This window comes from Molossus molossus, unplaced genomic scaffold, assembly GCF_014108415.1.
Source record: "Molossus molossus isolate mMolMol1 unplaced genomic scaffold, mMolMol1.p scaffold_m16_p_2, whole genome shotgun sequence".
NCBI lineage: Eukaryota > Metazoa > Chordata > Mammalia > Chiroptera > Molossidae > Molossus > Molossus molossus.
This window is the reverse complement of record NW_023425355.1, coordinates 18,116,138-18,188,226: the sequence shown is the minus strand read 5'-3', so window position 1 is coordinate 18,188,226 and position 72,089 is coordinate 18,116,138. Positions and strand designations below refer to the sequence as shown.

General features: G+C 37.6%; 1 pseudogene; it reads right to left on the bottom strand.

Moving 5' to 3' along the window:
* Positions 1 to 50,942: 50,942 nt before the first annotated feature.
* On the bottom strand, positions 50,943 to 51,617 carry LOC118636266 (annotated as a pseudogene).
* Between the last annotated feature and the right edge of the window lie 20,472 nt (positions 51,618 to 72,089).

Below are 72,089 nucleotides of genomic sequence, written 5' to 3'. Positions count from 1 at the left end.
CCACCCCCCAAGGTTATTTCCAATCTCACAGTTCATTCTTAATCTGATTATCCCTATGAACCAGTGATTTTTTAACTGGTGTGCCACAAGAATTTTTAAAACATGCAAAACCTGATTATTTAGTCAGGGACACTGACCTCAGATTGTCAAATAAAAAAATGACAAAGGCAACACAACAATAACCATCCTGTGTGAATGAATCAAAATTATAACTATTTTTTGCTCAGATTGGCAAAAAATACAATATGTTTTTTGGTGTGCCACAAAATTTTCATAATTAGTTTTTGTGTGTCATTGATGCCTTTGCAATAATCTGGCTATTATTGAACAGGAAAGGAGTAAGGGGGAAACTAGCTAATTTAAAAATATATATATTTTTTCCTTTATTGATTTTAGAGAGAAAGGAAGGGAGAGGGAGAGAGAGACAGAAACATCAATGAGAGAGAACATCGATTGGCCGCCTCCTGCATGCTCCCCACTGGGGATCAGGCCCACAACCTGGGAATGTGCTTTGACCAGGAATCGGACCGGTGACCTCTTGGTGCATGGGTCGATGCTCAACCACTGAGCTACACTGGCTGGGCGAAACTAACTAATTTAACACCCCAGATCTGTTCCCCACTGACTGATAGGGAAAAGGACTGGACAAATGCAGTTTAGACATATGCCCGGTAAGGTCTGAGTGTCGCAAGAAGATGCCTACCTATATCCATCACACCTGGGAGTGAAACAGTGGCCAGAATAGGCGTTGACATTGCAGTGAATGAAAACTGAATATTTAATCTCCTAGACAAAGGAAAGCTCTCTCTGTTTCTCAGTACTGGGCCCTCCTGCACTCTTGGGACTCCTGTTGCAGGGAGAGCTTTCCCTTGAGTTTGCCTCATGGATTATGGCCATGTGAAGTCCACACAGTGGATTGATGGACTTAATCTAGACTGACCTGATGCTGACTTGGACCTGGTTTCATCATGGAATGGACACTCTTGACGCTGGCCCTGTTTCTAGTTCTTCTGAACCCACAGCTGCCCCTTTTCCAGGACTGGGTTAAGGGAACTGGGGTATTATAACCCCAGAAGTGTAACTCCATGCCAATCAAAACCACTCATTCTCCCATGGGGGCTTCTGAAAATGCTTACTTCAGTGGTACTCTAACAACCCCACTCCCACGAGTATTGGAGAGATCTGCTCACTCATCACTCTGGTAATACCATGAGATGAAAAGATTAAAAATTGCTGCTATAAACCAGAAAAACACTGTCACCAGTTCTGCTTTACCTCACATGTTTTTCAGCCTAAATTTCTTCTTATTTCTATAAACTGTTTGAAATATTTTCCTCATTTTCTCAAACTTCTCAACTAGCTTGCCATCAATCCTTGCATCAGATTTAATTTAGATATTAGGATCAGAGGAGAAATTATTTATCGCTTTTATTTTAAAAATGAGAAGACTGAGGAGTTGGAGAGAGAAAGTGATTTGCTCAAGTCTCTCATGATAAACCATAAGAACAGTATCCAAAATTCTTATTGCAGACCTTACAATTGCTTTGCTTCTTTTTCTCTTATAAATTACTTATATATTGTTTACTCACTTTTGATTCCCATTTATTTCCATTTTAACAATGTTTCAGCATTTTTCCCCCTATTTACATGCCGTCTGACTTGGAAGACTCATCTAATGAATCATGCTGTATTTGCTAAATTTTCTTTCTTTCATAAATATTTCACCTTCTTTCAGTAGTGATGATGATAATGATATTAACATCTATACTTACTTAACATTTCTTATGTGCCAGCTACTGCATTAAGCCATGAGCATGGATTATCACTTTAAAAATGCACAAAAATTCAATGAAATGTGTTATGTCCCTTCAAATCCATACAGTGAAAGCCTACCTCCCGATGTGATAGTATTAAAAGGGGGATTTTTAGAGGTAATTAAACTTAGATGAGGGCATATGGATGGCTCATGATTGATTAGTGTCTTATAAAAGTCATGAGAGGAGAGTGATGGCAGCATAATGGTGTCATGAGATGTTCCCCTGGTCTTTCCCCTTGAAGTTACAACAATTTGAACAGCTATAATTCAACCAAGGATTCCCTGCTTAGCACATAGACAAATCTGAGAGATCCGAACTGTAAATCATCTGAAGGTGGGCACGTGGGAGGAAGCCAAGGCAGAAAGAAAGGGTGAAAAACCGAGACAGGCGCATGCATGGATAAAGCCCACAGCTCCTGGCAGTGACTGGGAGAGGGGAGGGATCCAGTTGCTGCCTGCACTCCCTGAGACCAGAAGAGCAAAGAGTAATGTGAGCCGTCCTGGAGTTGTCAGTATACATGGTGGCTGAGCCTAGTGACAGGGGAGGAGATGGACTTCAGAGGTGCAGCTGCCATTGCCAGGCAGAAGAACAAAGCCATAGAGGCTTGCTAACTCTCCTCACCCTCCCAGAGCTCTCCCACCCCTCACACTCTCAAAGTCAGCAGCAAGTCTCAGAAGAAGCTGTATCAGTAGGTGCCAGGCTTCGAAGCACATTATCTGCAACTTTGCAAAATGCAGCAACAGAAGCATTTTTTCCCTGAGGGCAGAGCCACCTGCCTGTAATCTGAATGACAGGTGTAGATACACAGGATTGAGGAAACTGAGGTCTGGGAGTCACCATTCCTGGGAGGAGACAAAGTCATTAACGAACTGGCCACTTCTCCAGGCTCACCCTGGCCTCACACATCACAGCTGCACTGCTGTCAGCAACTGGCTGAAGGGGCAGGTGGGGATTTCACAGATTGGGAAGCCCATCACCACCATTCTCTCCTGGACATGGGACTCTGAACAGACTTGGTTACAGTGGAGACACCCACCGCCCTAGGGAATGCAGGGCATTTCCCACTGCCCCACAGGGATCCGAGAGCCACAGCAGTGCAGGAGAAACCAAAACACTTTTGCTTCAGCACCACCAACTGGGGGAAAAAAAAAAAGACTTATTTTTATCAACATAATAGAGAAGTGCCACTCTTAAAAAAATATCTGATTTCCATAGGTGCCTAGACAGAGAAGGAACCCATCAAATACCATGAATAACCAAGGTAATGAGACAGATGGGGAATAAAAATATATATATATATCCAGAAAATAAACTTAAGGATATGGGAATATGTGATTTAAGTGACAAAGAATTCAAGATTGAAGTTCTGAAAAAATTCAATGAGAGACAAGAAAACACAGATAGGCAGTTTAATAAACTCAGAAAGAAATTCAATGAACAACATGGGTACTTCACCAAAGAGATTGAAACTTTACAAAAGAGCTAAATAGAAATTCTGGAACTGAAGAAATCAATAAAAGAGATGAAGAATGAACCAGCAAGCTTAGGGAATAGAGCTAACCAGATAGAGCAAATAATTAATGATATTAAAGACAGAAATCTAGAAATGATGCAGATGGAAGAAGAGACAGCCTTCAGAACAAAAAAATAAATAAAGAATTTTATGGGAACTATGTGACTCTACCAGATAGAGCAATATAAGAATAATGGGGTCTGGCTGGTGTGGCTCAGCGGTTGAGCGTCGACCCATGTACCAAGAGGTTGCTGGTTTGATTCCTGGCCAGGACACATGCCTGGGTTGTGGGCCCGATCCCCAGTGGGGGGCATGCAGAAGGTGACCAATCGATGTTCTCTCTCATCGATGTTTCTTTCTCTCTCTCCCTCTTTCTCTAAAATCAATAAAGGAAAAAAAAATGATGGGTATACCAGAAGGAAAAGAGGAGGGAAAAGAAGGAACACAAAGTCTTTTCAAACAAATAGTCAATGAAAACTTCCCAAACCTATGGAAAAAGCTGGATCCTCAAATCTAAGAAACTAAAAGAACACCCAATTATCTCAATTCAAAAAGGCCTTCTCCAAGGCACATTATATTAAAACTGTCAACGATTAATGACAAAAAAGAATTCTCAAGGTAGCCAGGGAAAAGAAAACGTTAATGTATAAAGGAAGGCCCATTAGATTATCACCAAATTTCTCAGTGGAAACTACACAAGGTAGGAGAGAGTGGAATCAAATATTGAAACTATTGAAGGGGTGATATGCCCAGCAGATAGAAGGATACAAAACTATAAATGAGATGACCCACATACAGATAAAAGCAGGATATTGGAACTCTGTTCCAGAATAGTTTATTATACACTTAAATATAACAAAGTATAAAAAAGGTAAAAACATAAAAAAAAGAGAAGAAGAAATAAAGAACAATAGCTACTTCAATTCATAAATGAAGTCAAAATGTAAATAGGGATGATTTATGTCAAAAACATAAAAGGGCATGGAATAAAAGTCTGAATTTGCAAAGGGGAATGGAGATAACATGGATTCAGAATACATGGGGATACTGTGTATAAGACACTTTCTTTTGTACATGGTAGGTATACACAAAAAATCTAAAACTGAGACGCATGATTAAAAAAAAAAAAAAAAAAGGAGGAAACAAAGAATACCACCAAATGATAACAACAAAAAAAAACCCAAGGAGACACAGAGCCACCATTAAAAATAAAATGGCTCTAGGAAATCCTCCTATATCAATAATCATCTGAAATGTAAATGAACTGACTTCACCAATAGACAATAAAAAGGCACAGAGTAGTAGATAAGATGAAAAACAAAACCCATTGCCCTGGCCAGTTTGGCTCAGCGGTTGAGCATTGGCCTGTGGATCAGAGAGTCCGGGTTCGGTTCCCTCTAGGGGCATATACCACAAAAACAACAACAACAACAACAAAAAACAACCATCTGCTTCTTTCAGGAGACACATTTCAGCTGCAAGGATAAATATAGACTTAAAGTGAAAAGGTGGAAAATAATTCACCAACCAAGTGGCATTGGAGGAAAACAGGTGTATCCATACTAATATCTGACAAAAAACTTTCAAGAAAAAAAAAAACAATAGGAGACAGAGATGGGCATTTTATAATGATAAAGGTGATAATAAATCAAGCAGACACAACATTTCTCCATATATATAAACCCAATGAGGGAGCACCAAAACAAATAAAACAACTACTAATGGATCTAAAGGGAGAAACTGCAAAAACTTTACAAATATAGCAGGGGACTTCAACACCCTTTTGACAGTTATGGATAGATCATCCAAACAGAAAATGAATTAGGAAATATCAACCTTAAATGACACATTAGAACCCACTGACATCATTGACATTTACAGAGTCTTTTATCTCAGAACACTAGATTATGCATTCTTCTCTAGAGCACATGGAATGTTCTCAAGGATAGACAGTACGTTGGGGCATAAAATTAGCTTCAACAAATTTAAGAAGCTTGAAATCATACCAAACATATTCTACAACCACAATGCTCTGAAGTTAGAAATCAACTGCACAAAGAAAGCAAAACCCTCCACAAATACAAGAAAATTGAACAACACGGTACTGAAACATGACTGGGTCAAAGATGAAATAAAAAAAAAAAAAAAGAGATCAAAAGATACATAGAGATACAAGGGTGCATATATCTTTGGGAATAAATGTTTTCAAAATTTTTAAGTGGATACCCAGGAGAAGAGTTATTGGTCATTTGGAAAATAAGATTGTTTTGAGGAGATCACATGAGGATTATTCTTGCTTATTTCAATTGGCAACTTGATGACAAGGTAGTGACATAGAATTAAATTATACTGCCCCTAATCCTTGCCTGTAACCCAGAGGTCTGAAATGGAATGTTATCAGCTTGAAATAGTATGTTTGGTATTTCTATGTAAATTTGGCCAGACCCTACTGACAAAATTTCATTGAGAGTCTATTGAATTTCAAAATAACTTTTTAAAATTACTTTCTCAGAGCAGGTTATTCAATCTGACCTCTAGGACCTTGAACAGATGAGAGGAAGTTAAATGGGTATTCATTTTAAGGAACCAAGGTAGGAGTTTGCCCAGCATAATTTATCCAGGTCTAGCTGTAAAACCTTGGACACCTATATTAAATGCACATCTGGAATCACCTCAATTATTTGTGTTTTATTTCTCATTCATTGTAGTATGAGAAGGTCACTACAAAGACTCTTGTTAGCTTCCTATGTTTTGGGGATGGCTTTTATTAGAAATAGCTATATATGTACATACAATGGAAAATTATATATATATATAATCTTCTATCCAGTAAGAAGATATTAGGTACTAGATTCTTGTAAGTCCTTTCAAAACCATAATACTTGAGATGAAGTATTCTATAATATTTTATATTTATTACAAAGAATGAGGTTTGACTTTGATTTCATACTAAATGACAGTTTAGACAATTAGGGTTTGTCACCCAATCAATGCTTGTTATCTCTTGTCTTTTTAATGTTAGCTTTTTTTATTTTTTTAAATTTTCTTTCCTGTATTGATTTTAGAGAGAGAGGAAGGGAGAGGGAGTGAGAGAAACATTGATGAGAGAGAACATCGATGGGCTGCCTCCTGCATGCCCCTAACTGGGGATCAGGCCCACAAACTGGGCATGTGTCCTGACCGGGAATCGAACTGGTGACTTCTTGGGGCATGGGTCAACGTTCAACCACTGAGCCACACCGGTAGGGCAATGATAGCCTTTCTAATGTGTGTGGTGATATTTCCTTGTGGTTTTGATTCAGTTCCCTGAAAATCAGTGATGTTAAGTACCTGCGAATTTACCTTGGGCTATTTGTTTGTCTTCTTTTGAGAAATGTTTATTCAGGTCCTTTGTCCTTTTTTAAAATCTGGTTCTTTGCTTGTTTGCTATTGAGTTGTTTGAGCTCCTTCTGTGTTTTGGATATTAACCCTTTATCACATGTTAGGTTTACACATATTTTCTCCCATTCTATAGATTGTTTCTTCACTCTGTTGATGATTTCCTTTGCTGTACAGAATTGTTTAAGTTTGATGCAGTCCCATTTCTCTATTTGGGGGTGAATTTTATGTTTAAATCTCGTTGCTAAATTCAAGATAATGAAAATTGTTTCTGGTTTCTTCTAAAACTTTTTTCGTGTTTTATTTTACGTTTAGGTGTATGATATATTTTAGGTTAATTTTTGAATAATGTATCAGTTATGTTTTGAAATCCAATTTTTGCAGATGGACTTCTAATTGATCTAGCAATATTTCTTGGAACAACAATTCTTTCTCCATTGAATTATCTTTGTAAAAATAGCAATAAACTATATTTATACAAGCCTTTTCTCAATTCTATTCTGTTCTATTGATGTGTACATTTATTTTTTTCCTGCACCACACTGTTTTGAGTACTATAGATTTGGAGTAAGTCCTAAAAGTAGGTAATGTAAGTCCTTTAATTTTTTTCTTCATTTTAAGATTGTTTTGGTTTTTCTAGTTCATTGCTTTACTATATATATTTTAGAGTCAGCTTCTAAATATCTGAATGAAAACTTGCTGAGATTATGACTGGGATTGCATTAAAGCATGTATCAAATGAGAGATATAGTTATATTGTATTTTCTAATCCATGATCATGAAATATTACTCTATCTCCACTTTTTTCTATGTTTGATTTCTTTTACCAGTACCTTGTAATTTTCAGCATAAGGATTCTGCACTTATTATCAAAAAGTACTTCATGTTTTTGGTAGTATTGTATAAGGTATCATTTTTTTTCCAAATTCCATGTATATATAATACCACATATATTATTATATATAGTGTTATGATTGCCTTTTGTATATTTGCTTTGTATCCTCTAACCTTGATAAATTCACTTGGGAGTCCTTAAACATTTTTGTCCATTTTCTATATTAACTACAATGTCCTCAGCAAATAGAGGCAGTTTTGTTTCTTCCTTTACACTTTGTATGATTTTTATTTTTATTTTCTTTAAAATAATTTGCCCTGGCTGGTTTGGCTCAGCAGTTAGAGCATCAGCCCACGGACCAGAGAGTCCCGGGTTCGGTTCCCGCTAAGGGCATGTACCTCGGTTGCAGTTTGTCCCTGGCCCTGGTTGGGGTCATGTGGGTGGCAGCCACTCGATGTGTCTCTCTCACATTGATGTTTCTCTCTCTCTCTTCCTCCCTGTCTCCCTCCCGTTCTATCTGAAGATAAATGCAAAAATGTCCTCGGGTGAGGATAAAAATAAATAAATAAAATAAAATAATGTTTTTCTTTTGAAGTCTTCCTTCCTTGGCCAGCTTCTCACACTCAGGGCACGCACTGATGTACCCTAGTCTTGACGAAGTGCCCAGCCCATCAGCCCACTTCCAGCTGCCATCCACCATGGTCCCTGCTTGAGTGACCCTTGATGTCCCCTTGTTTCGGCCACCCTTGTCACCCACCTATACATATTTTTTATTTAGTGCAAACATTATATTTTCTTTTTCTTTTAACCAGTCCAAAACATCCATGCATAATCTTAAAATCCTATTTGTTACACCTAGGTTTAGTACAATTTTTTCTACATGAAAATCATACTTTTCTGAAAAACAAAAAACAAAAACATGTGTTGGTAGGCAGTGAATTGTTTCAGCCCAGATTACAATTTCAAAATGAATGACTCTCCAAAAGACCTTTCAGAAAGTGTATGAAATCTCATTCCACATAAGAGACTTTTATAGAATCAGGACATTAAAAAAATCTTCAGCGGGAGATTTGATCTGTGAAGTGACAGGTTTGACATGTAGTGGCTGAATTATCAGTCCATCAGTTGAATCCACATGTATCTGCATTATTATCTTCTTTAAAATTTTTTCTCCTTTATTGATTTTAGAGAGAGAGGAAGGGAGAGGGAGAGAGAGATGGAAACATCGATGAGAGAGAACACTGATGGGCCGCCTCCTGCATGCCCCTCACTGGGGATCAGGCCCACAACCTGGGCATGTGTCCTGATCAGGAATCGAGCCGGTGACCTCTTGGTGCATGGGTCGATGCTCAACCACTGAGCCACACAAGCCGGACTGCATATTATCTTCTAATACTTTGGTAAAATTTAGTTAATTGTGGACATATTAAACATCTATTTCTATAACTATACATTTGAAACTAACTTATTTAGCTAATACTCTGTCAATAATAATAAAAATTAACTCTATAAATGTCTTTTAAGGCAATTTTCTTTTGTCTATATAACAAAAAAATGAAATACAAATTTAAAAAACATTATAGTATTCAAACATATAATTCAGAAATATGTATTTCTTTTAAGGTACGTTCATGCTATTGAAACTCAGAATATTCATTTTAAATTACACACAAAGAGACTCATAAAATAAAGAAATGAGAAGGTAGCAGTATTACACATCATTTATTCCACTCTGAAGGAATCAAGAAAATCAGATTTTCTTTGCTACAGTACTTCCCTCAGAATGCTGGGTTTTTAAAAACATCTTTAATGAAATTATTATAAATACCATTTGGGTATCCTCAAAAATTTCAGTAACAGAAACACTAAATTGTATCTTCTGGAAAATGGGAAATATAATGGCCTTTTTTATTTGTTTTGCATGATAATATCAAATGTAAATTTGACAAAATTACTATGAGAAAAGAAGATATGAATTATTGTTTCCCTAAAGAGAAATGATCAAGATAAAAAAAAGAGACCACAGCCCTGGCTAGTTTGGCTCAGTGATGATAGCGTTGGCCTGCGGACCAGAGAGTCCTGGGTTCGGTTCCCGCAAAGGGCACGTACCTCGGATGCAATTTGTCCACAGCTCCGGTTGGGGTTGTGTGAGTGGTGACCAATTGACATGTCTCTCTCACATTGATGTTTCTCTCTCTCTCTCTTCCCCCCTCTCTCCCTCCCGCTCTCTCTGAAGATAAATGCAAAAAATGTCCTCAGTGAGGATTGAAAAAAAAAAAGAGGACACAAAAGGATATCTAAACTCTAAGTCAGTAATGCAATAGTGATTTATACTCTAGAAATTTTATTTGATGATTACTATTAACAATCTGGCTTGGCCAGTGTGGCTCAGTGATTGAGCATCTACCCATGTACCAAGAGGTCATTGGTTTGATATCTGGTCAAGGCACATGCCCAGGTTGTGGGCCCAACGCAGGAGGTGGCCAATCAATGTTCTCTCTCATCGATGTTTCTCTCTTTCTCCTTCTCACTTCTCTCTAGAATCAAAAAAGAAGAAAACAAAAAAACAAAAACAAAAATAAAAACAATAACAAAACAAACAATCCGGTATACATGTATTGAGTATTCTATGTTTCTTGTACAATTTATTCATATACATTATACATAGTTAAAATATTTCCCTTACTAGGATGCACTTCACAGTCTATGCTATATAATTAGTGCTATAATATTGTTCATTACAGTTGTAGCACATGGATGGTGGTAGACATTATAATTTGGAGATAGGGGTCAATTTCTAGCTTTATGTCTGTGACTCTGTGTATGGCTCTAATGTTACATAATTGCATTTTGTCACATAATATTAAGACTTTTAGATCTAGCAATGATATACTAAGTAATTCAGATCAATATTGCCAGTGAGGACACCTGAAACAAGGGATAAAATGCATATTTTAAAAATTATATTCCCACAAGCTTCAAACATAGCAAAGTAATAAAAAATTACCAAGTCAAAGTTAATGAGAAGAGGACAATGTAGACATACAAACTCCGAGGGCATAGTTAAGTAGGAAAATCAGATGTGAAATAGATGAGTGCTTTGGGAATCGTCATGAGGCTAGGGGGAAAAGTTAAGTGCAGAGTCCACCAAAGTTACAGTCTCTGATAAACCATTCCCTATTCAAGCTACAATTGCTCTCTGCTAATAGTAAGGGTAACTTGGAAATAGAAGAGCTCTCAAACAAATTACAGTCAGCTTTGCATCATTTGAGTGTTCTAGGGAACTTTGAGGGTTGAATTATGATTCATGTATTCCTAATTTGATGACAGGAAGAATTGAAAAAAAATTATGTCTGAAAAATATATATCATCCTAGACTTCAATATATCACTATAAATAGATTTCAAATACAATGTGAGGCACATGATTAAAGATAATCAGGAAATGAGAACCATGAGCAAGAACCAAGGGGAACAGTAGACATAAGATATAGATCTAGCCCAGCCGGTGTGGCTCAGTGGTTGAGTGTTGACCCATGCACCAAGAGGTTGCCAGTTTAATTCCCAGTCAGGGCACATGCCCAGGTTGTGGACCCGATCCCCAGCGTGGGGCACGCAGGAGGCGGCCAATTGATGTTCTCTCTCATCGATGTTTCTATTTCTCTGCCTTTTCCCCTTTCCCTTCCTCTCTAAAATCAATAAAAAAAAAATTTTAAAAAAGAAAAATAAGAAAGGGAGAAAGAAATAGAAATTTACTTTATTAATAGGCTTTACTAAATGTCAAGGTGTTACTTAGAAGTAATTCACTTCTCACTCAAACTGCAGGACCACCTGAGGAACTCAAGAGACGCAGCATTTTGATGCCTACCAAACACAGGCCATTGCTGACTTGTGTTAGACTCATAAGCAGTGGCATTCCACAGAGAAATTATTGAAACTGTACCAGTTAAGACACAACCCTCGGAGTCAACAAAGTAAATAACAGTATATTTTATCACTGTTTAAAAAAAAAAAAAAAAGACATGACACACCTTTGCTTTTTTATTCCCTTCCCTTGGCCCACAGCTTTATAGCAGAATAATTGTCAGATATAAATATATACATTTAAAGTGTGCAATGTGCCTGGCCTGTGTGGCTCAGTGGATTGAGTGTCGTCCTATGGACTGAAGGGTCCAGGTTCGATTACTGGTCAGGGCACACGCCCGGGTTGTGGGCTCAATCCCCAGTAGAGGGGGTGCAGGAGGCAGCCGACTGATGTTTCTTGCATTGATGTTTCTGTCTCTCTCTCCTTTCCCTTCTCTCTAAAAAAATCAATAAAAACATATTTTTTTTAAAAGTGTGTAGTGTATTTGAAATTCATATGCATTGTGAGATGATTACTAAGATCAAGATAATTAACATATTCATAATCTCACATGGTCCTTATCTGTGTGTAGTAAGAACACTTAAGATCTATCCATAGTAAATTTCAAGTATAGAATACCATACTATTAAATACAGCCACCATGCTGTACATTAGATACTCAGAACTTATCAATCTTATAATTAAAAATTTGTACCCTTGACCTACATCTCCTCATTTTACATTTTCTCCAGCTCCTGGTATCCACTATTCTATTCTTTCTTTCTATGACATCAGCTCCTTTTTTTTTTTTTTTTTTGAAGGTTCTACATATATATGAAAACATATAGTATTTCTCAATTACTGGTTTATTTCACATAACAGAATGCCCTCCAGTTTTATCCATGTTGTCACAAATTGTAAGGTTTTCTTTTTTATGGCTGAATAATACTCTTTGTAGATATACCACATCTTATTTATCCATTAATTTGTCAAGGGACACAGGTTGTTTCCGTCTCTTGGTCATTGTGAATAATGCTGCAATGAACATGACAGTACAGATATCTCTTTGAGATACTGATTTCATATGACTTTGTTTTATTTTAACAAGAATTAAATTTTAAATCTCCTATATCATTATGGTTGTTTCATACAATTGATTTTAGATTTACACACTCATTAACTAGTTAGTCTCTAGTTATTCTCATTGTATTTCTAAGCTTTTCTGTAACAATGTTTCTTCTCCTTGATAAGCATGAACAGCAATTACTATTTTCTGTCATTCAGATCTGTGGATGAAGAATTCCCTCAGGTTTTGATTGAGAGATTTTATTTTTAACCGTTATTTTTAAGGGGTATTTTTGAAGTAGATATTATATGGGTTTATATTCTAAGCTGACAGTTATTGTCTTTCAGCCTAATTTGCTTTTAAAACACATACATTGATTAGTTTACATTTAAAAATTATTTTTATTTATTTATTTATTTATTTATTTATTTATTTATTTATTATCCTCACCCGAGGACATTTTTCCATTTTTTGTTCAGGTAGAGTGGGAGGGAGAGAGAGGAACAGAGAGAGAGAGAGAGAAACATCGATGTGAAGGGACACAAGTGGCTGCCACCCGCACACCCGACCAGGGCCGGGGACAAACTGCAACCGAGGTACGTGCCCTTAGCGGGAACCGAACCCGGGTCTCTCAGGACCGCAGGCCGACGCTCTAACCGCTGAGCCAAACCGGCCAGGGCTAAAAATTATTTTTAGTTCTAATTTTCATTTTCATAATTTCTTTGGCTGGTTTTTGCCAAAATTTCAAATTTGTTTTTAATTTATTTGTGCATATTGAGTATAATCATCTTAAACTCCCTGTCTGATAACTTCATTATCTAGATTCCCTGTGTGACTGTTTTTACTAATTAGTTCATTTCATTTTGGGTCATGTTGTCTTCTCTTTACATATGACCGATTATAATTTATTGCAAGAGGCTAGGGACACTAGCAAGCCAAGATAATATTAACACAATTATAGGGATGAAAATGCTTCACAAATGAGCCTAAATGTCACAGATACATAATCAACTTCCAGATTACTCTTCTCATACAATTTAGCTCCTCGGGGTCTCAGTCTAAATCAGTGTAAAGCTTTCAGAAGTGTTGGTCAGCTTTTCAGTTTCTTAATAGGCTCTTAGGAATCAGCAGTTAATCTTAGGTAAAAACAGGTTTCAAAGACTGATTTCAGCCTGGCTGGTGTGGCTCAGTGGATTGAGCTTCATCCCATGGACTGAGAGGTCCCGGTTCGATTCCTGGTCCAGGCACATGCCCAGGTTGCTCAATCCACAATGTGGGGCATGCAGGGGGTAGCCAATGGATATCTCTATCTCTCTCTCCTCTTTATTTAAAAAAAAATCAATAAAAATTTTTAAAAGACTCATTTCACTTTTGTGTTTTTATTTTTCTTCCAGATTTTGTTACTGCAAATTTTCACTACCTTGTTTGGGTTCCAGATCTTTTAAGTGGCAGTTTTTATATTCTGCTCAAGATTTTTAGTTGTTTATAGTTGAATGTTTGGTCTAAAATTCTTAGATAGTCAATAACAATAGGGTTGAATACAGTGTAGAGTGAAGGTTATTATTAGACTTAGATTTTTTTATTTTATAAAGCATTTACATATAATCAAGTGTATGATTTTGGTGTAAATTCCTATGAGTTTAAATGCACACATACACTTGTGTAATCATGAAATGATATGGAACAATTGTAGTCACCATAAAACAATCTGACAAGGCTGTACCACTGTGATCAAGCCCAGTCTTCATTCCTAACATCCGACAACCAGTGCTCTGTTCTTCGTCTCTGTAGTTTAATTTTTTTTCAAGAATGCCACAAAAATAGAATCATATATGATGTAATATTTTGAGACTGGCTGTTCCTATTTACTGTCATATACAATTCTTCCATGTCATTGAATGTATCAACAATTTCTCTTCTTATTGCTCTGGAGTATTCCATTGCATGGATGTACCACCATTTGTTCATACATTTAACTGCTGAAGGACTTTCTGGTTGCTTTCAATTCTTAGCAGTTATAAGTAAATGTGGTATGCACATTTGTATATATGGCATTAAAGTCGTCTCCAGTTTGGGGCAATTATGAATAATCCTGAGACAAACGTTCATATACAGGCATTTGTAAGAATATACGTTTTTATTTTTCTAGGGTAAGTACCTAGAAGTGACATTTCTTAGTTATATGGTAAATGTATCATTACATCTATATGAAATTTCCAAACTGTTTATCAGAATGAGAGCGTCCCTCTGATTTTTTAAAATTTATCTTTATTGTTGAAAATATTACAGATGTCCCCCCCTTTACCCTCATTGTCCCCCTCCACTCTGCTCCTGCTCCCCCCACCCCAGACCTTCCCCACATTGTTGTCTGTGTCCATGGATTATGCATACATAAATATAAGTTCTTTGGTTAGTCCATCTGGTCCCCTCCCTTTCCCTATAATTTTTTTTTTAATCCTCACCCAAAAATATTTTTCTTTGTATCTTCAGATCAAGTGGGAGGGAGGAGAGGATAGAGAGAGAGAGGGAGAGAGAGAGAAACATTGATGTGAGAGAGAAACATTGATGTGAGAGAGACACATTGACTGGCTGCCTCCCACATGACTCTGAAAAGGGTCGTTGGGGGACAAACTGCAACTGAGGTATGTGCCCTTGACCAGAATCGAACTCATGACTCTGTTCCATGGGCCAATGCTCTAACCTCTGAGCAACACTGGCCAGGGCTCCTTATGAGTTTGATTAAATTTAGTTTTAAAATTTATCTCTGGAAATGATCTCTTTCTCTCTCTCTATATATATATATGTATGTATGTATATATATGTATGTATGTATATATGTATATGTGTGTGTGTGTGTGTGTGTGTGTGTGTGTGTGCATACCCCTCAGAGACCTATTCTTTCACCTGGATAATCAGCAACCCCTGAGGCAGCAGAAGACAGTAGCCCAGACCTGACTCATGGTCACAAGTTCAGACCTCTGGAAGGATAAAGATTACATCTTGACTTCAGTTATGTTTCAGTTTCTGAGCCCTAAGGTAGAATGACCCCCTGGCTACTTTCTCATGACACCAGACACAGGGATGCTGGAAGAGACCTCAGAACTGTCCTGTAGACCTGAAGAAATAATTTATTACCCTTACCTCATCTCTGAAAAATCAGCTCCCAGCATGACCCCGAACCCCCTAACACATGGTGTCTTGATATTTCTTTGTATAATCTGTAAACTACAAGCCATAGGGCAGTTGGTTCTTCATAGCTTGAGCTCCCCACCTCCTTATTGGCCAATTCAATATTACAGCATTTTTTTCTTCTGTACTGCAAACTCTTCCCCTTGCATCTCTTTGGGCAAGTGCGCACAAGTAGAGGGACAATAAAAAACAAAACAAGCCCACAGGTGTGGCTCAGTGGTTGAGCATTGACACATGCACCAGGGGCTCGTTGGTTTGATTCCCGGTAAGGACATGTGCTCAGTTTGTGGGCCTGATCCCCAGTGGGGGCATGCAGGAGGCAGCCAACCAGTGTTCTCTCTCATCAGTATTTCTCTCTCTCTCTCTCTCTTTTTCTCTCTCTAAAATCATTAAAGAAAAACTATTAAAAAATACAACAAATAAACAAACTTTGCACCTCATATACAATTATAAAAACATTGGGGTTCAGGTAATAAGAGCAGCTTTAACATTTGTATTCTGACCAGCAATGCATGGGTTTCTGTCTCTTTGCATCTTTGCTGGCACTACTTGATAGTTTATTTTATTTTATTTTTTAAATTTTAGCTACTTTAATAGTTGCGTAGTGATAGTTCATTATGATTTTAATTTGTAATTTTCTAACGGCATACCACTGAGCATCTTTTTTATAGATATATCTACAATCTGTATTAAGAAAATATTTTTTTCTTTATTGGCTTTAGAGAGAGAGGAAGGGAGAGGGAGAGAGATAGAAACCTCTATGAGAGAGAACATGAATGGACTGCCTCCTGCACACCCCTCCCTGGGGATCAGGCCCACAACCTGGGCATGTGCCCTGACCAGGAATGGAACTGGAGACCTCTTGGTGCATGGGTCAACACTCAACCACTGAGCCACACTGTACTTCTTTTTGGTTAAGTGTCTGCTCAGATATTTGGCCCATTTTTACTTGGGTTATTTGTTTTCTTATTGTTGAGATTAGAGAGTTTTAGAAGTAGTCGGAACAACAGTACTTTGAAGGCTATGTGATTTGAAAATACTTTCTCCATTCTAAGGTTTGTCTTTTCACTCTCTTAACTGTCTTTTGCAGAACAAGTTTTAAATTTTGATGAGGTCGAGATTATGATATTATTTTTTTAATAGACTGCATTTTGGTGTCATATCTAAGTAATATTTGCCTAACTCAATCAAGACTTTTTTTACTCTGTTTCCTGCTATGATGTGAATAAGTTTATGCTTTCTATTTAAGTCTGTAATTAATTTTTAGATAATATTTGTATGAAGGGTGAGGTATGTATCTAGGTACATTTTTTTTTTTCATATGGATGTTTAATTGTTCCAGAACTATTTTCTAAAAAGGATACTCTTGTTTCACTGAACTGTCTCTGTACCTTTCTCAAACTCAATTGACTATATTTGTATGGGTCTATTTTCGGGGTCTATTTTCTGTCCTGTTGATCTGTTTTTCTACCCTCTGGCGAAGTAACACTACCTTGTTTACTGTAGCTTTATAGTTTGTCTTAAGTCAGGTACTATGAATCTTCTGATTTTTTATTTCTTTTTAGCATTTACATCTGTGTCCAATTCTATTATATTTCCATTGCCTTTCCATCTAAATTTGAGAATTAGATTCTCTGTATCTAGCAAACATCCCTGCTACAATTTTGAGTAAGATATTAATACATTTATAAATCAATTAGGGAATAATATATACCTTACACTTATTGAATGCTTTAAATTTTTTCTCCTTTATTGATTTTAGAGATAGAGGAAGGGAGAGAGAGATAGAAACATTGATGAGAGAGCACATTGATTGGCCGCCTCCTGCGTGCCCCCACTGGGGATCTGGCCCACAAACTGGGAATCGAACTGGTGACCTCTTGGTGCATGGTTCGATGCTCAGCCACTGGGCTACACTGTCCAGGCACATATTGAGTGTTTTTTTTCCCATTAGTATGATATGTCTCTTTATTTAGGTATTCTTTGATTTATTTTATCAGCATTTCATAATTTTAAACTCACAGATTTTACACATTTTGTTAGATTTACAGTAAAGTATTTCATTTTTATGGCATGATTATAAATTACACTGTTTTTATCAATTTGGGTATCTAATTTTCTTTGCTATTATATTGATTTTTGTACATTGACCTCGTATTCTGTGATCTTTTTTAATGCACCTATGGGTTTTAGAAGCTTTTGTATATTTCACGGAGTTTTCTATGTAGACAATCATGTAATCTTTGAATAGAAGTTTTACTTCTTCATTTCCAAGATGTAAGCCTTTTGTGTGTCTTTTTTTTTGCAATTTGCAGGGCTTTCAGGGCTGTTGAATAGGAGTTATGAAAGTGGACACCCTTGCCTTGTTCTCAATCTTAGTGAGAAAGCAATAAGCCTTTCACCTGAAGCATAATGCACAGTTTTTAAAGGCTGAATCGGATTGAAGATGTCCCATTGTATTGCTGAGTTTTTATCATGCATGGATGCTGCATTTTATTAAATGCTTTTTTTGCATCAATTGACATCATTACAAAATTTTTGTTCTTTGGCCCATTGATATTGTGTACTACATTGATTAATTGCCAAATGTTGAACACTCTTTATATTCCTGAGATAAATCCTATTTTGACTTGGTGCATCATTCTTTCTTTATATTGTTGGATTTGATATCCTTTTTTAAAGAATTTGATATACTATTTATTTATTTATTTATTTTTTAGAATTTAAGGAGTTTTGTTGCTGTGTATTTTCTTGTCTTGCAATGTCTTTATCTGGATATGCCATAAAGATAATTCTGGTCTCCTAAAATGAGTTTGGAAGAATTCCCTCATCTAGCTTCTAAAAGAAACTATCTAGTACACATGGTATTTCTTTCTTAAAAATTTGGTTGAATTTCTTGTGAAACCATTTGGCCTGGAGTGAACTGTTGTAGAAGTATCTAAGTATGAATCCGATTTCTTTAATAGATTAACTGTTATACACTCGATCTAATTTTCCATGAATGAGCTTTGTCAGTTTGTGTGTTTTAAGAAATTGTTTCTTTTTATAAAAGTTTTAGAATTTTTTGTTCATAAAGTTGTTTATAACATTACTTGTTATTTTAATAATCTATAATAATATTCTTTCTTTCATTTTTCAATATTTTTACATTGTGCTACTTTCTTTAGTCGTTTTTAAATTTCTTTTCTTATGTATTGATTTTAGAGAAAGAGAGAGAGAGAGAGAGAGAGAGAGAGAGAGAGAGACTGACTGATATATCATTCCACTTATCCATACACTTATTGGTTGACTCTTTGTATGTGTCCTGCCTGGGGATCGAACCTGCAACCTTAGCATATTGGGATGGTCCTCTAACCAACTGCACTACCTGACTAGGGCTTCGGCATCAGTCCGGAGAGAGGTTTTCAAGTATAGATCTTATTAAAGAAACAACTTTTAGTTTTAGCAACTTTATTGCTCTTCTACTTTCAATTACATTGATTTATACTGTTTATTGTTTTATATCTGCTTAGTTTGGATTCAGTTTGCTCTCCTGTTTCTGGTTTTTTAAGGTGGACAATTTAAATGATTGATTTGAGATCTTTGTTCTTTTCTATAGAAGCAATTACATTAATTTCTATTTTACTTTTACACAATTCAAATTAAATTAATAAAAATTGAGGTGAAATTCCAATGTATAATTTTCACAATTTAAGTGAACAAACGAATGACATTTTGTATAATCAAAATGATGTGCAACTAACACATCTATCTAGTTTGAAAACATTTTCATCACTCCAAAATCAAACTCTGTGCCCATTAAGAGACTTCTTTTATGGTCACTTATTTAGATATATTTTTTTTAAATTTCCAAATACATGCATATACTTTCCAAATAACTTTTCATTGATATTTGATTTAATTCAGTTGTCTTCAGGGAACACACTATGTATGATTTCAATGATTTTATATTTCATAAGGTTTGTTCTGTTACTCAGAATCTAGTATGTCTTGATAGATGTTCTATATGTCCTTGAAAAATGTTGAGTAGAATGTTTTATACATATCAATTAGATTATATTGACAGTGTTATCCAGGTCTTTTTTATTATTATTATTTACTGATTTTAGAGAGAGAAGAAGGGAGAAAGAGAGAGAGAGAGAGAGAGAGAGAGAGAGAAACATTGATGAGAGAGAACATCGATAGGCCACCTCCTGTATGCCCCCCACTGGGGATTGGGCCCACAGACTGGGTATGTGCCCTGATCGGGAATCGAACCAGCAATCTCTTGGTGCATGGCTCGACACTTAACCACTGAGCAACACTGACTGGGCTGTCCAGGTCTTCTATATCCTTGTTAGTTTTACAGTAGTATTATTGATTGCTAAGCAGTGATTATTAAACTCCCCAGGTATAAAATTGTGGATTTGGCTATTTTTCCTTTGGGTGTGTCATTTATGGCCCTAATTGGGTGATGCTCTGGTGTGGTTTGAAGCCAGTTATTTGGTGTATTAATTGTGGGGCTTCTTGGGAGGGTCTCCCCTTTAGACCAAGATCCTCTGCTGCTGTGTCTTGCCTGTGACCACCTGGAAGGAGCTAGCAAGTGATTGGCAGTTAGTAGCTGCCTCTGCTGGTCTTGCAGTTTCCTGGGAGTGGTTATGCTGTGAACCGAGGCTGGCAGCCATGAATGCTAGGTTTGAGCTGCTTAGCAAAAGATACAGGGCTTGCTGAGGCCAACCACTGCTTGTTTTGTGTTTGTGGATTTTCAAGAGATTTAAGGAAAGTCCACAACACAGACCCAGGCTGGCCTGTTATGTGGGCTACCCTCTTAGAAAGGTTCAGGTTGGGCAAGTGAATTGGGTGGAGTGGGGTCTCAGAGAATCTCATGTTGCAGGAGGGTGGTGTTAGCCAGTTTAGTGGACATTCAGACAAGGTGCCTGCCTACATCTGAAGGCTGAGTAGGACAAAGGTTTAACAGAGGAACAATTGTATCTGTATGTATCAGAAAAAACTGTCCCTCCAGCCCTCCCACTGAAGCCACACAAGGCAATTCTCTGTGTGTCCCTGGCACCTTTCAAGTTGCTGTCCCTTCTCTAGAGTTTAGGGTAATTGTTTATGATCAAGTGAGTCTGTGCTCAGGCCCTTTAAGAGGATGCTTGGGCCCAGCCAGTGTGGCTCAGTGGCTGAGCATCGACCCATGCACCAAGAAGTCGCAGGTTCATTTCCTGGTCAGGGCACATGCCCAGGTTGTGGGCCCGATCCCCAGTGGGGGGCATGCAGGAGGCAGCCAGTCGATGTTCTCTGTCATCGATGTTTCTATCTCTCTTTCCCTCTCCCTTCCTCTTTCTCTAACATCAATAAAAAAAAAAAAAATTAAAAAAAGAGGATTCCTGGGACTCCAGCAGTTCTTGTCTCACCTGGGCTGAGTCCCTGCTGATTTTCACAGCCAGCTATTGTGCAGGCTCTGCTTCCTGGCCTTGGTGCTCTGGGCTGGGGAGACTGCTGTGGGACCAGACCCCCTCACTCTGCAGCTGAGATATCCTCCTGATTCTCAACTGCCACACATGGGTGTGGAACCAACTCTTTTGGTGTCTCCACCAGTCTTCATGTGGCTTCTTGTTTAAATATGTTGTTAGAGGAATTCTGTTTGGTTAGTCTTCACCCGGTTCTTCAGGGTAACTGTTCTACAATTTAGTTGTCATTTTGATGTAGTCAAAATTATAACCCTACTTCTCTGCCATCTTGCCTGGAAGTTAATGTGATGCCGTTCTGTGGGCTATTAACAATATTTGTGTAGTTTTTCATTTTGTAATCCATGCTGATCGGCTCTGCCTGAGGTGTGCTCTGCTCTAGAACTTGTCTGAGACTTGGAAAGTGGTTTGGCCTGCACTGCAGTTCCCAAAGCTGCTGGTATGTCAGTTCCCGTTACTTCTATGCACCTGCAGTTTTAAGGCAAGCCCAGGACATCACACACAGATTTATAGGATCCCTTTCTCATTTCTAACTCTCAGTGTTTTTCCCATAAAATTAAGCTCTCAGGAATGCCTCCTCCTTTAATTAATCCTCACCGGAGGATATTTTTATTTTTTATTAATTTATTTTTGTTACAGATGTTTCTCCTTTTCCCCCCCATTGACTCCCTCCTCCCCATCCCCTTCCACCCTGTCCCCAGTTTTGTTGTCTGTGTCCATCGGTTATGCATATATGCATATAAGTTCTGTGGTTTATCCATTCCTTCCACCCACCCCCCCTTCTGAGGAATGTCAGTCTGTACCCTACTTCTATGTCTCTGGATCTATTTTGTTCATCAGTTTGTTTAGTTCATTATATTCCACAAATAAGTGAGGTCATGTGATACTATTGGTGTGCAAGCTGACACTCTTTCTACTGAGCCACACCAGCTGAGGCAGGAATCCCCTTTTTTATTTTTATTTTTATTTTTCCTTTATTGATTTTAGACAGAGAGGAAGGGAGAAGGAGAGAGAAATAGAAACATTGATGAGAGAGAACATTGATTGGCCGCCTCCTGGATACCCCCCACTGGGGACCGGGCCCACAACCTGAGCATGTGTCCTGACTGGGAATTGAACCAGCGACCTCTTGGTGCATGGGTCAATGCTCAACCACTGAGCCACACTGGCCAGGCAGGAATCCCCTTTCTTTTTTTTTTTTTTTTTTTTCCTCATTTGAGGACATTTTTCCATTTTTTGTACAGACAGAGTGGGAGGGAGAGAGAGGAAGAGAGAGAGAGGGAAACATCGATGTGAAAGGGACACATCGAGTGGCTGCCACCCACACGACCAACCAGGGCCGGGGACAAACTGCAACCGAGGTACATGCCCTTAGCGAGAACCGAACCCGGGTCTCTCCGGACCGCAGGCGGACGCTCTAACCGCTGAGCCAAACCGGCCAGGGCAGGAATCCCCTTTCTTGATGCCAAGACCCAAAAACTGAGGTTTTATCTCCTCTCAGTTGCCAGGCACTTTCTAGAAACATATCCACCTATGAGAAAATACCAAGGAAGAACAATAGGGTTTCCACTCTATTGCTACCCCATTCCAGATATCTTACAGGACTCATCTCAGATAGATCTGGAGAGGTAAAAAAATAATACAAAACAGAACCAAAAAACAACTCTCCTCATGACCTCACTTCCTAGTCTTCCAACAAAAGACAGAGGGTTTTTGTTATTGCTTGTTGGGCCTGTTCCTCTTTGTCATTGTAGGATGGTAGTGTTAAAAACCCAGAAACAGTTTGTCTGGTGTGGCTCAGTGGTTGAGCATGGACCCATGCAGCAAGAGGTCACTGGTTTGATTCCTGGTTAGGACACATGCCCAGGTTGTAGGTCCGATCCCCAATGGGGGGCATGCAGGAGGTAGCCAATCGATGTTCTCTCTCATCAATGTTTCTATCTCTCTCTCCCTCTTCCTTCCTTTTGCTCTGAAATCAATAAAGGAAAACAAATTAAAAAAAGAAAATTCCCTTGGCAAAAATGGAGAAGCAGACATTCTGATCAAGCTATGTACTTCACCAAAAACCTCAGGAACTAACCTGTAAGTTTAGAGATCCATCATTTACTGCAGTACCAATTAATGGCTATTTTGAAAACTCATATGGGGGAGGCAATGAATATATATTTGTATCATTTACTTACAAATGGCCTCATGACAGCATTTGACAAATGTGAAGCATTGAATCATATCATTACATCAGGTAACATAAACTGTAACTGACAATTTTAGTAGATTTTAGAAAACTAAATGGTTATTATTCTGATTATAAATTGATATGATACATTTATGGTATCATAGCTGGCCGTTTACAAATATTTTGCATTGTTAGAAAAAAAGGTATAGATTATATTTGCTTATTGCTTCTGCTATATGTGTTTTATTATTATTATTTTTTTTTATCCTCACCCGAGGACATTTTTTTTGATATTTTGTTCAGATAGACTGGGAGGGAGGGAGGGAGAGAGAGACATCAACGTGAAAGGGACACATCGAGTGGCTGCCACCCACATGACCCAACCAGGGCCGCGGATGAACTGCAACCGAGGTACGTGCCCTTAGCGGGAACCGAACCCGGGTCTCTCTGGACTGCAGGCTGATGCTCTAACCGCTGAGCCAAACTGGCTAGGGTTGTTTTATTTTATTTTTTAATCCTCACCCAATGATATGTTTACATTTATCTTCAGACAGAATGGAGGGAGGGAGGGAAAGAGTGAGAGAGAAACATCAATGTGAAAGGGACACATAGATTGGTTGCCACCTGCATGACCCCCAGCAGGGCCGGGGATGAACCGCAACGGAGGTACATGCTCTTGGCTGGAATCAAACCTGGGACTCCTTGGTCCATGGGCTGATGCTCTAATCATGGCGCCAAACTGGCTAGGGCTATATTTGTTTTATATAGGACACTAATTAGCCATAGACAGGACCTGTGCTTTTTGTCATATTTTCTCTTATAATTTTTGTTATTTTCCTCTGAATTCTGAGCAAGTATCTCTAGTTTGCCCTGGAAGTGTAATCATCATCATCATTTTGCTTTTCTGAAGTGCTGATTCATACCTTCAACCGTTTCTGCTGTGGATTTTATTTTGGTTGCAGGTTTTAGGTTCTATACAGCCTTATGTTATATCCTATATCCCCTTTCCTTCTAATTTTTTACATTGTTAATCATATACTTAATTTTATTTGTTTATGGAGAACAGAGCATGCAGTCTAGCACTTTCTTATTTTCTATTGTATATAATTTTTATAGTTTTTAATAGTTCTGATATACTTATTTTATTTTTTCTATCACCCTTTATCCCCTCTATGTTCTCTTCCACGTCCACCTAACCCTTCCTTTCCCATCACCATCACCACACTTGCCCATGTACCCGAGTTCTCTCTCTTTTTTCCTTTTGCTCAATCCCTCTACCTTCCCCCCCCCCAGAGCTGTTTGCCTGCTCTCCATCTTTTCACCAATATACGTATCTGTCCATGATACATCTAATAAGGGGTTAATACTCAAAATTTATAAAGAACTTATAAAATGCAATACCCCCCAAAACAATCCAATTTAAAAAATGGGCACAAGGCCCAAATAGACACTTCTCAAAAGAGGACATACAGATGGCCACTGGACATATGAAAGGATGCTCAAAGTCACTAATAATCAGAGAAATGCAAATTATAACTACAATGAAATATGGCCTCACAGCTGTCAGAATGGCTATCATCAATAAATCAGTAAACAACAAATGTTGGCAAGGATGTGGAGAAAAGGGAACCCTTGTGCACTATTGATGGGAATGTTGATTGGTGCAGACACTATGGAAAGGAGTATGGAGTTACTTCAGAAAATTAGAAATGAAACTGCCTTATGACCCAGTGATTCCACTTCTGGGAATTTATCCAAAGAAATCCAAAACACTAATTCCAAAGAATATGTGCACCCCTATGTTCATTGCAGTGTTAATTATAATAGCCAAGATTTGGAAGTAGCCCGAGTGTCCATCAGTAGATCAGTGGATAAAAGTTGTGGTACATTCACACTATGGAACACTACTCTGCTGTAAAAAGGAAGAAAAGTGTACCCTTTGCAACAGCATAGATGGACCTGAAGAACATTATGCTAAGTAACATAAGCCAATCAGAGAAATATAAGTACCATATAATTTCACTCATATGTAGAATTTAATGAACAAACTGAAATACCAAGCAAAATATAGAGACACTCATAGATAGAGAGCAGGTAGACAGCTCTGGTGTGTTTGTGGGCGGCGGGGGGGGGCATTTTAGGGGGGGTGGAGGGATTGAACAAAAAAGGAAAAAAAGTGAAAGACCTCATGGACATGGAAAATGTTGTGTTGATGACTGCAGGAGGGGAGTGGGTGGAGGTTGAAAAGGACATAGAGGAGATAAATGGTGTTGGAACAAAATAAAATAAAAGATTTTAAAATAATTTATTGGGGTGACATTGGTCAATAACATTTGTTTGACGTGCACAATTTTATAATACATCATCTATATATTGCATTGTGTGTTTACCAAAATCAAATTTCCTTCCATCACCAGATATTTGACCCCCTTTAGCCATTGCTATCTCCCCCTGTCCCCCTTTCCCTCTAATAACAATCATCCTGTTGTCTGTGTCTATAAGTTTTTGTTTGTTTGCCTTTGTTGATTTCAGTATCATATGCCACATATAAGTGAAATCATATGTTCTTGACTTTTTCCATCTGACTTCTTTTAATTAGTGTTTTATTATCAAGATCCATCTATGTTATTGCCAATGGCAGTATTGCATCTTACAGCTGAGCAGTATTTCATGGTATATGTTTAACATGTGTTCTTTATTCAAATATTTATTTAATAACATTTTGGTTATTCCAGGTCTCAGCCACCATGAATAATGCTGCAATGAATATAGGAGTGCATATATCTTTGAAAATAAATGTTTTTAGATTTTTTGGGTAGGTACCCAGAAGAGGAGTTGCTGGGTCATATGGAAACTCTATTCTTAATTTTTTGAGGAGCCTTCATGCTGTTTTCCATAGTGACTGCACTAGTTGATATTCCCACCAGCAATGAATGAAGGGTCCTTTTTCTCCACAACCTCTCCAACACTTGTTAGTACTTGTCTTGTTGATAATAGCCATTCTAACAGGTGTGAGGTGTTATCTTTTAGTTTTGATTTGCATTTCCTTAATAGCTAGTGAGGTTGAGCATCTTTTCATATATTGATTGACCTTTTGTTATGTCTTCTTGGGAGAAGTATCTGTTCAGGTCCTCTGCCTATATTTAATTGGATTGCTTTGTTGTTGAGCTGCATGAATTCTTTATATATTTTGGCTATTAATCCCTTATAGGAAGGAGGTGTTGCAAATATCTTCTGCCATTTTATTGGTAGCTTTTATTGTTTTGTTGATATTTTATTTTGCTGTGCAGAAGCTTTTTAGTTTGATATAGTCTCATTCATTTATTTTTGCTTTTACTTCCCTTGTCTCTGTGGTCAAATTCATAAAATCCTGTCTAAGACCAAGGTTTATAAGTTTAATACCTATGTTTTATTTCATGTAATTATATTTAGCTTCTTTGTCCATCTCTCTTTCGTGCTCCATTGTTTACTTTCTTTTTCTATTTATTGTTTTACTAAAATAGCCAGGTTGTTTAGGCTGTTGAGTTTCCAAATTTCTGGATTTAATTTCCCTGTAATATTGTCTCATATGCTTCTCTTTATAGTAGATTAGTAGATTAGTTTTAAAAGCTGAACTTCACACACATATGTGGTTTTGGGCATCATCATCAGAAGGGCATTGTATGTACATAAGTATTGTATATGTATATATGCATATGTACATAAAGTATTTCTCAACTAGTATTTGGTAATACTGAGAAATGCAAGACATATAGAAATGGCAGAATACACACTTGATTCTTTTTCTTTACTAATTATCAGGACCCAGAATTTCAAAATAATGAATTAATACTTAACACCATTCACAGGTGATCATTATGAGCTAGACATATTTGACATATTCAAATCCCTTGCAGTTATTAGTCTTATTGATACTTAAAAGAGTTCCCTATCTTTGTCCAATGAGAGCTTTTCCAGGTTGGCTCCTAAGTTCTTTTTTTAATTGATTTTATTGGGGTGACATTGGTTTGCAAAACTATATTAGTTTTAAGTGTACAACTCAATAAAACATCATCTGCACACTGTGTCGTGTGCCCACTGCCCCAAAGTGCCTTTTTGTCCCTGTTTTCCTCCCCTTTGCCCACCTCCACCTAGCCTCCACCCCCCTTTCCCTCTAGCTATCACCACACTGTTGTCTGTGTCTATGTGTTATGTATATATGTTTTTTGGTTAACCCCTTCGCCTTCTCTCATTCACTCACCCAAACCCCCTCCCCTCAGACAGCTGTACAGATGGCCAATAGTCCTATGAAAAATTGGATAGCGTCACTAATCATCAGAGAGATGCAAATTAAAACCTCAAGGATGTATCACCCCACATGTGCAAAAAAGGCTACCATCAATAAATCAACAAGTGCTGGCAAGGATGTGGAGAAAAGGGACTCTAGTGCACTGTTGATGGGAATGCAGACCGGTGCAGCCACTGTGGAAAACAGTATGGAGTTAAATTGTTTTTGGCTATCATTGTAGCAGCTTTTGATAAATGTGGTGCTTTCTAAAATGAGAAGGTATTTCAAGCTCATCGTGCACATCTCGTTCACACAGCCAAAGCATTTTAGAGCTTATGAAATGCATTCATGCTACCTTCTCTTTATTTTGTTATCATAACTGACCAACCTGCTGTTAGTTCCCCTTTTATTTCTTAAATACCTTTAGAATTATTTGCATTTTCTTCCTTTTACCCTTTTCCAAGCCATTATCCTTGGGAACTCCAAAACGTCATGTTCACTACCCCTATAACATTTTACCATATAATTCTTTTGTGCTCTAAGTTCTAATTACTCTTATCATTCACTTCAGAGACAGCATAGTTACAACTTAGCTTTGCGTACCATCCAGCCTCTCTCTTCCATTAAGATGTTTAATCATTTTCAAAATGGGTTTTCTAATATGTCACCAACTTTATGGCCTTTTTAAAATTCAGTTCCCACAGAGATTTCCCCAAGTATTTTTCATTTTTTAAAAAGCTCCAGTATGTGTATTTTCCCTATATGCTACTTTATCTTCCTTGTCTTTGAAGAATAATTGGCTTTCTACATTGAGAGGGCTGATTCTGCTCTTGTTCCTCTTCCTTCCCATGTCCTTGAAGACCTGCTTTATCAATTCATAACTATTATGTGTCACTGATAATCTCTTTCAGGTATTACCTTTTTTCAAAGCATTTCCGTTGGTCCACTGCACCGTAATAGCTGGGTTCTCCTCCCACATCACTGATTATTTCCCTTTTGATGTCTAGTTTTTCTGCCTTCTAACTATAATTATTAACCAAGACTCAACTTTGACCAATTTCTCTTCTTTAGAGTCCTCATGTTTTACTATGTCATGTAGGACTGAGTAAGTATTTTACAGTGGTTAACAAGAGGCTTTGGATCCAGAGCACTTGAACTTGACTGCTTGAGCACCATTGTTTAGCATATGTGACGCATGGTTCTAGGTCCTTATTCTCTGTCTGCTACTGTTTTACTTGTTAAATGAAGATAATTATTGCTAGCTCAAAGAGCTTTTCTATTTAAATTTTTTTTTATCCTCACCCGAGGACATTTTTGCATTTATCTTCAAATAGAGCAGGAGGGAGAGAGGGAGGAAGAGAGAAAGAACTCGATGTGAAAGAGACACATCGAGTGGCTGCCACCCACACAACCCCCACCAGGGCAGGACAAACTGCAACCAAGGTACATGCCCTTAGTGGGAACCGAACCCGGGTCTCTCTGGTTCATGGCCTGACCCTCTAACCACTGAGCCAAACTGGTCAGGGCTCTATTTAATTTTTAAAATAATTTTTCTTTATTAATTTTAGAGAGAGAGGGAGACAGACAGAAACATCGATGAGACAGAAATATCGGTTGGCCACCTCCTGCATGTCTCCTACTGAGTTTGAGCGCTGACCCATGCACCAAGAGGTTGCTGGTTTGATTCCCGGTCAGGGCACATGCCCAGGTTGTGGGCCTGAACCTCAGACAGGGGCAATGCAGGAGGCGCCCAATCTGTGTTCTCTCTCATCGATGTTTCTATCTCTCTCTCCCTTTTCCTTCTTCTCTATCTAAAATCAATAAAGAAAAAATATTTGACAAATTTTAAGTGTTTTTAAAGTTAATGCTATATGAATTAATACATGTAAAGTGCTTCAAACTGTGTGTGGGAACATAGTAAATGATAAGCCATTATTAATGTTTAGTACTATGGCTTTAACAAATATTCCTGAAATCCTAATATGTGACAGTCACCATAACAGGCACTATAAAAAGATGAAAAAGTGTGATGTAGTCAATATCATAAGTATTAAAAATGACATATAATAGTAAGAAGTAGCACAGATGAAGATAAAACTCTATGCAGGAAGTGTAGGGAAGATTTCTCAAAGGATCTGATGCCTGAACTGAAGTTTAAAGTATAAAAGAGAATTTTCACATGGCTAAGGAGATTCAAAGTATTTCAGAATGAGTGTAGAGACTGTGGATAAGCACAGTATATTTCAGCGTCTGAAGACAGCTTATTCCTACTGGAGGCTAAGGAGGGGCAGGAGACATGCCCAGTGAGAGAGGCAGGACCAGACCATACTGCGCTTTCTCCATTGTAAGGAACTGGGCTATGATTTTGTGTAAAGATGTTCACTCATCATAATTTTTAGTTTTGATCACAATACTCAAACATTTTCAACTTCTTGTTTCAGGCCCCTCATCCTTCATACTTGAAGTATGATATTAACCTGATCATCAGTTGTCCATTGTCCAACACTACACCCTTGCCAAATGAGCTTTCATTGTAATTCTTCCATGTCTGCAAACAGCTGATATTCCTTCCAACTAACAAAGAAGGTCCAAACTTCATAATCTACCCTCAGTCTAACTATCTAACTTATTTCCCCCATCTCTTATTCAAGCTAATTTTTTTCTATAAAAATTCTGCACTTCTAAGTTTTTAAAATATGTTTTCTTTATTGATTTTAGAGAGAGAGGAAGGGAGAGGGAGATGGAAACATCAATGAGAGAGAACATCGATGGGCCACCTCCTGCATGCCCCCATCGGGTATTTGGCCCACAACCTGGGTATGTGTCCTGACTGGGAATCAAACTGGCGACCTCTTGGTGCATGGGTTGACGCTCAACCACCGAGCCATACTGGCTGGGCAGATTCTGCGCTTTTATACTCTTACACTATTCCACATGCTCTCCTCTCTGCCTAGAATGGTAATCTCTCAAGTGCCCCTGGTTAAAAAAAGTATATATAGCCTGGCTGGTGTGGCTCAGTGGTTGAGCACTGACCCCTGCACCAGGAGGTTGCTGGTTTGATTCCCAGTCAGGGCACATGCCCAGGTTGTAGGTCCAATCCCCAGTGGGGGGCATGCAGGAGGCAGCCAATTGATGTTCTCTCTCGTTGATGTTTCCATCTCTCTTTCCCTCTCCTTTCCTCTCTACCTAAAATCAATAAAAAAAAGAAATTTAAAAAATTAGTCTTATTTGTATCTAATTATTTTTGGTATCTGCCACAATGCAAAGCACGCTGATTTGTATACCTCTTTCAAGATGAACTGTGGAATGAAAGTATATATTCATTAATGAACAAAATCTAACACCCCGATGTCATGTGACCTTGCTTTCTAATAGGCTGGATATGTGGAATCAAGTACAGAACCAGTAAACATTCCAGTCCCACCAAGCAGTTCAATGCAATTCCCATTTCATCCCTTGAAAATTGTGAAGGTCAATTAAATAATGCCTAAGAAGTATTTAAAGCTTTTCATTTAAATGGTACTATGTACATTTAAAGATTTTCAAAAATCATTGTAGATATTAAACCTTGTGGGAAATTAGTTTTATCTATTTTGAGAAGTCTTTACCGAGGAAATTAGTTTCATAATCTAGTGACACATGATATAGCTTATGAGCCAATATTTAAACAGTCAGGCCCATTTACCGGACACAAGGGTACCATTGATCTAAGGACTACATTTAGTAAGTACAATATTCTTAGAGTTAGTGGCTATTATTTTCTAGAGTTCATAAAATTTCATTTGGCCAGTATTCAAGCCTAAGTGTATAAGTGTATGTGCTTAAATAAGCTGGACCAGTACATCAGCCAGTCTCCTCCAGTTCTTTCTAATTTTGATCTCCTTCCTTTTTAATTAAATCTCCTTTAAGCTTAATCAATTGATTTAGCAAATTAAGACCAAACATGAAAAGGCAGAGTCAATGCTAAGCTAAAATAATTCTGATGCAGTTCAAGCATTAGTTTGACTTCCAGAGATAGTTAAAACAGCAGCTGAGCCCTGGCCGGTTTGCTCAGTGGTTAGAGCGTCAGCCTGTGGACCGGAGAGTCCTGGGTTTGGTACCCGCAAAGGGCACATACCTCGGTTGCAGTTTGGCCCCTGCTGGGGTCGCAACCAGTTGATGTGTCTCTCTCATATTGATGTATCTCTCTCTCTCTTCCTCCCTCTCTCTCTCCTGCTCTATCTGAAGATAAATGCAAAAATGTTCTAATGTGAGGATAAAAAAAAACAGCTACCAAATCCTTTAAAACAGCTAGAAATTCAAATGCTATGGGAAAGACCTTTATCATGATATTAAGTATGATATACCTCTTTTTTTTTTGTTTGTTTTTTGTTTTTTTTTTCATCTTAAACATGCCCCTTTATTTCATGCTCCAAAGGCTTATATATAGTATGCTGATGCTTCACACTTGTCAGGAATTTAATATTAGTCTTTTTACTTTTTAGCTCTCAGGTTGTGTTTGAACATCATTGAATTGTATATAAAGTTTAATTGTTTTTCTCCCCATTGGAGAATAGATAAAAGTTACAGCAGCATATCTAAACTATGGGTTCTGACCTATATTTCTTACCCATTGGGGCACAAAATATTTTGGATGTAATATGCCCTCCAAACTCAGTGTGAGATTAGAAAGGATACTGTGAAAAGTGCTGTGAGTGGTGTATTTTGTTGAACTTGGATTCATAAGTGAACAGATTCATCAGAGAGGTCAAAAGAATAAATGGGTGGGAAAGATTGAATTATGACTCTAAATGGTTGACTAGAACTAGAATAGAAGAGAAATAATGGACTAATAAAATGGAATGTGAGGCTATGTTCAAAGTGAATTTTAAAACTTTGGAGGAAGTTCTTTGACCTACTTCAAGTCATTTAACCCTTTTAAACCTTGGTCTACTCATCTGTGAGGATGAGGATAATAATTGTTGTATCAGAAAAATTTGAACACTTAATGAGAAAGCTATGAAGGGATTTACTACTGGGTTTAAATGACAAGAACATATCTTCTCTTTTATTTTTGAAATGTAGTATAGTATACTTAAAAACATTTTATATCAACACATTCTGTCATGGTCAAGAACACTTCATTTAAATAGCATATATATATATATATATATATATATATAATATGTATATATATCTTTTTAAGCATTTATTTCAATCATATAGTTACTTCCATAAATACTACCTTACACATTACATATGTCATCCTGTATAGAATCTAAATATTGGCAACATCTCAAAGAGCTTTTCTGAAAATTAAGGCAATTTAAAGGGCTAAGGACAAAATCAGGCACAATATAAAATCTCATTAATGCTCTGGCTGGTTTGGCTCAGCGGTTAGAGCATTGACCTGTGGTCCAGAGAGACCCGGTTCCCGCTAAGGGCGCGTACCTCGGTTGCACTTTTTCCCCAGCCCTGGTTGGTCGTGCGGGTGGCAGCCGCTCGATGTGTCCCTTTCACGTTAATGTTTCTGTCTCTCTCTCTTTCTCTCTCTCCCTCCCACTCTATCTAAACAAAAAAATATCCTTGAGTGAGGACAAAAAACAAAACAAAACAAAAAACTCAATTATTGCCCGGCTGGTGTGGCTCAGTGGTTGAGCATAGGCAGCAGGCGGCCAATTGATGTTTCTATCTCTCCCTCTCCCTTTCTCTCTCTCTAGAAATCAATAAAGAAAAAAAAAACTATTAAAAAGAACTCATTAGTTATTAACTATTATTAATACTTCCTTTGATAGGTTGATGTGAATTCTTTTAATTAAACTATAGGTCATACTTGCTGTATAAAATACATTTAAATGATAATATTTTTAAATATGATAATAGGCCCAGCTGGTGTGACTCAGTGGTTGAGTGTCCGACATTCATACACCAAGAGGTCGTTGGTTCGATTCCTGGTCAGGGCACATGCCCAGGTTGTGGACCTGATCCCCGGTGGGGGGCATGCAGGAGGCGGCCAATTGATGTTCTGTCTCATAGATGTTTCTATCTCTCTCTCCCGCTCCCTTCCTCTCTCTACAAAATCAATAAAGGAAAAATAAATAAAAGAAAAGAAAAGAAAAGAAGTCATGGATCATATGTTCATTTAAATTTCTAGGTTGATTTATCATTCCCAGAGCCTTATATGTCACAGGGATTTCTGGGCAGTAATAAACAAGTCATTAAAAAGATCATCCGATACTGAGGCATTTGGAATTAGTCATCATTTTGTAACTCTGAGAAGCAGGGCTGACATGTTCAACACTCTGTAAGCCTCTCAAATCCGCATTTCCCAGGATGCAGTTTGAAGTGTTTCCAGATGCCTAATTAGCAGTGTAAACTGAGTCAATGGAGAGATCAGACAGACGTCTAAAGAAAAAAAATAGAAACCTGTTTTCTGATTGTGCTTCACAGGACTTCTGAGTTCCAAGAGTCCTTGACAGAAGAAAGCAGGCTCACAGAGGAGAGATTTAATACCTTTCTCTCTCTGTTCCTGAAAATCACATTCTGGGACTGGAAAAATAACACAGGTAAGAAGCAATAAATCACCGTAAGGAAGACAAATGCTTTCACGATCGAGACAGGTAAATAAGTAAACCTGGCAGCTTATAAGACATTACGGAGTGGTGAGGAACTACACCATGTAGAGATATTCAAATTCTAGAAAAATTTTTAAACACTGTGGGGGCCAACCTCAATCTCCTGAATTCAGGATTTTTTTCCCCTCTGACAGTAGTCTCTTTCGACTAAATAAAGTCCTAGTTTTATTTCCAAATATAATTTAATCTAAAATTTCCTGATTAAACCCAAGAATTTTTTAATCTATAAATAACAGAATGAAAATTAATGTAGGTTTTGAGCCTTGCGCTAAAACACAAGCCATTCCTATGCACGATTTTGAAATAGGATAATGTTTGTGTTCCTTATCTTCCTTGCTTTTTCTTCTCAAATGTTCTTCCACTATCCTCCCTTCTCCTCCCAACCTATGCCTGTTACTTACCATCATCTATTTTCATTTTTTTTGGTACATGCCCCTAGCAGGAACCGAACCCAGGACTCTCTGGACCACAGGCCAGCGCTCCAACTGCTGAGCCAAACTGGCCAGGTCTGTCATCTATTTTCTTAAGCAGCCTCCAAGTCTACTCCCTCATTTTTCCTTTATCTTCCCCTTACTCTTAGAATCCTGGGGAGCAGGGGTGTCTGGGGTGTGTCAGGTGTCACAGAACAGTGGCACTCTAACCTGAACCTCTGATGTCTTGGATAAGAAGAGTGGGGCCCGGCCCATGTGACTCAGTGGTTGAGCATCGACCCATGCACCAGGAGGTCACTGGTTCAATTCCCGGTCAGGGCACATACCCCAGTTGTGGGCCCGATCCCCAGTGGGGGGCATGCTGGAGGTGGCCAATTGATGTTTTCTCTCATGGATGTTTCTATCTCTCTCTCCCTTCCCTTCTCTCTAAAATCAATAAAGAAAAAAAATTGTTTTTAAAAAATAAGAAAAGCGGGTAATATGTAAAAATTCATGGCCATTGTAACAGATATCTTTAGTTTGGGAATGCTTTTTCAGTGTTTTACAAGAGTCATATAGTTAACTTGTGAAAAGGCTAGAATGCCACAGGAGCCAGAGGGGGAGGTTGAAATGCGTTCTTGTCACATTGCATATCGTTTTCTGTGATATTTTTAAATTCACACTTTTTAATTCACTTTCTATTTATCTATGCCAAAGCTAGTAAAACTTAGGGGAAAAAATGAAGAAATCCATATTTCCTTTTCTTTATTGATTTTAGAGAGAGAGTAAGGGAGAGGGAGAGAGAGATAAAAACATTTATATTCAGTTGGCCGCCTCCTGCAGGCCCCCCACTAGGGATCAGACCCACAACCTGGGCATGTGCCCTGACTGGGAATTGAACTGGTGACCTCTTGTTGCATGGGTCCATGCTCAACCACTGAGCCACACCTTGGCTGGGCAAGAAATCATCAGAGTTGGAAAACATTTAATCCCCCCCTCTTTTTTTTTTGTAGTCTGCAATCCTCCTCACAAGTAAAGATAAATGAAATAGTTTTTTGCTTGTCATGTGTTACACATAAGATCCTATTTCTACTGTAAGAAAATTGTAATTCATAAGATTTTTATACAAAATTAAGGAAAAGTAATCGATTAGAAGATCCGCATACACAATCTATGAAGTACAAAAAAACACACACACACACAAAAAAAACCGATTTGTGGCCCTGGCTGGTTTGGTTCAGCATTTAGAGCATTGGTCTGCAGAGTCCTGGGTTCGATTCCAGCCAAGGGCATGTACCTCGGTAGCAGTTTGTCCCCAACTCCGGTTGGGGTCATGCAGGAGGCAACCAATCGATGTGTCTCTCTCACATGGATGTTTCTCTCTTTCTCTCTCCCTCTCCCTCCCACTCTGTCTGAAGATAAATGTAAATATATCCTTGGGTGAGGATTAAAATAAAAAGGTTTCTTAAAAAAAAAAAGATCTGTGGGCAAATGATCAATGCCATAAAATGTCTAGAGTCACAGGTAAGATTTTAATAGTCCTGCTTTGTATGTTTCTACACTTTATTTCTCACATCATGTTCCTGAGGAAAAAATATTACATCTGTAACGTCTTAGGTAAATTCCATAGTTGATGAATATTTAAGAAATTTAAATCATTTTTAACTTAAATGGATTAATCATCAAGGACATGTTCTCTCCACATTTTTTTTCTTTTATTTAATAAAATCTAAAAGAAAAAGATACTTTATTGACAGAGTGGTCTGGATCAGTGGTCAGAACGTTTGTTATAACAAAATTAAAATGAGAGATTTAGACAAATGAAATTTACTTGATATCTAAGTCATGACTAATAGCAACTTTTCAAAAGAAATAAAACACAGGATAGAAAATGCCTGTGAGTTAGCAAAACAAAGTCTCTATGACAACTTAATATGTAGCTCTAGGCTACCAGGTGATGTCTAAAAGGTGGAATAAATGTATAGTCACTCACAGGTGAATGTGTGTGTGTGTGTGTGTGTGTGTGTGTAGGGGGTGGGGAGGACCGGAGAGATAGATGAGAGAGAGAGAGAGAGAGAGAGAGAGAGAGAGAGAGAGAGATTTGTTTTAAAACAGTGCATTAGAATTGTTTTTTTAATTCTTGAAAGTCCCGAAGAGGCCTGTGTGATAATTTTATCTATGCAATTAGGAGTCATAATGATTTATTTAAAAATGTTTATATATGGCCCTGACTGGTTCGGCTCAGCAGTTAGAACATCAGCTTGTGGACCAGAGAGTCCTGGGTTTGGTTCCAGCTAAGGGCATGTACCTCGGTTGCAGTTTGTTCCCTACCCGGTTGGGATTGTGTGGGTGGCAGCTACTCGACGTGTCTCTCTCACATCGATGTTTCTCTCTCTCTTCCTCCCTTTCTCCCTCCCACTCTATCTGAAGATAAATGCAAAAATGTCCTCGGTTGAGGATAAATTGAAAAAAAAAATGTTTATATATGTAAAGCAAATTTTCTTTCAAAAGAAAATAATTGCCAGATGGGATTTTGTTGTTTGTGCATTTTTCCAGGCAACTTTCTAATATAATAATACGCTGCCTTCAGAAGAGCTGTAAACCTTCGGTTCTGCTATGATCTTTGTTTTCATACAGGATCTGCAAGGTGTCATAATCACCATCTATTATAATTTAATCTCATAGATACAATTAAGAGACATAGGTTAAAATAACCTAGATAAGGACAGTGAGGTTATAGATAGATAGGGATTTAAATAAGTCAAATAATTGGCTTCATAGACCTTGAATCTAGAAAGATTTCCAGGTGACACAGACAAGTATGGAAACCAGCAGAAATGACAGAAATGACATGCTATATCAGTTTTCACTGGGAACATGGGTCACAGATCGCCTGACACTAAGGGGCAGTTTTAACCACAAAGCTCTTTGAAACCTAAAGCAAAAAAAAAAAAAGGTTTTTGCAAATTACAAAAATTCCTTAAATACACATTCTTTTGCAATCTACAATACTTTTGTGAGGAGCATGGATTTATGTAAATTACTTGAATCACGTCTGAAGTGTTAAGGAACACACACGTGTCACTAAGTACAGAGACCTTCCCTACTAAAGAACATGACTTTGTACCTTATGGCATTCTAAAACCATTTAGGAAGAACAAGGACATTAATAAGAACAGAAGAAGATTTTGATTATTTATGAACTAGCTTGGATGGAGCGGTCGAAAATTTTATTATGTACTCTTGTACTTCTCTGAGTACAAAATGTCCCTTTCATGATGTTATCACACCTTCTTTGCTATTATTATGTACAGTCATGTGTCTCTTAGTCACAGGGATATGTTTTGAGAAGTGTGTTTTTAGTTGATTTCCTCCTTGTGAGAACACAGTACAGTGGTACTTTCACAAACCAAGATGGTCTACCCTACTACACACTTAGACTATAAGGGATAGCCTGCTGCTTCTGGGCTATAAACCTGTACAGCATGTGACCGTAGTTAATATTGTGGGCAATTGTAACATAATCCTAAGTATTTGTGTATCTAGACATATCTAAACATTAGAAAAGGTAAAGAAAATACCGTATAAAAGATAAAAATAGCACAGCTGTTTAGGTCATTTAGTATCAATGGAGGTTATCATACTGGAAGTTGCTCTGTGTGAGTCAGTGAGTGGGTGGTGGGTGAATGTGAAGGTCAAGGGCATCACTGTCCACTACTGAGATTTTATGAACACTGTACACTAAGGTTACACTAAATTTACAAAAATATTTTTCTTTCTTCAATAATAAATGTACCTTAGCTTACTAGAACACTTTTTCTTACTTTCTAAACCTTTTAATTAAAAAAAAAATTATTTATCTTTAGAGAGAGAAGAAGGGAGAGGGAGAGATAGAAACATCGATGAGAGAGGACATCGATTGGCTGCCTCCTGCATGCCCCTCACTGGGGATCTGGCCCACAACCTGGGCATGTATCCTGACCAGGAATTGAACTGGCGACCTGTTGGTGCATGGGTCAATGCTCAACCACTGAGCGACACCAGCCAGGCTAAACTTTTTAATTTTTTAACTTTTTCATACTTTTGTAATAATACTTAGCTTAATAACACAGACACATCATACAGCTGTACAAAAACATTTTCTTTCATTTTATCCTTATTCTATAATTTTTTTTTTCTATTTTTAAGATTTTGATTTTGATTACTTTTAAATTCTTTTGTTAAGCCTGGCCGGTTGGTTCTGTGGATTGAGCATCATCCCATGGACTCAGAGGTCCCAGTTCAATTCCCGATCAGGACACATGCCCAGGTTGAGGGCTTGATCCCCAGTGGAGGGCATGCAGGAGGCAGCCAATCCATGTTTCTCTCTCACATCCATGTTTCTATCTCTCTCTCTAAAATATAAATAAAAACATCTTTTCAAAAACTTTGTTGTTAAAAACGAAGACAAAACACCCATTTTTGCCTAGGCCTACAGAGTCAGGGTCATCAATATCACCGTCTTCCTTCTCTGCATCCTGTCCCGCTAGCAGGTCTTCAGGACAATAACAGGCATGGAGCTGTCATCTCCTATGATATCAATGCCTTCTTCTGGATTTTCTCCTGAAATACCTCCATGAGGCTCTTCCAGAGGATGTGTCACTCTTTTCAGAAATATATGCATAGTAGTTGCTTAGTTTCTTTTTTCATCATGTTACTAGACAGGGACCGGCCCGGAGTAGGTCTGCCTCAGGCCTGCCTATAGTCTGTGGGATCTTGACTTCGTGTAGGAAAGATTTCACAAGTGAGTCCAGATGGGTTTGAGACTATGTTTATTAAAGCCAGGGACAGTGAAACAAAGGAAGGACTGAGGGTAGAGAAACAACAGGGGAGAGGCTAGGCGTGCTCTGCTTTGGCTCTCTAGAAATGTTATAGAAAAGGAGTAAGCCAATGTGGGGCTACTGTGAGCTCACTGTGAAGTAAAGATCACAGAGATTGAAATGAGGCAAAGTGGAGTTGCTTTAGCTCGTTGGGAAGTCACAGCAAAATGGGCCTTGGAGACAGGATCAGGGGGGTGAGTCCGGGTGGAGCTTGCTGCTGCCCACTGGTCCCCTGGTTCATGTCTCATGGGGATCCTTAGAGTTTAGGAAGGAATAAAAAGTTCATGCCCATGAAGGGGCATGGGTGTGCTCTAGTGAGCCTGCTCCAATATACTTTGTTGTGGGGGTTGTATCTCTCTGCTGCTGGTGAGAGTCTTAGGAGAGGGTTTCAGCAGAATATTCATCAGCCTTCCGGATGCGATTTTTAATATACTTTTATCTTACATCTGTCTGGTTTTCAATGGGGTTTTTGTTATTTGTTCCCCGACTTTATCTGTCCTTGGGTTTAGCTGGCACAATTAGCATTAATTGGGTCTTTGTTCTCTATTTCCAAGACCAGGGTGATTTAAGTTATGTGTTCTCTGGTTAAGGAGGGGAGGTGTAAACCATTCGCTCTCAAGTGTCATTGATTAAGATAGAGAAAGTCTTGTGATTCACTAGATGGCTGTAAAAAGTTCAACATGTTAGACCTTGTTTAATTTTCTTGTCTCAGTTTCCCCCTTTCACTTGCCCAGGGATCTTCTTAGCTTCTCACTCTTCTACCTCAATCATAAATATGCTGAGAAGCAGATTGAACTATGAACATTCCTCTCTATTAACAAAAATCTTTTGATGTTGGGGTCCATGATTTTAAGCTTTTAAGGAGCTTATTGAGGTGTGCAAAAATCTCTTTAAACTCTTTAGTGTGAATTTTCTTGGAGTGTTCTTTTACTTCTCCTCCATGTTCCTTTTCTCTTGCCTCTTCTTCAGGTAAGTGTTCCTGCTTTGGTTTCAACAGCTTCTCATTAGTCATCTCCTGAAAAACCACCTCTAGGAACTCTTCAATGTCATCCTCATCTACATCCAGTTTAAAGATCTTTGCTATTTTAACCACAGCCTTCTTGCCATGTTGATTTTTGTTACCTTCTCATCGTTGACAAACCCTTTCAAGTCATAGACAAAGCTCTTGAGTGTTTTCTTGCAGATATCACTCATAAACTTTGTAGTGACATCACCCCAAGCCTAGCCATTATTTATTTATTTATTTTTTTTAAATCCTCATCCGAGGACATTTTTCCATTTTTTGTACAGAGTGGGAGGGAGAGAGAGGAAAAGAGAGAGAGGGAAACATCGATGTGAAAGGGACACATCGAGTGTTTGCCACCCGCACGACCAACCAGGGCCGGGGACAAACTGCAACCGAGGTACATGCCCTTAGCGGGAACCGAACCCAGGTCTCTCTGGACCGCAGGCGGACGCTCTAACCGCTGAGCCAAACTGGCCAGGGCTAGCCATTATTCTTGATTCAGTCATAGGTGCTGAAGTTTTTCCATAATTACATCAGTGTTTTCCTCGGTTGCTGTAATAGCTCAGACAAGGTCTCCCTCAGGTAGTAAGCCTTGACTCATTGGTTTTGGTGGGGTAAATACCACTTTGATATTGGGATGAAGATCACCAATAAAAGGGGGATGTTCAGGAGCATTATCAACAATCAATCAAAATCTTGAAAGGTATGCTATTTTCCCATTGGTACTCCATTTCCCTGGTATAGCAATTCAGAAGGACATATGGGAGAAACAGCTGTGTTATACATGACTTCTTATTGTCCTTGTAGTACAGTGTGTGATTATCGACATGCTTGAAGCTCCTGGGGTTCTCATTATGCCAAATCACAAAGGTTTCTAATCTGTAACCTGCAACATTGTACCCAAGCAAAACTGTCATCCTGTCCTTAAAAGTCTTGAAATCTGGCATTGAGATGGCCTCCTGATGGATAAAAGTCCTTTTAGGCATTTGTATCCAGAGTTCAGAGTTTTTATCCATATTAAATGTTTCCTTTGGCAAGTCATTCTTCTTCTTGGTCAGCTTATCTAGAGTTCCCCAGAACTCTGTAGTTGCTTTCAAATCAACACTTGCAGACTCACTGTGCACTCCTATATTATATAATTAATTGAATTGTTACAAACACCCAGAGCTACCAGTATCCTCAACATCATAGTCTAGTCTAGTGGTGTTTTTTTTTTAACATCACAGAGAAAAATTTTGCTTCGGCTGTAATCATCATGGTGCTGAAAAGGATATGCCTCTGTTTCTGGTTTTCAATCTACATCATTAGAAGTTTCTCCATGTCTGAGACAGGCCCTTATAGAATTTTTGTTAATATTGTTGCCTTTAATGAAGCAGATCGTTGAACAGCTTATATTTTTTGGTTCTTATTCACGATCGCCTGACCAGGGAGTAATAACTATCACTGATTTTCCACCTTCATAGTCTTTAATCACTTTCAATTTCATTTTCAGGTTAATCGCTGGATGTGGTCTCTTCCTGGCAACATTAGCAGTGGATTCTGTATGCTTAATGGCCAGATGAGCAAAGCAACAAGAGATTAAATAAAGCCCGAGAGACAAATGATGCAATCAAGAGACACAGTAAATACAAGATATATGAAGCTGGTGCTGGCATAACAAAGCATCCTATTTCACAGAAAACTTTATTTTTTATAAGTCAAAAGAGTACACTCCAAAATAATGATAAAGAGTATAGTATAGCCCAACCAGTGTGGCTCATAGTAGACCCTAATTGTTCTTGAAAGAATTGCCTGGGGTAAACATATTTTAACCCATCTTATAACATTTAGACAAGAACCATTCAGTAACACAGGGCGTGGTTTGAATACCAGAGTAACACATTGGAAAGGACTGATCTACCCAGCCGGTGTTGCTCAGTGGTTTAGTGTCGACCCATGCACCAGGGGGTCACTGGTTTGATTCCCCATCAGGACTCATGCCCAGGTTGTGGACCCAGTCTTCAGTGGGGGGCATGCAGGAGGCAGCCAATCGATGTTCTCTCTCATCAATGTTTCTATCTCTCTCTCCCTTCCTCTTTCTCTAAAATCAATAAAGAAAAAATAAAGGACCAATATTATACGTTTGTATTAATCAAGATAGTTCTGCATAGTTCCACTTCACTGGGAAAACAAAACAAAACAAAAAACAGTATTATTCAGTGATCTGCTTTCCTTCCAGGTTGAACAAAGTGTTTTTTTCATTTCTGTCAAGAAAGTGGAATCAGGTTTATGTTAGCCTGGAAAGGAAATGACTTTAAGGAATTTCACAAGCTCATAAATCTGGAAGTGACCTTGAGAGGGCAACTAAACTGTACATTTAGACCAAACCCAAGCTGATCCTGGAGAGATGAGACTCTGTCCACACAAATGACTTTTTGAACTCTTTGGCAATAGAAACTAAATGAATTCCGAGATCTTTCTCTCCAAGAATAAGCTCTCTGTTTTGTGTTTGGATCGCTGATCCCTTCATAAGAAATCAATGAAAATTCCACATGTGGTAAGATTTTATCAAACACAAAGTGGGCAAAACATTAACTTTTCCTAAAGTTGTAAAAGATTCACTTTAACTATTAAGGTGCTTTATATGTATACGATATTTGGGGAAGTAAATAAGGAATATTATATAGCTTTTATATTCTCTCCTCAGTTTTGTTTTTTTATTACTTAACACTATTTTATAACATTTATGTTGGGAACAGTGAATTTTATTATATGTTTCTCTATTCACTATTAAAGTGATTCCTAGTAATATTATTGCCATTATAACATTCATGGGTGAATTTTATGTTGAATATATATATTTTTAAATATGATGTCATTGTTTCATTTTAAAAATGCAAATCAATTTATTTTAATTATATTTTGAAGTTTTCAGTGTATAGGTCCTTCACATCCTTTGTTAAGTTTATTTCCAGGTATTTCTAGTTTTTTGTTGCAATTGCAAAAATAATTTTTGTTTAGGAATAGAATGGATTTTTGACATTGATTTTGTATCCTGCATCTTTACTGTATTTCTTCATTGTTTCTAATAGTTGAAAAAACATTTTTTTCCTTTATTGATGTTAAAGAGAGAAAGGAAGGGAGAGGGAGAGAGAGATAGAAACATCAATGACAGAGAACATCGATTGGCCGCCTCCTGCATGCCCCCCACTGGGGATCGGGCCCACAACCTGGGCATGTGCCCTGACCAGGAATCGAACCGGTGACCTCTTGGTGCATGGGTGGATGCTCAACCACTGAGCCACACTGGCCGGGCTGTAGAGTATTTTTTTTAAATACAAAAAAAATGAGAGAGATATTAATTGAATATATATTTGCATTTTATATCATTTACATAATAGAACTTGCTCATGGTTAAAATTAAGTTTAAACTTAGATGTATATGAATATTTTATTACTGACAATAAACAAATTTCCATTTTACCAGGCAGCAGAGGAAAACAGTCACATGACACAGTATAGCTACTATGTTCATGGAGCACTTCTTACTAAAATAAAATTATACTAAAATTGAACTCTGTATCAATAATCTTATATCCACACCTAGTCGCTGATGCATATATCTGTATCTCATGCTAAGACTTGTTATTCCATCCATTCATTTATTCTGTAAAAATGCATTTATTTTTTTCACTGAAGGTGTTGTTCTAGGTCCTGGCAGGAAAACAGACAGACAAAAGTTCACATCTTTGTGGAGTTAACATGACAGTAGTTGATTGCAAACACTATACCAATAAATGAGTAAAACATGAAGTATGCCTGATGGCCATAAATACAATCTTATATAGGGAGCTCCATGAACACCTACGAAGTATCTTTGGTGCATAAATATGAAGAGGTGAGGGAATGAGCTGTGTGGATATCTGGAGGATGTAAGATCTAGAGAGTGGATACAGTACAGTGGACCTGAGGCAGGAATATGCTTGCAATGTTAAAAAAAATATATTAGGGCCCTGGCCGGTTTGGTTCAGCAGTTAGAGCGTCGGCCCGGGGACCTGAGAGTCCTGGGTTTGGTTCCCACCAAGAGCATATATCTCGGTTGCAGTTTGTCCCCGGCCCTGATTGGGGTTGTGTGGGTGGCAACCAGTCCATGTGTCTCTCTCACATCAATGTTTCTCTCTCTCTCTTCCTCCCTCTCTCCCTCCTGCTCTATTGGAAGATAAATGCAAAAATATTATCGGGTGAGGATAAAAAATTTTTTTTTTTAAATATTAGATAGGCAGTGTGGCTAAAGTAGTGTGATCAAATAAGAGAGTAGCAAAAAATAAATAAATAAATAAAAGAGTAGCAACAATTGAAGTAAAAAAGATAATGTGCTGGTAATGGCACAGCTAATGGAGGATCTTGTTCATTTTATGAAACCTGCTGAGATTCTGGATATTATGGGATGCTATTGAAGTATTTTGAGTGACATGATATGATTTATGTTTTAAAACAATTATGTTGGATGCTATGTTGACAATAGATTTTAGAAGGGCTAGGGTGAAGGCAAAACATTATTTAGAAGGCTGATATTATCATCTGGATAAGAAATCATGGAACAGCATGAGTAGCTCTGGAGGTAGTGAGAAGTCTTCAAATTCTTTTTTTTTTTTTTTCATCCTCACCCAAGGACATTTTGCATACATCTTCAGATAGAGTGGGAGGAAGAGAAGGAGGAAGACAGAGAGAGAAACAGCGATGTGAGAGACACGACTGGTTGCCACCCACACGACCACAACTGGGCTCAGGGACAAGCTGCAACCGAGGTACGTGCCCTTAGTGGAAACGGAACCTGGGACTCTCTGGTCTGGAGGTCAATGCTCTAACCGCTGAGTAAAACCAGCCAGGACAGAAGTATTCGAATTCTTAAACAGAACTGACAGTGTTTGCAGACAAATTGAATATGGGATGTGAGACTAAAAGTTCATGAAAATAATGCCAAGGATTAAGGCTTTGGAAACAAATGCAAGCAGCACCATTTAGTGACATAAATTGGTAAGGATAGTCCTAGTTTACATATACTGGTCTCAGAAATGTTATTAACTTTCTCTCTATTACTATCAAAAGTACCAAGGTTTGATTGATGAGTAGTATGGTTACCCTGAATACAAGACAGAAAAAAAAGCACAGAGCTCGGCCAGTGTGGCTCAGTGGTTAAGTGTCGACCCATGCACCAAGAGGTCGCTGGTTCGATTCCCAGTCATGACACATGCCCAGGATGTGGGTCTGATCCCCAGGTAGGGGCATGCAGGAGGCGGCCAATCAATGTTCTCTCTCATTGATGTTTGTATCTCTCCCTCTCCCTTCCTCTCTCTCTAAAATCAATAAAGATAAAAAATTTAAAAAGAAAAAAAAAAAAGCAGGGATTTCAGGGTAGAGGAGGGAGTGAGTTAAGTGTTTTTGACCATTAAGTTTGAGATAACTCTTGGTGTTCAAGTGGAGTTGTGCAGGACATTTAGACATGAGTATTGTTCTTATGAATGAGTCCTGGCAGGATATGCAAATTTCCCTTCACAGTAAAGCTCAACCATTTCTTGTATATTTTGGAGACATGGTACCAGGTTTCTATGTGAGTGGTCAGCATATTGACGGAATCTCAAGCCATGAGACTTAAAGAGATCACCCGACAATTGGAAATCCCAAATTAATATTCATTTAGCAGATTCATATTCCCATTATTATTGTATTTTTTCAATAGAAATGATTGCTTTACCTATGGATGTTTTTATCACTTTAACCTCTAGAACACACTTATTGACCATTTCCAGTATAAAATAACAATTACACATTTGCATTAAAGGCAGCATTGACTTTTGAATCGTCAACCTCAGCAACCTCCTCAGTAAATTTAGAATACTAATACACAATAGCATAGGACACAATTATACAATAATAATAAATGACACTAAAAATGTAATATCCTTTCAGTGCAACATCATTTGCCTCAAAGGAAGGCTGCGAGGCTGAGATGAGATATGTATGGAAGTGCTTTACAAACCAAGTGAGGGCTGTAGTCAGGGCAGAATCACAGCCTACCCCATGATTCACTTGCATTCCCATTAACATGCACAATTCATGAGCATAGTTTAGAGGAGAAATGTAGTGACGGAGGGAGAATATAGTGGAGAGTGACATTTTAATTTGTTATTTTGCAGACTCTTATGCCGATATCTCTTTTCTCATATTGTTGCCCACATTTCCTGTTCATTGACTGTTCATTCTTTTTAGGGTTATCATATATTAAAGCAATATTATTTTCCATATGATCATTTGAAAGTTATTTTCTGCTTAGATAAGATAAAAGTTGGCAGCCTAATGTGAAAGGAGATAAGGCCTCTCAAACAGTTCTCTGAGCTTTGAGAAAGAATGGTGATGTTGATAACCACTGAGGTTCTTTATTATTCTTTGTTAATAGCTGGAAACTAAGTTTCATTCCCCTCTTTTGATAGCTTTAACTGCCTGCAAGTAGGTGAAACTCTTGGTAGGTATTTGTTGTCTGATAAGATTGCTAATTTATGGACTTTTCTATTCCCCAAGAGGGTTGTGTAGCCTGGGTACATGATGCTAAGATAATGACAGAACACAGTAGTTACCAAAACATATGATCTGCATTTTAAAAACTGCAATCTTTTTTAATTTTCAATATTTTAGGAAGTTACAATGCAGTAAGTCATCACTCAAGACAAATACTGGAACAGATTTAGTTATTTGTAATCTAAATATGTCATTTTAATCTTATAACTATACTGTAATTACATATCATATTAAAATATTTAGAGGACATATTACATACATATGTTAATAACAGCAAAATTTACTGTTATATATGGATGAATAATAACATCAGTTTAGGAAATATTGCCCCAGTCCCATATTTTATAATTTTGTAGCAATTTACTATGTTGTAAAAGTTACTTTTAACAATTTGACGTAAGTTGAATATAAAATTATTTCAGTAAATACTGCTGTATTTATTTTATTAATTGTTGTTGCTCAGTTTTTTTCTAGTTTTCATAATGACTGGCCTTAATTTTAAACATTGTATCAAAAACAGTAAGTGATCAGTTTCCTTTATCGCCATCAATATTGATTTTCCAATACATGTAGGATGTTAAATAGAATCAATTATGTTTAATATTAGACAGAGTCAAATTAAATCTAGTTTTAGAGAATAGACTAATTCCCCTAATTAAAATAACCGAAATTATAGGCTGACTTTGAGGGAGTTGTTACAGAGGACATTATTAAACAAGGGCGGATGAGAAGATCAAGTTAGAATTGTTTACAAGAATCTGTGTATATAAAGATGGAGAAGAAAAGGATCCAAGGTTCCCAGATTGTATGAAATGCTTCTAAAAATTTCCAAAAAAATCCATCAGAAAAGAAGCTCTCTAGCATGCTACAGAAAGAAAATAAGAAATATAATGCATTTGGACATTATTTTTTATCTCATCATTTTTTTGCCTTTTTTTTTTACATGAAACAGTATATAAGGAAAACTTGTTTTTCCCCTGGATGCATAATGTTTTAAAGGCAGAGCATAATAAACCCTTGTAAATTGAATATGTGCTCACTCCTTATATTTCCCACTGGCTTAGTTTTATTGCCTGTAATTTTTTACTTGCACAGAACAATGCATGTAATAGGATTTTGTTATCAATAAAAAGGGTAGATGGTTAATTGAATGAGGAACAGTGATAATTGCTCTCATATGTGTAGCAACACAGATCAAATGATTAGAAAGCATACAAGTGCTGATTCATTCATGAACAACGTAGTTGCAAGCCATTTTCCTCCACTTGTTTTTGTTTTAATTAACAAATTAACCTGCCAACACTTTTGACCTGTGCAATACCAAATTGGCTTTTTGCTGATTTCCTATTTTGATCATAACCCAAAATTTAAAAGTTTGCTTCCCAGTAAAGCTCCACCATTTCCTATACATTTTAGAGAAGTGGTACCAGGTTTCTATTTTGTTATTTATTAATGTATGCTCTTTTATTTTTCTCCAAATATTTTGTTGATAAAAAAAGAGTGATTGCAATTTTATTTTATGGTTGCATATACCTTCTATCCTGGAAAATGCTTGTAAACTTGGATGGTCTGGAGAGAATGACCAGTTGTCCTGGGAGAAGTCTCCCAGGATGGGGGTCTGTAAGCACTAAAACTGAGATTGTCATGGGAAAACTGGGTAAGTGCCTATCATAGCAGATATCATTAATATATTTGAAAATAGTTATTATCAAAATCAAATCAGGTGTATGTATGTTACTGGTGAAGCCACTAAATCTAAGTAAGATGTGTTGTCAGGAATCCGAAGCAAAAGCTGTGTGTGCACGGTTACAATGGCCCACTGAGTGCTCGTGATCCTTAGGCCCTGATTAGTAAAGATAATAATGTTTGTTACATTTTTCCTGTTTGTCTCCCAAAGGGCCCACTTCTTTATCTTCTGATCAAATTATGAGTTCAGTGTTATTCAACTATACATAGGATTGAGTACCTACTTTCTTCCAATCATTAAGATAAGTGGTGATAAGCAAAACATTTACTCTCCCAGAGGAGCTTACTATATAATGGGGGAAATAGACATCAGTCATAAAATACATGCAAAATTGCGTCTGTGACAAGAGTTTCTGAAAAGTACAAGGTGCACAATTGGAGTTATGATTTAACAAGGTCAGGAAGAAATAGCTGAGGAAGTAATACTTAAGCTGATGTTTAAAGCACCACTGCCCAGATGGTGTGGCTTAGTGACTGAGTGTCAACCCATGCACCAAAAGGGCACCGGTTTGATTCCTGGTCAGGGCACATGCCCAGGTTGTGAGTCCGATCCCCAGTGGGGGGCATGCAGGAGGCGGCCAGTCCATGTTCTCTCTCATCGATGTTTCCAATCTCTCTCTCCCTCTCCCTTCCTCTCTCTCTAAAATCAATAAAGAAAAACAAATAAAAAAAAGAGAGAGAAAGCATCACTACAGGATACCTAAGAAAATGATATTGGGAAAGCATTTCATAAAGAGGAATCACAGTGCAATGGCCCCTTCGGAGAATGTGAATGAAGACCTGTGTGACTAAAATAGAATGAGAAAGGGAGTATATGGTGAAAATAAGGTGAAATGGAGAGGCATTGGCTCAGGGACGTTAGTAATTTGAGCATGATCATAGGGTCAGAGTCTACATCTTTTATTTCATATTGTGCCACAGAGTTCCTTGCACATCCGATCTTTCTTTCTTTTTTTTACATTTTATCTTCAGACAGAGTAGGGGAAAGAGAGGGAGAGAGAGAGAGGGAGAGAGAGACATTGACATGAGAAAGACACATCGATTGGCTGCCACGCGCACGACCCCAACTGGGGCAGGGAACGAACCACAACTGAGGTACATGGCCTTGGCTGCAATCAAACCCTCAACTCTTAGGTCCACAGGCCAATGCTCTAACTGCTGAGCATAACTGGCCAGGGCCTGTCTTTCTCTTAACACATTAAATTGTAAGTTTATATTTACTTTCTGATTCCATACTAGACTGCTAGCCATTGACCGTATTTAGTCCATTTGTTATTGTGCCCTCAACTCTTAACCCCATATTGATCCTCTACTTGTTATTCCTATTCTTACAGGGGGCATATTGCAGAGCTAGACTGAATTTCAAATATTTTGTTTGTCTTTTCAGCAACAGGCATAGTGTTGAACACATGGACAATAATCAAGAAATAGTATTGAATGAAAGAATATTGGATATGACCCATGTTGTGGGAAGGCTTGCTTGTACTCTAACATGAACCTTAAAGATGAATTTACTAAATTCACTTTCACATATGGATCGTGTTTGTTTTTATTAACCTATCACAGGACTTGTAAATGTAATAGGAAATGAGGCAGAGCCCTATTCTCAGGGAGTTATCTATTTAAAGACAAGATATATATGCAAGCAATATCTTGAGCTAAGAGTGAAGTAATACAAATGAGAAAGAATGCTAAATACAAAACATACTTGATAAAAGAACAGAAAGGGCCCGGCCGGTGTGGCTCAGTGGTTGAGCGTGGACCCATGCACCAAGAAGTTGCTGGTTTGATTCCCAGTCAGAGCACATGCCCAGGTTCTGGGCCAGATCCCCAGTGGGGGGCATGCAGGAGGCAGCCAATTGATGTTCTCTCTCATCGATGTTTCTCTCTCTCTTTTCCTCTCCCTTCCTTTCTCTGTCTCTCTCTAAAAATCAATAAAGAAAAAAAATTTAAATAAATAAAATAACAGAAAAGGACAAATGTTTAGTGTGAAGTTGATGGATCAAGGAAAGCTTTGAGGATGAAATTATTTTTTATTTTTTTGAAGGAGGATTTTTTTATTACTTTTATGTACAGAAAACTCAACAGTGCACACTTAGCTCAGCTTAGTGGCCAGTTCTTTGGCCTTGGCCTCTTCCAGCTTGGCAATGCGAGCCACTGACTTGGGACCCAGGACATTGCCTCCCCAGTGGCGGCGGATCTCATCGTATCTGTCATTTTAATTGGTTCGGATAGCTTCCACCAGCTTAGCCAGAGCTCCTTTGTCTTCTGAGTTAACCTGTGTGAAGGCCACAGTGGTGCAGGTCTTCCCGTGGACAAGACGCCCCAGCCTGGTCTTCCTCTCGATAATGTAGCAGGGAACCCCCATCTTCTGGCACAGGGCAGGCAGAAAGACAACAAGCTCCATGGGATTCACGTCATGTGCAGTCACCACCAGCTGGGCCTTCTTGTTCTCTGCCAGGGTGGTGACAGTGTTAACCCCTGCTCGAAGGACAGGCGGCCTCTTGATGGGGACATCCCCTTTGCCGGCAGCTTTCTTCTCAGCCTAGGCCAACAGCCTCTGCTTCTTTTCTTGATTCATCTCTGGCCTGAACCTGTGGGTCAGCTTAAGCAGTTGAGTAGCTGTTGGGCAGTTCAAAGCCTGGTGAACTGGTTAATGGCAGGAGGTACGTTTAGATGCTTATAGAGAATAGCCCTTTGCTGCTGGAGCCGTATGTAGTGGGGCCATTTGACATAGTGAGTGAGCTCCCTTTGGGTCTGGATGTCCTGTCCAATGCCAAAATTCTTAGGCCTTTTCTCAAACAAGACTTCCCACTTTCTTGGCCTCCTGCTTCTTCACGACAGCAGGGGCTGGCGCTGCCTTCTTCCCCTTGGCCTTCGTTCCTTTCAGCATCTTGGGCGGCAGGAGGATCAATGAAATTATTTTTGACTCATCTTACATGGGAGAGAAATATTGATACTTTGATTTTCAAAAAAGAAGTTGGACGTTGTTTGGGTATGTAAAAGGGTAAATGTATAAGTTTACTTTTTTTTATTTTTTTATCCTCAACCGGGGACATTTTTGCATTCATCTTCAGATAGAGCGGGAGTGAGAGAGGGAAGAAGAGAGAGAGAGAGAGAAACATTGACGTGAAAGGGACACATAGAGTGGCTGCCACCTGCTTGACCCAACCAGGGTCGGGGGCAAAATGCAACCGAGGTATGTGCCCTTAAGCGGGAACCGAACCCAGGTCTCTCTGGACTGCAGGCCGAAGCTCTAACCACTGAGAAAACCTGCCAGGGGTAAATGTATAAGTTTAATAGTTCCACAAATTTTGTCACTAATTTTTCTTTGAAAGCGATATTTGACCTTTATTGCTTTTACGAATGTGCAGTTGGCCAATCAATATGCCTTATTTACAGGCTCTTTGCTACCTGTAGAATAAGCATGTTCCTTGATAGCAGTGAGACTAAATACTCTTGAAATGTTTCCCAAACTTAAGGTACCAGCATACCTATCTACCATGTATGTATTTTAAAAATTAACCCAGTCTAAGATGCATACATTTAAAGAGTCCACAAGTCTTAAAACAAAAACAATCAAACAAAAAAACTCCACAGTATCCCACCTCATTCCCATTTCCTATTTTCCAGAAACATCTTTTTCCAATCTCTTTAGCTGGTTAATCTGGTTTAGTTTCATATTTCCAAGATATTTGTGTTGGTGCTTTGTTCTTGCTAATTTACATATTTTAGTAATTATACATTGCCTTTAAATTCAGCCCTCTTTATACTTTCCCCACCTCATTAAACACACACACACACACACAATTTTCCTTTATGTCATTTCCCCAAGAGTGATATTGTAATTCTAGTTAGAACAATGCTCAGTGCTCAAATTATTTTACCTCATATATAAAATCAATCAATGATTTAACCATTGTTATTATTATTTTTATCTCGTGCAATACATTGTTCATTTTAGTATTAAAAATAGTCTTGGGCCCTGGACAGTTTGGCTCAGGGGTTGAGTGTGGGTCTGCAGACCAGAGAGTCCTGGGTTTGGTTCCTGCTAGGAGCATGTACCACAGGGAAAAAAGAGAATAGTCTTGGCATATGAAAAAATGCTCAACATCACTAATCATCAGAGAGATGAAAATTAAAGCAACTATGAGGTATCACCTCACACCTGCCAGAATGGCTGCCATCAACAAATCATCAAACAACAAGTGTTGGCGAGGGTGTGGAGAAAAGGGAACTCTAGTACACTGCTGGTGGGAATGCAGACTGGTGCAGTCACTATGGAAAACGATATGGTGTTACCTCAAAAAATTAAAAAATTGAACTTCCATTTGACCCAGTGATCCCACTTCTAGGAATACACCCTAAGAAGCCTAAACACCAATCAGAAAGAACAAATGTACCCCCATGTTCATAGCAGCACTGTTTAAAATTGCTAAGATCTGGGAACAGCCCAACTTTCCATCAGTAGATGAGTGGATAAAAAAGCAGTGGTACATATGCACAATGGAGTACTATGCAGCTGTAAGAAAGAAAGGTTTCTTACCCTTTGAGATGACATGGAAGGACCTGGAGGGCATTATGCTAAGCAAAATAAGACAATCAGAGAAAGACAAATACCACATGATCTCATTTATTTCTGGGGTATAATGAACAAAATAAGCTGATGAACAAAATAAACCCAGAAACATAGAAAGGAGTATGGTTCAGACTGACAGACCTGAGAGGTGGGGGCTTGGGGGATGGATGAGATGAACCAAAGAACTTATATGCATGTATACATAACTAATGGACATAGACAACAATGCTGGGGTGGGGTGGGGAGGGGGTGGGATGGGGAGGAGGGTGTCTGTGGTGGTGGGGGGGGGTAAAAGGAGAAACACCTGTAACAAAAATAAAGTAAAAATTAAAAAAAATAGTCTTGGTATCGTCCCTCATTGGTTTCTTTTCTGTGTACTTTATTAATTCAACTCCAAACTCCAAGGATAAACCTCCATTTTTAATACATTCAGACACATTAGGTAATCTATCAATCTCATCCCCTTGAAGAGACTCTTCCTGGAGACTTGTAATCTACTGCAATATTGACTGCTTAAACTCTAGGCTTCCTGCTTATCTGTCATCTCAAAATTGTCCTCCCCTCATGTCCTGGGGTTTATTTTGCTCTTCTATTTTGTTGGGTGCTCTGTTCTGATTTCTGGGTGTTCCTCTTCCTAGGTTTGTACTCCTTTGATTAGGTGGAACATATACTCCAAGATCATTTTTATTTTTTTTATTTTTTGATACGTGCCACTAGTGGGAACCGATCCTGGGACTCTCTAGTCTGCAGGCCGTTGCTCTAACTGCTGAGCCAAACCGGCCAGTGCTACTCCAGGACCATTTTTGAGAGAGAGTCTATGAGACATGCTCTATTTTAAGTTTAAAGGTCTAAAAGTTTCCATTCTCCCTTCATATTTGAGTAATAAACTATTTGGGGATAGATTCCTAAGTGGGAAATCACTTCCATTCACAACTGGAAAGATTCCTTAACTATTTTAAAGCATCCATGTCTTTGTTGAGAAATCCAAAGTTATTTCTTATAATTAAGTATAGTTGGCATAGAATATTACGTTAGCTTCGGGTATACAATACAGTGATCCAAACTTTATATACCTTATGATGTGATCACCCACACCAAGTCTGGTAACCATCTGTCACTGGAGAATTATCACAATACTAGTGACTATATTCCCTTCCACCCATGCCCCACCCCCTCTTCTCTGACAACCATCAGTTTGATTATTCTAATTGATCTTTGTTTGTTGCCTTTTTGTTCCCTTATAGAAATTTGTAGGGTAATTCACTTTTATCGTGTATTCTGAAGTTTTACAATGATGTACCTTATTATAGATTAATTTTATACCATCTTCTGGGCATTTGATGGTCCCTCCCAATATGAAAGCTATGAATTTCAGTTCTGTGACATTTTCTTAGTTTTCCTTTAATTTCCATTCTTATATTTCTTTCTTAACTCTCCATGTCTCTTAAAATGTGGATGCTGTCATTTCTGAATTCCCCCTAATTTTATTATCTTCTATCTACTCTGTATTTTTATATCACTGTCTTTTAAAAAAAATTTGTCTTTATTGATTTTAGAAAGAGGAAGGGAAAGGGAGAGAGAAATAGAAACATCAATGAGAGAGAACATTGATTGGCCGCCTCCTGCATGCCCCCCCCTGGGGATCAGGCCCACAACCTGGGCATGTGCCCTGACCGGCAATCCAACCGGTGACCTCCTGGCTCATGTGTCGATGCTCAACCACTGAGCCATTATTTTTGTCTTTCAAACCTTCTATAAAGTTTTACATTTCTGCTATTACATTTTTAATTACCAAGAATATTAAGATCTCTGAATATTATTATTGTGGCATTCTGTTTTTGTTTAATAAAACTATATATTATGTCAACTGCTCTGTCAAAACTGAGGTAATGAGCTGTCATGAGAATGCCCTAAGGAGGAGCCCAGAACACCCCAAACCCCAAGACTGGACACTTGGATAAAAATTCCATGTGGACCCCTTTATGAGTGGGACCTCCATCACTTGTGGACTAGAACTCAGGGCTACAACCACAGAATGCTGGAGCTTGGCTGCACCACAGTTCACACTGGGACACCTGCTAGGCTTCTACTCCACCCACTGTAGCTGCCTAGCTTGAGACCCAACCCGCTTCTCCACTTGCAATTGCTGCCAATCACCAGGACTTCGAGCCAGATGCTGGCTCTGCTTGGTTGTATGGTCTAAGCTCCCCTCTCTCGATGTAACCTGTGTGTGACTCTACTGGTTCATTGGGGAGTTCTCCCTAATAATTCTGGCATTGTGGAAAGATACTGTTGTGTGTGAGTGACTCCTTTGGGGGATGCTCCCTTGCTCATGACACTCTCTTTGGGTAAATGGTCAAAATTTCTTTAAAATAAATCCTTATTTTGAGCTTTAACATAAAATAATGATAATAAAAGGATTAGGAATCATTTTGAATCAGGATGAAAAGGATAATTTTTTTTTTTACCAAAGAGATTTTACAGTGTGATTTTGTTCACACATTTTCTATATTTCTAATACTGTTAAGCTTTCAGCTTTTAGAAAGCACCCATTAATAACATTGTTTTACTGATATAATATATAGACTGTTTCATACTGAGTTTATAGGGAAGAAAACACCTGGATATATTTTTTCTCTTAGTATTAAGGCAGATGCGTTGTCACATTAATGTAGTTCATTTGAAATCCAAATTAATTATGCCAATTCTACATTATGAAAGAACTCTGGTTGGCTGCATGGGCATTGATATTACAGTGTGGGTTTGGATTCATTAACAGTTTTTTACAGAAATACTGCAAAGAACACTTCATGTAGGAATACCATGTTGGAAAATGAGAGACAGTATAGCCTAGTGGATGAAGCAGAAAGATAGAAATAAATATCTCAGATTTTACTGTTTTTATTCCACTGATTTTATAATCAATGGTTAATTATTCAACACATTTTCCTCTATTTTATTTATTGAGGTTTTATTTACATATAGTAAAATTGACTAGTTTTAAGTGAATTATTTGATAAAATTTTGTAATTTTATATAATCATATAACCTCTTCCATAATCAAGATCCAAAACTTTTCTGTCACCTTAGCGAGTTTTTTATTGTCCCCTTGCACTCAGTTATCTTCTCTTATTCTTGCTCCTAAGCAACCAATGCTCTGCTTTCTATTGTAATTACTTTCCCTTTATAAGATTTTGTATTAATGGAATCATGTTATGCAGTCTTTTGTGATTGACTTCTTTTACTTAGCATGATGTTTTTGAGATCCATCCATGTTGTTGCATGTTTTTATGTTCAGATATTTTTCTACATAGTAGTACATGATATGGATACACAACACTTTTTTCTTATTCACTGGTTGATGTTTGGATTGGTTTTAGTGTTTGTCATTCTACTTAGTGATTATTCATCTTATTGTGGTTTTCATTTCTGTTTCTCAAAAATTATTGACCAGCCCTGGCCAGTTTGGCTCAGTGGCTGGAGCATCGGCCTGTGGACCGGAGTCCCAGATTTGATTCCCACTAGGGACACGTACCAAAAAAAAAAAAAAGAAAAAAATTATTAACCACCTTTTAGATTGCTTATTTGGACAATCATATATCTTGTTTTTTTAAAGAATCTGTTAACATTCTTAAAAAATATTAACTTTTTTTTTTCTATTTTGTATGGAATTGTTTCCCTTTTCATTATTGAGCTGTATTTTTTCTTTATGTATTCTGGATATAAGGAGTTTTTCTGACATATATTTTGCTAAATTTTTCTCTAGGTCTATGGCTTAACTTTTTGTTTACTTGACAGTCAAAGAATAAAAGTTTTCCTCTGAATGATGTCCATTTTATCAACCTGATTATTTAATAATTTGTGCTTTTGATGTTCACCTTAAATAATTTTGCTTATCTCCATGTCACTGTATTAGTGTTCTGTTGCTATCATCACACAGTATCAGGAGCGTAGAGGCTTAAAACGCAAATATATTATCTTACAGATCTATTGTGATATATGTTTCACTAAGTTAAAATCAAGGTGTGGACATGAATGTATTTATTTCCAGAAGCTCTGAGGGAGACTCTGTTTCTTTGCTTTTTCCAGTTTCTAGAGGCCACCTATATTCCTTTGCTCTTGGCCTTCTTTCTTCATCTACAGAGACCAATATAACATCTCTCTCTAGTCTTCCACAGTCATGTTTGCCTCTGACTTTGACCTCAGCTGGGAATGTTCTCTGCTTTTAAGGAGTCATTTAATTAGGTTGGGCTCATTTGAATAATCCAGGGTAATCTCCTTATTTCTAGGTCCCTAACTTTGATCATAGCTACAAAATACCTTTTGCCATGTAAATTGTCATATTCCCAGGTTCTGGGATTAGGATGTGAAGGATTTAGGGTGCATTATTTTGCCTGTGACAGTCAAAATAATTTTTTTGTCTTAGAAGTTTATTCATTTTAGCTGTTATTTAGGTGTTTGACTACTTTTGAATCAATTTTTACGTATGGTGTGAATAAAGAACAGAGGCTATTTTTTCCATATAGATATCCTCTTATTCCAGAATTATTTATTGAAAAGACTTTCTTGTCTCCATTAAATTACCTTTTTTTGAAAATAAATTAATATATAAATTTGAGTCTGTTTATGGATTCTATTCTGTTCCATTACGTTGATTCTTATTTCATTAAATTTTGCACACTCTAGATTGGTTCGGCTTTACAGTAAGTCTTTTTTTAAATTTATTTTTCCTGTATTGATTTTAGAGAGAGAGGAAGTAAGCGGGAGAGGGAGATAGAAACATCGATGAGAGAGAACATTGATTGGCCACTTCCTGTATGTCCCCCATTGGAAATCGGGCCCACAACCTGGGCATGTGCCCTGACCGGGAATCGAACCTGCGACCTCCTGGTGCATGGGTCGATGCTCCACCACTGAGCCAGCCAGGCCTATATAGTAAGTCTTAAAGGCAGAGACCAGATTTTGTAATTTCACCCATTTTTAACAGCTTTATTGAGGCATTATTTATATATAATAAAACTCATACATTTTAAGTATATAATTCGATGATTCTTAGTAAGTTAGATATCATAGTTCATTTACCTTACCATATACATTTAAATATCAGCTTGTCAACTTTTTTTAAAAAGTCTATTAGGGTTTTGAGTGGTATTAAAATGTCTCTGTAGATCAATTTGGGGAAGATTTACATTTGAAAAATATAAATTTTCCAATCCACGAGTATCTTTCTTCAGTTGTGTAGGTGTTTTTTAATTTACTTTTTCAATGCGTTGCGGTTATGAGGACATTTTTAATTAAAATATTCTTAACTATTTTATTTTTATGCTATTTTGAATAAATTGTATTTCATTTTTCTAATTGTTTATTGTTAACATCAAAATATAGAGTTGAATTTTCATATTGACTTTTTACACAACAATCTTACTAAATTAACGTATTCATTCTAGTAGATTTATGTGAATGCCTTATAATCAAACTGTGTGCAATTAAGTAGTTTTATTATCTCCTATGCAATCTCTTACCAAGATATGAGTGCAATATTAGAAAAGCGTTGAACAGAATATCCTTGCTGCACTGTTGGGCTTAGAAAGCCTTAATTCTTTCACTATTAAGTATGAAGTTTTCTGTAGATCTCTCATAGATATCTATAATCAGTATAAAGAAGTTCTCTGATATTTCAAGTTGACTGAGAGTTATTTATTTATTTATATTGATCATGAAAGGGGATTAATTTGTCAAAGACTTTTTCTTCATTGTTTGAAATGGTTGTATGGTTTTTCTCCTTAATTGTATCAACATAGTGTATTACACTGATTGATTTTTGGATGTGAAACAAACCACATATTCTCAAGATAAATCCTACATTGACATAATGTAGTGTTGTTTAAAAATACTCTTGTGTTTTATTTTATATTATTTAGATAATAATTTGTAAATGAACCTAATTAGAAGTAAATTTTTATGCTTCATTAGAAATGATGAAATGTCAATATCATTATCTTTGATATGATATATACATATATATTAATACTAGGAGTAACCACTAAGAAAATACAAAATGATATACTTAAAAACAGTATAAATTAAACAAGCTATTATCTTAAATATATTCAAGTAACCAACAGGAAACCAATAAAACAAAAACAAAGGAAAGAGAAACAGAGGAAACAAACAGAAAAGAAGATAACATTTCAGACTTCAGCTCTAACATATCAGTAACTACCTTCAATGTAAATGGTCTAAATATTTTAAAAAAACAGGGAAGGTAAAAAATAGATTAAAAATTACAAACACCCTTGATCCAACTATATATTGTCTATATAGGTAGGTTGAAATTAAAAGAAAGAAAAGTATTCAAGTATGGTGATCTCACTTATTTGTGGAATATAACGAACATAACAGTCTGAGGAATGTAGTAGTCTCAGAGACGTGGAAGTGGGGTACAGACTGACAATCCCCAGAAGAGGGGGTGGTGGGGGAGAGATAAACCACAGAACTTATATGCATGTATGCATGAACAGTGGACATGGACAACAAAGCTGGGGACAGGGCGGGGAGGGAGGGGGAAGGGGAATCAGTGGGGGAAAAAGAGAAACATCTGTAACAAAAATGAATAAATTAATTAATTAAAATAAATAAATAAAAGATGTCTTGTAAAAAAAAGAAAGAAAGAAAAGCATCAATCTAAAACAAACAAAATTATAGAGAGAAAGGGGTGCATTAGATGATAAAAGCATCAATCCACCAGGAAGAAAAATCCTTGCCTAATAGCTGAAACATCCCTTTTTATCTCAGAATGCACTCCATTTTGCATTGTATCCAGGACATTATTAATGTTAGTGGAGATTCTGGATTATATTATTTTTCTCAAATAAGTGTTGTTTTTGTTTTTATTTTAATAAATAAAATCTTGGCTGGCTTGAATTGTAAACTCTGCTTCTGTGCAGCTACCTCAGGTATGTTCAGATCTTTTTTTTTTTTTTTTTTTAAGCTGAGTTGTTCAGCCTATTTTATGTGTGCATCATTGAGATGAGAGTCAGAGATGCGTGTGGATGATTTGGTAATCTCCTCTCTGACTTTTACCCATTTAAGATTCCTCATTTTCTTCAGTGTTCACTATTTCTAAGGTTTAGTTTTCTCATTACCCAGGCAAGAAATATTGCAAAATTTTTCTCAACCTCTCCATCTCATGCAAAAATGGAACCCACTTAGGTCCAGGGCAAAAGCTACAGAGAGAGCCAATTGCCTATATAACTATCCATCTCAGGTTCTTTAAGTGAATATGAACCCTTGACCAGTCTGTCTGCTTTTATTCAATCTCTAATATTGTTAGGTGGCTACTTTCTGTGTTGTGTATTGTTGTGTTCTTGAGGGTGGTAATAGGTGTTTGTCCAGTAGAATCTTAAACTGTTATATCTGGAAACAAAATTCCAATCTACAGGGCATATTTTTCTCTACTAAAACCTGGCAATATTGACCTGCTTTATTGTCTGGGTATAACTGATCACTGCTAAGAACAAGGTACAGGCATTTTTAAATATTTTCTTTAGGGAAGTTTAAAAAATGCTAAACAAAAATTATATAATTTAAATAGATGATGACAGCATCAAAACTCATTACCAGTTTTTGTGGGATGTTCTTATACTACCATATGGTATAACCAGAAATTATTGCGAGGATACAAGGTGGTGGCAGAGTAGGTGCAAGTTACCCTCACCTCCTCAGAGGACCAAACTGAAATTACAACTAAAATATAGAAAAAAACAAACTGTATAACCAACTGAAGACTAGCTAAACAGAACTCTTTGTTGTTAATCCTCACCCAAGGATATTTTTCCATTGATAGTTTTTAGATACAGTGAAAGGGAGAGAGAGAGAGAGAGAGAGAGAGAGAGAGAGAGAGAGAGAGAGAGACATCGATGTGAGAGAGACATATTGATTGGTTACCTCCTGCACGACTTTGATCAGGAATGAAACCTACAACTAAGGTACATACCCTTGACCAGGAATTGAACCCACAGTCCTTTGGTCCGTAGGCTGATGCACTAACAACTGAGCGAAATCAGCCAGGGCTAAACAGAAGTCTTATAACCAAGAATTTACAGAAGAAGCCACATAGAGAATGAGAGGTAATGCCAAAGACAGGAAAAGGGCAGATCTCACTCCCAAGGGTGGCAGCTGAGATTCTGGGAAAGATATCTCAACTGCAAAGGTACCCCTGAGGACTGTGGCATCTCCCAGCCCAGAGCACCATGGCAGGGAAGAGGTACCCACATAACACTTGCTATACAAATCAAAGAAAAGTCTGTCCACCAGGAAAAGATGGGAACCTGCTAAAGAAACATGTTCCCTCTAAAAGGGCAGCACACAAAATCTCATTTGCAGCCTCTCTCACCCGGGGCTCTGGCGGAAGCAAGGTGGAGCAGACTAGAATTGTGTGAGGAGAGACTGGGTTTTTGGCTCTGGGGAGAGAGCTGAAAGGACAGCCATCAGGATCCCTATGGTGACTCCCTCTTTCATATAGCAGATGCCATCTTTCTGGGGTAGAGCACTACCCTACATATAACACCAGCCTCAGGGAATGCAATAGCCCCACCCTCTGGAGTCCCTGTCACCCTATCCTGTGGAGCTCCCACTCTGCTAAGGAGTCAGCTGCTTGGGTTGGGATGTCAGAGAATGAGTTGTGTGGCTTTTGCACGAGGGCCATTTTCCTCACTTTCCCATAAACCTCACTGGCACCTCACCCTCGTGGGAGATCAGCAACTTCTACCCTTGGGATCCCAGAAGCTCCACTCTCCAAAACCCTGGTGGCTTCATCCTGGGGAGCAAGGGCTGCCCAGGAGATGTGGGCAGAATTCCAGACAGACTGAGTTGTGTGGTTCTGGAGTGGGAGCCACACTCCAACCTTCCCATAAACCAAACCTGTGCCTCCCCATTACAGGGCATCAACTAGCCCACCCTCCTCACTCACAGAGTCCCAATCATTCTGAGCTTGGGCTCTTGGAAAAATCTGGGACAGACTGAGTTGTGTGGTTCTAGGACAGGAGCTTTATTTCCCTTCCACGTCGAGCTAGCCTAGACTCTTCTCTTCACACCACCTAATCTTGGTCTGTTTGGGACTGAAACATACTGCTGGCCTCATCAAGATGACTTCCTGATAAATTACTACACCACAAAATTCTATGGGCATACAGTAGGGGGAAGTTAGACTTGGTACAGCCTGGGACTTTTGCAGTGTGGCTTTGGACCCAGCACTGACACCAAGTTTAAACACGTAGCAATCTGGTGAACCCTACACTCCCTTATCTGGTGACGCACTGAGAACCTACCACATGGAACTAGAGTATCACCAGAGACTCTTTCCCTGACTGAGCCTAACAGGTAGCCAGGAGGCAAAAGAAAGTGAAGGTGTATTTTGAGGTACCTTGGGCCTTTTGCTGTCCTGCCCCAGGGTTTGGTTCTGGTGGAAGCCAGCCTTGGTGTGCAGCTTGCTTCTTCTCATGCACACCAAAGCCCAGCAGAGGCAGCCACAAACTGTGGCTCACTTTGTAGCTCCAAATAGGTTATCCAGATCCAGTCAGAGGCAGCATCTGATATTGATCTGAACCAAAGTCCCACACAAGAGGTCTCAAAAAAGACACCCATAACTGGCTGGTGTGGCTCAGTGGACTGAGGTTGTCCCATGGACAGAGAAGTCCCGGTTTGATCCCCAGTCAGGGCACATGTCCAGGTTGTGGGCTCTATCCCCAGTAGGGGGCATGCAAAACGTAGCCGATCGATGTTTCTCTCTCATGTTGATGTTTCTGTCTCTCTCCCTTCCTCTCTCTCTAAAAATCAATAAAAAGATATTTTGAAGAGAGAGAGAGAGAGAGAGAGAGAGAGAGAGAGAGAGAGAGAGATCGATCAGTGGCCATCTTTAGACAATATTAGAGCAGGATCCAATTAGTTTCACAAGTGGCAAATCCAAAGGGAGATCTTGGCAGGCAAAATAACCTGCTGAGGCAAATTCCAGTGCATGTGGCTAGCACCTACACAGCAGCTTGTACACTGTGGTAGGGCCAGATCCACGTAGTCAGGCAGCCTAAGCGTTGATCCCATGAATGAATGGGCCAACAGCAATCAAAACTCAACTACAACAAGAGGGCTCACATAACCCACACAATGGAAATTCCTGGGGTACCAAGGTCAGGTGATCAAGAAACCTGCACCACTGGGTCCCACCAGACACCTACTACATAAGGCCACCCTACCAAGACTAGGAGACATAGCATATCTACCTAATATATCTACCTAGAAATAAACACAAAGAGACAGCTAAAATGGGGTAACAAAGAAACGACTCTAATGAAAGAACTGCTGTAATCTCCAGAAAATTATTAAATGAAATTAAAGCAAGCAATTTATGAAACAAAGTTTTTAAAAAAAAAAAATTATAAAGATGCTCAAGGAACTTAATGAGTACTTAAAATAAATTAGTGTGAACTTTAATAGCATGAAAAAGGACATGGTAGCCATGAGAAAGGACCAGTCATAAATGAAATGAAGAATACACTAGAAGAAAAAAACAGTAGGTTAGATGAAGCAAAGGATTGAATCAATGATTTAGAAGACAAGGTAAAAGAAAACACCCAATAGAGCAGAGAAAAAAGAATTAAAAAACAAAACTTATGATAGTTTAGGAGACTTTTGGGAAAACATGCAGTGTAATGACATCTGCATCATAAAGGTACCAGAGTGAGAAGAGATAGTGCAGGGGACTGAGAACCTATTTAAAGAAATAATGACAGAAAACTTCCCTAATCTGTTGAAGAAAGTGTAGAGAGTCCCAAAACAAGATGAACCCAAAAAAAGCCCACACAAAGACACATCATAATTAAAATGGCAAAGATTAAAGACAAAGAAAGAATCGTAATAGCCACAAGAAAAAAAAAAAAAGTTAGTTACCTACGAGGATGCTCCCATAAAATTGTCAGCTGATTTTTTAACAGAAATATTTTAGTCCAGAAGGAATTGGCAAAATATTCAAAGTGATGAAAAGCAAGGTCCTACATCTAAGACCACTTTACACAACAAAGCTATAATTTAAAATAGAAGGAGAAATAAAGAACTTCCCAGAAGAGGAGAAGCTAAAGGATTTCATTACTACCAAACCAATATTATAAGAAATGTTAAAGGGTTTTCTTTAAAAAGAGGAAAAAGTGGGAGAAGAAGGAGAAAGAGGAGGAGGAGGAGGGGGGGAGGGGAAAGGAAGGGGAAGGGGAAGAAGAAGAAGAAGAAGAAGAAGAAGAAGAAGAAGAAGAAGAAGAAGAAGAAGAAGAAGAAGAAGAAGAAGAAGAAGGAGGAGAAGGAGAAGGAGAAGGAGAAGGAGAAGGAGAAGGAGAAGGAGAAGGAGAAGGAGAAAAAGAGAAAGAAAGAAAGAAAGAAAGAAAGAAAGAAAGAAAGAAAGAAAGAAAGAAAGAAAGATAAAAATAAAATGGCAATAAATATATTCTATGAAAAATATCTTCAAAAGTAAATGGCTCAAATGCTCTATGCAAACGACATATGGCAGCTGAATAGATAGGAAAAGAAGACCCATAAATATGGTGCTTACAAGAGACCCATCTCAGAATAAAAGGCATACACAGACTAAAAGTACAGAGATGGAAAAAAATATTTCATGCAACTAGAAATTTAGAAAAGGCTGGAGTAGCAATACCTATATCAGACAAAATACACTTTAAAACAAAGGTGGTACTAAGAGACAAAAAAGGACAGACACTACATAGTGATAAAGAAGGCAATCCAACAAGAGGATATAATCCTAGTAAACATGTATGCACTCAACATAGGAACACCCAAATATATAAACCAAAAGTTGGTAGACATAATGAGAGAGATTGAAAGTAATACAGTCATAGTAAGGGATTTTAATATCCCCTTGGCATTAATGAATAGATTTTGCAAGCAGAAAATAAACAAGGAAATGATGGCCTTAAATAACACAATAAGTCAGATGGATTTAAATGATATCTTCAGAGGATTTCACCACAACACAATACATTTTTTCCAAGTGCACATGAAATATTTTCTAGGATAGACTGCATGTTAGGACACAAAACAAGTCTCAATAAATTCGAGAAGATTGAAATGATATCAAACATCTCTGATCATAATGCTATGAAACTAGAAGTCAATCAAAGAAAAAAAATTCACAAAGACATAGAGGAAAAATAATATTTTACTAAACAATAAATGGGTGAATAATGAGATCTAGGAAGAACTCAAAAGATACCTTGAAAAAAATAAAAATGAGAACACAGCAACCCAAAATACATGGAACACAGTAAAAGCAGTCCTCAGAGGAAAATTCTTAGCAGTACAGGCAAGAAACAAACAAAACAATCTCAAATAAACAATCTAACTTAGTAATTAAAGTTACTAGAAAAAAAAAAAGAAAGAAAGCCCAAAGTGAATAGAAGGAAGGAAAGAATAAAGATCATAGCAGACATAAATGAAATAGAGTAAAATAAAAATAAAAAAATACAGAAGATCAATGAAACCAAGAGCAAGTTCTTTGAAAAGGTAAACAAGATTGACAAACTTTTAACCAAACTCACATAGCAAAAGAAGAGAGAGAGAGAGAGAGAGAGAGAGTAACAAAATAAAATCAGAAATGAAAGAGAAGAAATAACAACAGACACGACAGAAATACAAAGGATTGTAAATATTACGAAAAATTATATACCAACAAATAGGACAATCTGGGCTAAGTGAATAAATTCCAGAAGCATACAATCTTCCAAAACTAACAGGAAGAATCAGAAAACCTGAATAGAATTACAATTAATAAAACTGAAGCAGTAATAAAAAAAAACTCCCAAAAAATAAAACTTCTGGACCAGATGGCTTAACGGGTGAATTTTACTAAACATTCAAAGAACTAACACCTATCTTCCTCAAGCCATTCCAAAAAATCTGAGGAGGGAAGATTCCCAAGCTCATTTTACGAAGCCACCATTATCCTAATTCCAAAACCAGACACAGATACTACAAAGAGAGAAAATTATAGGCCAATGTCCCTAATGAACATGGATGCAAAAATTGTCAAAAAATTATTACTAAACCAGATCCAACAATACATTGAAAAGATGATGCACCATGACCAAGTGGGATTTATTCCAGAGATATAAGGTTGGACTAGAACTGATTAAATGAATTGAGTATAGTAGCAGGATACAAAATAAATATTCAAGAATACTTTGCATTTTTATACACCAAAAATGAGTTATCAGAAACGGAAACTAAGAGAACAATACCATTTACAATTGCATTTAAAAATATGTATGAATACATTTAACGAAGAGATTAAAAGATCTGTAATCAAAAAGTTGTAAGACACTGAAGAAAGAAATTGAAGAAGATACAAATAATTGGAAGGGTATACCATGTCCATTGATAGAAAGAATTAACATGATTAAAATGTACATACTACCAAAAACAAGATACCAATGTCATATTTCACAGACTAGAACAGATATTTCAAAAACTTATATGGAACCACAAAAAACCCTAAATAGACACAGAAATGTGTAGAAAGGAAAACAAAGTTGGAGGAATCATGCTACCTGATATCAGTCTACAGTACATGGCCATCATAAGCAAACAGTATGATACTGGCACAAAAACAGACTTATAGATCATAGCAATAAAATAGTAAGCCAAAAAATAAATCCATGCCTTCATGGTCAATTGATATTTGACAAAGGAGAAAAAAACATACAATGTGGTAAAGACAGTCTCTTTAATAAATGGTTTTGAGAAAATTGGACAGATAAGAGCAAAAAAAAAAAAAAATAGAACACTTTCTTACACCATAAAAAAGGATACACTCAAAATGAAATAAAGACTTAAATGTAAGTCACAAAACCATAAAAGTCCTAGAAAAAAACATCGGCAGTAAAATTTCAGGCATTTCTTGTAGCAATATTTTGGCTAATATATTTTCTCGGGCAAGGGAAACAAAAATAAATACACAAATAGAAGTATATCAAATCAAAAGGCTTTTGCTAAGCAAAAGAAATAATCAATGCAATCAAAAGTTAAACCAATGAATGGGAGAACATATTTGCCAATGACACATAGGATAAGAAAAAAAAATACCCTATGATCTCACTTATATGTGGAATGTAATGAACAAAATAAACTAATAAAATAGAAACCAAGGCATGGACGTATAGAACATACTGACAGCTGTCAGAGGACAGGTGGGTTAGTCAGCTGGAAGAATTAATGCTAGTAACACCACTTCTAAATTCACAGTAATTGGCATGCTAAATTAATAATGTATCAATATCTGATGACTGTGGACTCAGACGAGGAGTGGAGAGCAATAGTAAAATATATGTGGACATGCCCAATTTATTGAGGAAGCACTTCAATTTTCTCTTGTATAGTTCCCAGATGAATGTTTCTGGGAATGTTTTTAATGTTTGTTTTTAAAGAGGAAAATGTACATTTGAATGTGGTTATCTAATTTCTACAACACTGGATTACTAGGAATAACTTTTAAAAAATAATTCTTATGTATAAATAAACTATTTGAAATTCAAGTACAAAAAAACATCTGAAATAAAAGCATTATCTTTTGGCCATGACACAAGTGCACTGTGATCGTGCCATTTGCTCAGGACTCAATTCTGCAGTGCTTCTGTGTGCACCCCTCTTTGAGTGCTTCTGTTATTATACACATAGACCTTCCTGTCTGGTCCTTAGAAAAGCTGGGCTTCCAAATCACTGCTGAACACAGGATTCTATTGTTAATGTGGATGTTCTATAAGTTGTATTTTAAATATCAAAGATTATTAAATAAAGGTAATGTTTGCTTTAGAAAAAAAAAAAGAAAACATATAGAGAGAAACATAGACAACAGTGTGGTGATAGCCAGAGGGAAAGGGGGTGGAGTAGGGGGAGGTGGGCAAAGGGAAGATAAATGGGACAAGAAGATACTTTGCTTTGTGTGATGGGCACACGATGTTGTATGCAGATGGTGTTTTGTTGAGTTTTACAATTGAAACCTGTTTGGTTTTGTGAACCAAGGTCACTTCAATAATTTCAATAACAAAATTCAAAATATGTAATTTGATGAGAAAAAAAGAGAGAACTAAATGAAAATCCTGTCTGACTCACCTTTTTAACTCAAGAGCTAATGTTAGATACCTGATATTTGCTAATGTCTTTGTATTGTTAGGATGCAAAAGAAATTAATCTAAGATTTATGTTAACTTTTAATTCAATTAAAGATAAGTGGTAATGTTCATAAAATTAAAAATGAAATCCATACAGACATTCATTTACATTTACCACAAAACTAAATTTTAAACTTATCATACAGTGTCAAGGTTAGTATTCCAATTGCATGCCAATGATATAACTAGATGATTCAAACACTAATCAAGTAAATACTGATTTAAATAAGTTGGCCTTGCATTGATATGTGATGACCAACCCCTCAGGAGGTTATTGAACTCTTTTGCTTAGAAGAAAAACATTGATGTTCTACAGCAAACACTGCCTGTGCTCTGAAACTCAATGTTACTGCCTTTTAATTTGTACCAGCATGTATTGTATGAGAACTAAATTGCCCCTACTGGCTTCTAAGGACTTTAAAGTAGCTTAACAAAACTTCTGTAGAAAGGAAACTACACCCGGCCAGTGTGGCTCAGTGGTTGAGTGTTGACCCATGCACCAAGAGGTTGCCAGTTCGATTCCTGGTCAGGGCACATGCCCAGGTTGTCGGCACGGTCCTCAGTGGGGGCCATGCAGGTGGCAGCCAATTTATGTTCTCTCTCATCGATGTTTCTCTCTCTCTCCCTCTCCCTTCCTCTCTCTCTAAAATCAATAAAGAAAAAAAATTAAAAAAAAAAAGAAAGGAAATTGCTTTCATTGTTTTCATTGTTACTCTCTTTGAATAACTCAGGTGTCTGTAGATGGAGGGGGTGTTTGTGTATAGTGGGAACATTACTCCATGCTGGCCTTGGTGCTATTACAGTTTTACTTGATTAGAATGATGTTACCTTATCAGAATATTTTTTATATAGTATGCCCAATAATATTTTCTTCAGAAAATGCAAGATTTGAGAAGAAATGGGTGGAATAATTATATTCTGTACTTTTCAGTTTATTGTTACTGCTATAAATTTGGCCTTCCATACACAAATAAGTAATTTGTGAATTAACTACACCAAAAATTATCAAAATATTTAAGATCATACTTATGTATACTTTCGATGGCAAAGAATGGTCCACTTAGCTGCTTTTCTTTCCCTCAGCCTTCTGATTTTGCTTTTCTTCACATTTTTTTCATGCACATTGATAGTAATTATATAATATCTGATGCAGGCTGGTAACTTGGTTCTAGCACATAGAAGTATTTAATTTCATTTAAAAAATTGTTTTTAACATGGAAGTAGGGATCAGATTGACAAACCTCATAGGGAATGAGGGAGGGGAGACAGGAAGAGATAAACCAAAGAACTTACATGCATATATGTACAACCAATGGACACAGACCACACTGTGGGGAAGGCAGGGGGTGGGAGCTGGGAGGAAAAAAGGAGGGACATCTGTAATACTTTCAACAATAAAGATACATTTCTTTAAATTTTTTTTTTTATTCTCTATTCTTCCAGTTCTCCTCAGGATAATTGTGAACAATACTAACAGAATAGAAGTGAAATAAAAATCCTAGTTCCTGGCACAGAATAATGTATTAATAAGCGGTCTTCTTTCTGTTCCTTCATACCAACGTTTATTACCTACTTGCTCTACGCATGACACTGTGTTTGTCTTTGGAGCATGCAAATATGAAGCTAGATTTCACAACCAAATTAGGAAGACTAAATTTTTTTTATATATAAGAATTCCAATCTTTCAGAAAGTAAAAGAAATACGTTGGTAAGTAAGCCCAGTTTTGATAAGCACAAAGTTCTATTATCTTCCCAAACTCAAGTGGTCATTACTTCTGGATCAAGAGCTCTTTTTTTAATTTTTTTTTTTTTTTTATCCTCACCCGAGGACATTTTTCCATTTTTTGTTCAGATAGAGTGGGAGGGAGAGAAAGGAAGAGAGAGAGAGTGAAACATCGATGTGAAGGGACACATCGAGTGGCTGCCACCCGCACGACCAACCAGGGCCGGGGACAAACTGCAACCGAGGTACGTGCCCATAGCGGGAACCGAACCCGGGTCTCTCTGTACCGCAGGCCGGCACTCCAACTGCTGAGCCAAACCGGCCAGGGCTCAAGAGCTCTTTTAACTGAAACATAGAATAGTTCTTACTGTCGGGTCGGTGTGGCTCAGTGGTTGAATGTCAACCCAGGCACCAGAAGGTCACTGGTTCGATTCCAGGTCAGGGCACATGCCCAGGTTGTGGGCCCGATCCCCAGTGGGGGGCATGCAGGAGGCGGCCAATCAATGTTCTCTCTCATCAACGTTTCCTTCTCTCTCTCTCTCACTTCTCTCTGTAAAATAAATAACGGGGGAAAACTTTTTAAAAAAAGAATAGTCTTACCAAAGTTCTCAGAGCAAATCTTCAAGTAGCAACTAATGTAACATTACATTATTAGGGCTTGGGGAAAATATTTTAAATATTCTCTATTTTATCCTCTGAATCTCTAAACATATAATCATGGATGATTGATCCATGGTTGATTAAAAATATAATCATGGATAATTTTTCTATTAATTTCAGTGTTTGTTGATTTTGTAGATATTTAGCCATAGAGAATTCTTTCAAATCCAATAAAACTCACTTGTAAATTCCAAAAATCTCTTCAAAAAGAAGCATCTGTGTGCAATTTTTGTCCATAAATATTTCCATAAAACCCTGAAAGAATAGTTAATGTAAAACAATATTTATGCAACACTTATATATCCACTTAAAGCACATACACACTTATAAAAATCCAATATATGGTTATTATGAATCATTACTGACTCTACAGTCTATTTAAAATGGCTATGGAATTGCTCCAAGTATTCAGCTGAATCCACTTATTGGGAAAGCTCCAAAATTCTATTTTTAACAGAAATGTTACATTTGCTTATTGGTAATCCTCTACACAAATCCACAAAAGGTATCCAGTGAGAGCATCTTCTTAACACAGTTATCTTATTCAGGACAAGATGACATTGTTGTTGTTAATATTTCCTTTAATGAGCAATTTCTCTAAGATGTTTTTGGATATAATTACCCAATTACTTTCCAAGAGAATTCTTAGATAAAATAAAGCATGCATGCATATTAAGACACTGTTGCTCTTAATTCAGCTTTGAGGAAGCTTCAGAGTTAAGGCTCCAGAACAAGATTTTAGTGTTGGTTTTCTATTCTATCGAGAAACAATTTTAGTCTTAAAAACTCTTATCCAAGCAACTAATTGAGTGGAGGGGTAGGATTATTTGGAGGTTAGAGAAGAACACTGAGGATAAACTCTTCTGTTATGACATAGTGCAATTCTTTCACTCTTCACCCATAATGCTTTATAATTTTCATTAACATGAACATAAAATTATAAAAAAAAAATAAAGATATCATGCAATGTCTCCCCTGTGGATCAAGCAAGACTTGGAAGAAAGATGTAAAATGACTAGAACTCGAGGCATTGATATAGATAGCTGATACTCTGGGGCAACATGTGGTGATGATCAAGTCAAGAATATTTTTAAAAGTAAGGAAGTTTAGCCCTGGCTGGTTTGGCTCAGTGGTTAGAGTGTTGGCCTGGAGACCAGAGAGTCCCAGGTTTGGTTC